This window comes from Dreissena polymorpha, chromosome 1 (assembly GCF_020536995.1).
Source record: "Dreissena polymorpha isolate Duluth1 chromosome 1, UMN_Dpol_1.0, whole genome shotgun sequence".
NCBI classification, from domain to species: Eukaryota; Metazoa; Mollusca; class Bivalvia; order Myida; family Dreissenidae; genus Dreissena; species Dreissena polymorpha.
The window spans coordinates 24,918,819-24,990,907 of record NC_068355.1 but is presented as its reverse complement, the minus strand read 5'-3'; the positions used below and the strand labels follow the sequence as shown (position 1 = coordinate 24,990,907).

The 72,089-nt window shown below is 36.0% G+C and overlaps 1 long non-coding RNA gene across 6 annotated transcripts; it reads left to right on the top strand.

The window, feature by feature from the left end:
* Positions 1 to 16,110: 16,110 nt before the first annotated feature.
* Positions 16,111 to 68,327, top strand: LOC127874526 (uncharacterized). Of its 6 annotated transcripts, none has more exons than XR_008046973.1 (10): positions 16,111 to 16,662; positions 41,954 to 42,942; positions 43,776 to 44,137; positions 45,674 to 45,738; positions 56,146 to 56,361; positions 56,766 to 59,437; positions 61,234 to 62,619; positions 63,106 to 63,194; positions 64,461 to 64,605; positions 65,045 to 68,327. It is a non-coding gene; the product is annotated as an uncharacterized LOC127874526 (long non-coding RNA). The 6 variants fall into 6 exon arrangements; XR_008046975.1 differs by having other exon boundaries at positions 56,146 to 59,437; positions 61,234 to 61,530; positions 62,471 to 62,619; XR_008046971.1 differs by having other exon boundaries at positions 56,146 to 59,437; positions 61,234 to 61,750; positions 62,471 to 62,619.
* Positions 68,328 to 72,089: the final 3,762 nt, after the last annotated feature.

Here is a 72,089-nt window from a genome sequence, read left to right as displayed (position 1 = left end):
AACTGAAACTGAAAGACACACTCAATTAACAATGCTTTTATTGTTACTTCTTACTTGGAAAAGTATTTTTAGTATTACTAAGCATTGGTTAAAGAGGTTTGTATTTAGAAGATTCAATCTGCACTCTTATTATGCAATTTCAAACAAGCCCCACAATAAACTTTGCAAACAAATTGTAATTGACGGACATGTATATGTTAACATACAATATATCAATGTGCTATGTTTTCTCCTAGATCATCTATGACAGTATAGTACTTGCATATAACTGCATATACAATTATTGTTATCATTTATGTCAATGGTTTTCATACCTAGATACAATAAATAATGTCCCTTTTGCCTTATAATAATGTCTTGAGCAAACGTTTTGGTTAAAATTGAAGTCATAAGTGAATTTTAACGAGTTAAACATTTCACTGCAATTTACATTATAATTTCACCATTGGTAATAGGGCCTATATAGGAGTCACTTTGTCTGTCTGTCTGTCTGTCTGACGGTCTGTCTGTCTGTCCAGAAATTTTGTCCGGACCATAACTATGTCATTTATTGTTAGATTTTAAAATGACTTAGTACATTTGTTCACCATCATGGGACGGTGTGGTGCGCGAAAGAATTACGTCGATATGCCCAAGGCCAAGGTCATACTTGGGGTTCAAAAGTCAAATGCTTGTCCTGGCCATTACTTTGTTGTTCATTGTGGGATTTTAAAATAATTTGCCATAGGTGTTCACCATCAGCGGACGGTGTGTCCGAGAAAGAATTACGTCGATATCTTAAATGTCAAGGTCACACAGTTTGAGCTCAAAGGTAAAAGATGGCCATAAATGAGCTTGCCCGGGCCATTACTATGCCGTTCATTGTGAGATTTTAAAAACATTGGCACATTTGTTCACCATCATTGGACGGTGTGTCGCGCGAAAGAATTGTGTGGATATCTCCAAGGCCAAGGTCAGTATACTTTTAGTTCAAAGGTCAAAAATGGCCATAAATGATCTTGTCCGAGCCATAACTATATCAATGTTTTTTTCAAAGTCATTGGACGGCGTGTCATGTGAAAGAATTCAAGAATTAAAAGTTCAAAATGGCCATAAATGATAATGGCATAATAATTCTTAAAAGTTGCCTTAAATTAGGTTCTCTTGTTTTGTGAAGACAGCATGCAAATTAGTCTGTGTCAATGCAGCATGTGGAGGTATACGTCAGGTCTGTGACAAAGCTCTAGTTAATTTTGTTCTAATTGGTCCCCTACCGGTTACACCAGAGGGGACTTATGGTTTTGTATTCGTCCGTCCGTCACACTTTCCTGGATCCTGCAATAACTCTAAAGTTCTTAGTATTTTTCATGAAACTTGGAATATGGATAGATGGCAATATGGACATTATGCACGTCATTTCATTTTGTTCCTACGTCAAAATGTGTGGTTGCTATGGCAACAAATAGACTAGAAATACTGCTGAAAATGGTGTTTTTTTCTGGATCCTGCGATAACTCTAAAAGTTCTTAATTTATTTTTCATCAAACTTGGAATATGGATAGATGGCAATATGGACATTATGCACGTCATTTCATTTTGTTCCTACGTAAAAAATTCCAGTTGCTATGGCAACAAATAGACTAGAAATACTGCTTAAAATGGTGTTTTTTTCTGGATCCTGTGCGATAACTCTAAAAGTTCTTCATATTTTTTCATGAAACTTGGAATATGGATAGATGGCAATATGGACATTATGCACGTCACTTTATTTTGTTCCTACGTCAAAAATTCTGGTTGCTATGACAACAAATAAAAAAAATATTCTGACAATGGTGGAATTTCTGACAATGGTGGAGCCGGTAGGGGACTTTTATTGCTTGGCAATAGTCTTGTTAATTATCCTTCTACAAACACCCGCTACCTATTTTCTGTAGACATAGACTAAAATCCAAGGATGTTTTGCGATAAATCATGTGGTTTTACTGCAATAAATCATGGAGTTATTCTGCAATCAAAACCTATACATATTGATGGGCTTTTTCACTTCTTTGAGTGTGACCTGCATGGGTCAGCCATCTCACAATTTTGATGCAAGAGTTTTACAAATCGAATATATTCACAATAGGTCACAAAAAACAGCCTTTCTAAACTGTTTGGCATGTACTTTTAAGCTTTACACTGTCAAAAGCATAGATTTGACATTCAAAAGTACAATATGTGTTGCTGTTTTTTGTTTGCATATCTGATTTTGCAAATTGTGTTTCCCACTCAGATGACGTGTTATGCTTATTTAAATGCAAAAGGCGGAGTGATATAGCTTTGTCATTGTCCGTGCGTCAGTCATCAGTCTGCCTATCAGTCTGTCCATCTGTCTGTCTGTCCCTAACGCTTAGGGTTATATCTCAGACACTATATAAGTTTCAACATGAAACTTCATAGGTGTATAGATATTAATGAGGATAAGGCGGGGGATATCAATTCAACGAAATTGCTTTTTGTTAAGAATTGAAAATTATAAAATTGGTGAAACCACTGTTATGACGTAAGATCGGCTTATAAACCACAGTTACCACACCATTGCATTTGGCCATAAGTAAATTGTATAGTCAAACTTGAGATCCCTTGTTTAAGTGCTTTTTCGCAGATTTGTGCATGTACTGAAGTTTGTCACTAAATGCTTTATATTGATACATGTAAACAACAGATCTAAAAAGTTTCAGGAAAAAAGCAAAAATTCAATTATAAACATTAAATAGTAACCCTCAACTCGAACCACTGGCCCCTGGAGTAAAAGTCTACCTCTTAAACTAATCGGCCATCTGTGCCAGGGCCCTCAATCCATTTTAGGGGAAGCGGGTTGCTACCCATAGCAGGGGGAATTTTCGCGGCGTTTCCCTTTTGGGGGGATTTTTTACTTTCTCTCTAATTATAACATTTGTACATGTTTGCACTATATTCATTGCTTTTTTTATAATTTAGTATGTTTGGCAAGATTATATGAAAATAGAATTGAGATATAATAATCATAAGATTCATCTATCTATAAAAAAAAAAAAAAAAAGTTTTTTTTTTTTTTTTAGGGGGAATTTTTCCCCCAAAAAGGGGAAAAAAGTATACTTTTCGGGGGGGGGGGGGATTGAGGGCCCTGTGTGCTAAAACAATGAGGGATGTACATGTATTTTTATACTTTATATAAGCAATCGTCATAGTTTCAAAAAATATAACCACAACAAAAGAACACTCCAAATTATTGAATCGTTTTGCATTGCAACACTTTATAATTATCAGATTTTTAAATCCTCAAAAGATGCATATATAGTGGATATTTTAGATAATGATAAATGTTTAGTAGTACTGTTTCCTCACAAATATCATAACTGCAATGAAAATTTACGAATCTGAAACAACTTTGTTAAATTTATTCAATTTACCAAAACATGAAAAGGCCCCTTTAAAAAAGTCAGTGTAGATTCACTTTAAAGAAATCACATAAGATTAAAGCATGCACTTTTACAACGGAAATAGCTTGAACAAGAAAGACCATGTGCTGCAAGTGAAAACACATGAGTAATGTGGTGATGACCGATAGCCAGACAAGTGCAGCAATCTGGAGTTGATTTGTAGTCTTATCCATTATAAGTTTAAATATTGTTTGAATCTTTCTTTCCAAATTGATTTAATTGCATTTTCGTGAAATGCGTTAAAATTTCAGACATTGTAGGGAATTAATTATTATTGACAAAGGGTTTAAACTTGGAAAAAAATATATGGCTAGCATTTCTCATAAGAGAACAAAAATCAATGTATTACTAATGTGTCAAACCAAGCAATAGACATAACATAGACAACATTTTAGTGTTTGTCAAAAGTATTGACTATGGATCATTGACAATACAGTTAACCTGTCAGAATAATGTTGCTCATATGATATATGATTTTATTTTTTGAACGCACAAGTGCCCAGCCAAAGAAAGTATGATAATATTGTACTATATCTATGCATAGAAACATAATTTTACAATTTCTATGTTACTATTGTTTGTAACATTTTGAAGCGATTGTGACTAAATTTTTCACAATTTTGATATTGTTGGGACTTTGTTAATGATCTTGCATAAATAAATGTGTTTTCATGACAACTCCACACCCAAACTGCAACAAAAAATGTCAAAGATGACAGTAGCCAAATGCAGATTGACGACGAACATGTTGAAGCTATTTGTACAAGTCCTATGATACTTGAGACTGTTGATGACAAAGTCTATGCACCGAGCAATGGTGCCCATGAAACACTGGAAACAGTTGTACAAGTTGAAGATGGTGTAGGCAAATTCATTAAAATACCATTCTTCAATTGGTACAATTCATAACTTGATTTTTCCCAATTGGAAGATTTCGCGACTCGTTTTTTTCCCAATTTGATGATTTCACGACGCGAAAAATTCCCAATGGGGCACAGGACCCATTCCCAATTAGGTGAAAAAAATCACTGAAAGTAGATCACAGTTACAGTACAGATCTAGTAAAGCAAGCTCTGACATTCAAATAAGGTCAAATAAAGCATATTCCAAGCGAATTCATGCACATAATTTCACTATAGAAATAATTTTTTTTATCTGAACAATATTTAGGTCGAGGTAACATTGGGGTCAATTGATGAATTAAAAAACCTGGTCATGTTAAAGGTTATGCAAACATTGTTGAAACTGTACAAGCTACCCTTATGATTCATTGGTCCGAATTTGTATCATCGCAATATTACAAAAACTGTCAATTGTCAATTACAAAAACTGTCAATTCTAAGATAAGTGTATTACAAACTTGGGTTACCATTTAAATGGAAAAACGTATAGACACTATAAATGCTATATTTTGTTTAAGTCAAATGAAAGGTGGTCTGAATGGTTAAGAGGCACATGGTTTATGTAGATTTTATATATATCAACATACTATGCACCATCAGCGCCCTCAAAATGCAAAGCTTATAGTTTTACTATTTTGTATGTTGACTTGCATCCTTAATGTTAGTTATGATCCTGGAGTCTAGATTACATTCTGCACTCCATGGACCACATCCTTTTAAACACTAAAGATAGACCAAAAACTACTTATAACTTGTTATATTCTGAACAGACTTGTCACTTCGGTTTCGCAAATTTATTTCTAATGTTGTAAATGCATAGTGATTCTCTACAACAGCGGTTTAAATTTGAATGCAGTTGTATAAGCTGGTCACAAAAAGAGGTTCACACAATATGTATAACAAAATGACTGTTAAATATTCTTTGCTTTAGTATATTCCTTGCATCTTGTATTTTGGTCCTCTAAAAATAGTTTTAGCTAATGTGGTTATTGGCTTGTCAGCTAACCGATTGAAGGGATCGACTTATTTTCCGTGGGAATGTTACAAGTTAGTTATGTCGTGGGAACGGCTTACTTAGTATAGGGAAAAAATCGAGATAGAAAACAGAGGAGTGCAAAACAAAATAACAGAGGAGTGCAGTATATTGTTTTGTGCAATCCTCCTTTATTTAAAGCACTGCTTTTATTTTCATTGCCTCTCTCATGCATTTAGTTTTGCATCCCTCTTTATTACTCGATATAATATACACCTCTTATCTACACTCATTTTCTCGACTCAGTAAGTCATTCCCACGACATAGCTAACTCGTTCCATCAAGTTATTATGTCCCAGGAACGAGATAGAACAAGAGGATTGCATTTAAAACAAAAGAGGAATAAATGTCATCTCTATGGCAACGTACATCAGAGATCTTGATAATATATTTTTATGTCCCCCACCACTATAATGTTTTTGCCCTGTCTGTTGGTTTGCTTTTGTGTTTGTTTGTTTGCTCCAACTTTAACATTTGCAATAACTTTTTCAATATTCAAGATAGCAACTTGATATTTGGCATGCATGTGTATCTCATGGAGCTTCATATTTTGAGTGGTGAAAGGTCAAGGTCATCCTTCAAGGTCAGAGGTCAAATATATGGGCCAAAATCGCTCATTTTATGAATACTTTTGCAATATTGAAGATAGCAAGTTGATATTTGGCATGCATGTGTATCTCATGGAGCTGCACATTTTGATCGGTGAAAGGTCAAGGTCATCCTTCAAGGTCAAAGGTCAAATATATAGATTCAAAGCAGTTCAAATGGGGACATTGTGTTTCTGACAAACACATATCTTGTTTAAACCTAAATAAAGTGTCTTAATATCATGCCACTTGAAATAAAAGAGCCCTCATGTGGATACAGTTTTATATACCATTTATTGATGTAATATATTTTAAATGTGCTGACACCATTATGTTATTGATGGTATACTATATCATTAATGTTTCTGGTATAATAATCAAACAATGAACTTGTTCTGTAATTATAATTCTGATAGGTTATGTATGTTCTTGGCTAACCCTTTCCCCAGAAGAAGCAAAGTGGAAATGGCTTTTGCAACCATCATAAAACCAGAACATCCTGCGAGTAACTCGCATGCTCTTCAGGTTTTATGCTGTTTGCTGCTCATCAGTGGCTCATGGATGGAAATGAAGCCTTTAAACTTAAAACTAGTGGTAAAGGGTTACTACATTCAGAAGCAATTATCTATACACAACATGTAGTACTTTTTAACGTAATATATTATTTGATAAAATTCTAAATTGCTGACTGACATGGAAATTACATTTAATATAAATATATTTTAATATGTTCATCAATAGTAACTTAGCATTAACCAGGGATACTACATTATGAAGTTAACATTGACTTATCAATGCCAATTTCAAGTTTAAAACACTGAACTTGTCAAATATATAGAAGCTTTTAGTTGAATTTGCTATGATAACATGACAATTGTAAGAATTTAATATTCACTCTCTACATATACACCATCTACATACTGCTGAAAGGAAGATTTTAATACTTAGTCATGTCAGCACACTTTAACCGCTGCTTGAAAACCACAAGTGTTCTTCTTAACAAGGAAGATTAGTGGCAGCTGGTCTATTGATAGTGAGAAGTGTTCAATCCTAACTAAGTGATGTGGGAAGCATATACAGACTAGAACAATACCCTCATTGTGAGTATGCGCTAGAAAAAGTATTTTGCTTTTATCAAATGAAAACCCCAGTGCGGTCAACAACTTTATTTTCAGAAGATTCAATGTGTATTATTATGATGAAACACTTTTAAAGTCAAGTTATAGTTTATGTTAGCAGCAAAAACAATTTTCATTCACCAGTTTCAGTCAAATGCCTTGCAACGCAAAGGACCCCAGCCTATTTACAAACTTGTTGAATATAAACCCTGTTGACAGTGCTCTGTCAACTCTACACAGATGTACCTAGCGTGTGTTCTTGTTATCTAAAATTAGCACAAGGTGCTTACTGAGTGCTTTTATGGTGACATTTTGTCCATTGTTAAACATGCATTGTTAAACATGCATTGTCAGTTGTCAAAATGTCACACTGTTAACACACTTGAGATAATATATATATATTTTGAATATTCATGAAACTTTGTCTGACAATTGGTCTAAAAAATAAATGTGTCGGTTACAAAACTGGGTCCAAAAACTAGATCACTAGGTCAAATTTAATGAAAAGTTTCTGAACTTTCTAGAAGTTACATTTTTACCCAAACCTCACGAAACTTGCTCATTATGCTTTTACTAATGCAGGCTTTTTCCGCCCTATGCCACGGGTCCGAAATTCGGCCCCATTCCCAATGCAAATTTGGTTGTTTTTTTCCCAATTGAAAAAAAAAATTCCCAATTCCAAAAAAAAACTTAAAATATATAAGTTTACCTCATCCAGTGTAGAAAATAGAAATATTGCATAATTAAATTATCTGCTGCCTTGAATTTTTTTTTTTAACTGTAAAATATGTTAATGATTATTTAAGACTTTGCTTATTTTCCAAAAAAAAAAATCTGGCGCTTCGCGCGTTTTTTTTCACCTCAAAAAAGGCCAGGCCTTTTTCCCAAATTCAGATTAAACAAGAAATATCTTTAAAAAAGATATACTGCATTGATAGTTCAATGGATGAGATCAAGGATAGCGATTGTCTTTTTCTGTGCAGTCCTTAGCTGCATCATACGCAGTACGGGATGTTACGCGGAGTTTTCGCGGCTTATGTTACATTATTACATATTGCTGGTCATAAACCTATAGAAACAAAACAGAAAACCAAAAGAAGAATGGAAGTGAAATTAAAACATATGAGTCAACCGGCCACACGCGAAGTATCCGTATTTATAGGCGCGTTCTTCGAACAAACCTGTTTTAGTGGTTTGTCGGGCATTGCCATTTGATTCGATTATTAATATTATCGAGAATCATCGCGCTCATGCTTAATACATTAGTCAATATGGTGGAATAATTATTGTTAAATTAATCACAAATAATATTTATCATTGTATTGTTGAAAACACATTAAGAATCTATTATTGACATACCATAATTATATTGCGGAATATCTTCATTTAACATATTTCTGGTCTAAAGAATATTCCAGGTCACCTAGTTCACGGAGAGCGTCTTTATTATTTTACTGGCCGCGAACTCCGGTGATGACCTGTATATAAACTCGATACCTCGCGGGTTGAAATGCAATCCATTAAAGTGAGGCCTCGCTTCCACTGCTCTTTATACTTTTACATGTTTACATGTTGACAGGAATGTGAAAGTAAGTGCTAAATATGAGAACATAGCTTTTAAGTATCAACGCTTTTGCGCTGGTAATTCTATGAAAATAAAAGGTGCACGCACAAACTGTATTGATGTCGAGAATTGAGTGTAAAACTGTTCTATCTATAAAGCCTTTTCATTAGAGATAAAATTGTTTCATGCAGTAGAACAGTGTTACAAAGACGCGGATATGTTTCAAATGTTCTGGTGGTATACTCAAATCAGCCAATGGCAATCTTCACGATAGTTCATTTTATCCACTAGCCATTCGGGCTACTTGAATGGTGAAGACAAGTAGCCCAGCAGCAAAATTACTAGCCCAAAGTAAATTTGTTAAAATATACACCCTGCTAAAGGGTTTCATCTTTCAATAGCAGATAATCTATTAAAAAGTAAAATTGTATCCAGGGTATGTTAACTGTAAAGCCTATTGCAAAAACAATTGCAACACAATATAACAAGTCAAAGTAATTATGTCCTTTTATTAATCTTAAGTCTTTAACATGTGATGAACAACTTCTTCGTTCATCTCATCATCACTGCCATCCCGGAGATCCTCTTTGTCAGAAACCATACCCTGTAAAACAAGCAACCTGATACATGTAGTTATTTTCCAGAAGTTTACTTGACAAGTGAAGGCATAGATGGCATACTTTTATCATACATGTTGACTTATTTCTTATGCTGTGTTTTTAAGCATAGCTTATTAAACTCTGTCTTACAGAAGTAGCTTCTCCTTCATCACTGATTTTTGACCACTTTTCTTGAAATTCACGTTTCCGTGATTTTTCATAGTCATTTCTTGACTTACGATCAGTAGTGGGCAGTTGCTTGCCAGGCGTCGCTCCAGCTACGTATTTAAGCATTATGCAGCCTTATGCGCGTTGGGACTTACAACATTGGAAATAAACACACACACACAAGGTTACAAAGTAAAACGATGTTTATTCCGGAAATGCAAGCCGCAGACGTCGATTGGTTTACTTCAGCATTAAACACATCAGCATGACATGTGCCAATAGTAAATAACCAGTCTAAATTGTTCAACACGTGGCCTGGGCTACGACTTGAAAATGATTGTTGACTGTATGGACCAATCGGAACGCGTCTAAATCTCGTATTTTAGGCGAAGTTGAACGAAGTTCTGTCGGAAATCTTCGCTAAGTACTCACAAAATAATGACGTTTATCACACTTAAAAATGTAAACAGTATTGATACACGGAATTTCTACTGGCCCGACGGGCATACGATATAGCAATTTTAATAGGCCCAAGCTATAATTTACACGCCCAGGCCACCGGGCGTGCGCTTATTTTGCAGACTGCAATGGAATAAATGAAGTGTATTCATTCGTACCTAGCAGCGGGAAATTTTATTTGAATTTTATTGGACACTTACAAAGGTCAGGTAAGGTGAAAAGCTGGCTTAATACTGCAGCTACGCCGAAAAAACCTGCACTTATCACACATGTTCATAATATTTTGTAAAATTTTAATAATAAGCTATCAAAATAGTCGATTTTTACCATTTAACGACTTCTTTGAAATATAAGAAACACTATTTACATGCGATTACTTTTACCAATTGAGCCAATTTTGCGATTCTTTTTTCCCAAAATGGTGGTTTTCACGAAAAGAAATTGCCAAAATTCCAGTGTGGCGTTTTCCCAAAATGGAGCGTAAAAAGCCTGTAATGGTATATCTGCTGAGTTTAAAAAGGGTTCAGGTCTACTGAAAAATATGAGTGCCAAAGGGCTTTGAAGTGTTCCATATGATTGTGAAAAATTTAGAAGCCAAATGTTTTTTTCCTTTTCACCTTGAAACTCAGATCAACACAAGTATTAACATAATGTTTCAGCTGAATTCAACATTGCTTCTCTCCATTCCAAAATACGACTCAACTAATTAGGTGAACGTCCTATAGTTAAGAAGTATATATAAATAATTTTTGTTTGTCGGCCAGTTTTGTCAGCGTATGTTTCCAGAAGGACACTTATATTTCTCAAGTGATCAAATTAAATTTTAAATATGTCATCAATTGGAGAAGTAGCCGTGCATGCCCCTTTTTCATGCACTGTATTTCACTTGTTCCTGAGTAATGTGCCTTTGGAATTACCCATTTTTATGGCATAGGCATAACATGTTTTAAGTTTGTGCACCCAACTTCTTCTTAATTTATGAAGCTTTTTAAATTACATTTGAAATCTTCCATGGCAATACAGTTTAGACATGCAAGACACATTTAAAGTCATAGAAAGAGTGGGGATAGAACTCGGGGCCTCTAGGAGGATACCATATCCACAATGTGCCTGTATCATTAATATAATGTTATGTGTAAACATGTAATGGTCAGCGTACTTTCACATTTACACTATAGTTTTAAATTTGTTAATAAGTTATGGTTTGGTTATAGATCAGTAGAAGGAACATCAAATAAAGCACTTCTAAGCTGAAAAAGGAATGAAGAAATTGAGGTGCACGGAATACCTATATAATTAAATCACACAATCACTATCTGTGATTTATTTAAATAGCTCTCTTTAATATAATGTTTACAGGAAATTTCAATGGGTAAGATCCTTTGCAGGTTAAAATTATGTGAATAAGTAAATGGAAATAATAAACCATAAAACATGTGATGACAAAGTTATGATGCTATGAAATACTTAATATAAAGAGATTGCCCTCCCCAATGAATCTATTTGTATAAGATCTTCCTTATGACTATATACACATGTAATATTCTTTGTTGTGCAATGTTGTTCATTATGTACACCTCAGGTTGACATTTAGGTATATCTGGCATTTCAAAATAAATGAAAAGGGTTGAACTGGCATTGTTAAGTACTGATCAACAAATTATGTTAACTTATAACTGATTTGTAGAACTCTTTTTGCAATTGTCATGTAAGGCAATTTAAACTGCAACAAATGTAATTGCTTTCAGATCATAAAATCATGTCAAATTATAAAGACCCAAATACATAAAAAAAACAACTGCATAAATCATTCCTTAATACAAAAGAATATGTATTAATGCTAGTAAACTAATAACAAATGTGAGGTCGCCGTAGCAAAAGTGGATATGGTGTCTGCAACCGGGAGATCACAGGTTACATTATGACTGTGGAAGCGTTACTATGATACCTCTGAAATATACAAAATACTGGTCGTACCCAGGAAACGAACTCAGATTTGTTCAAATAGCCTCAGGCGTTTGATGCAATAAAGTTAAAATAACTATTTTTATTTTTTTTAATAATTATTTTGTAACTTTTATAGTGGAGTTAAAGTAAATATGCTCTATCAATTGTTAAAGAAAACCTGTACACAGTAAACTTTTATGCTTGGCATAGGAACACAGTTTTCTGTTTGAATAATAATTGGAAAGTGTTATCATGCAATATGTCACTGCAGCATGGTATCTTGTTAAGGGTATATGCAATCATAATGGCATGTCTCACTGCACTTTGGTATCATGTTGAGGATTTCTGTCATCATATGTCATGTCACTGCAGCATGATATCATTTTGAGGGTTTCTGTCATCATATGTCATATGTCACTGCAGCATGGTATCATTTTGAGGGTTTCTGTCATCATATGTCATATGTCACTGCAGCATGGTATCATTTTGAGGGTTTCTGTCATCATATGTCATATGTCACTGCAGCATGATATTATGTTGAGGGTTTCTGTCATCATATGTCATATGTCACTGCACCATGGTATCCTGTTTAGGGTTTTTGTCATCATATGTCATATGTCACTGCAGCAAAGTACCCTGTTGAGGTTTTCTGTCATCATATATCATATGTCACTGCAGCATGGTATCCTGTTGAGGTTTTCTGTCATCATTTGTGTGTAATTGAATGGTATGAGAATCCTCAACACTATACTAATATATAAACATAGTTTATCTTAAAATGATAGTAATGCCCTTCTTGTAAGGAGTGTTGGTCGTTGTGCATCTCTTTATCAGCCACTCCTTCCTTGTTGTGTATGTCACAAAATCAGGTCTACACTTTCGTCATGTAATTCAGATTTCAAAATAACTTTTCCAAAAATGTCCATCTACACAAGACGTGGATAGCACTTAATTATCAAATGTGGCATTTATGCTCTATAACTAGATCATGATTAAAGGGTTAAAGGATTTTAAAACATAATTCTAGTAACTTTGAATAAAATCTGAACCTGTATGAGTCAGTGTGTGAGGCACAACATCATTTCGTGGCATCCTTGGTTTCAAGGTCAAGTTGTTTTAATGCCTTCACAAAGTGGGAGGCATTAAGAATTGCACTTGTCAGTCCATCAGTTAAAGTCTATATTTGTGTCCCAAAGCGTATGTTTTAAACTCCATTTTAAAGGGGCCTTTTCACGTTTTGGTATATTGACAAAATTAAAAAAAAGTTGTTTCAGATTCCCAAATTTTCGTTTTAATTATGATATTTGTGAGGAAACAGTAAAACTGAACAATTATATTCCTCTAAAATGGCCATTATATGTAAACTTTTACGTTTTAAAAACCTGATAATTTTAAAGGGTTGCAACATGATACTTTTGATTCAGAATAATTTGGAGAGTTCTGTTGTTGTCGTTATATTTTGTTAAGCTACGAGGATTGCTTATATATAGTATAAAATACATCCTGCATCGTATGAGCTCGGGTTGACCGAGTGGTCTAAGTGGTTGACTTTTACTCCAGGACTCCAGGGGTCAGTTGTTTAAGAAATAATCGATGTGTAAGCGTTGGTTATTGCGGTAATAACCAACGGTATGGAGTTCCGATGCGTAGGAATTAAACCACGAGGGCGTAGCCCAAGTGGTTTGATAACAAGCATAGGAACGACATACTGTTGGTTATTACCGCAATAACCAACGCTTACACGTCAATTATTTTGTTTCTAGCACGAGTTCGTTAATAAGTTATCCGCGATTTAAAGGTTATAATTGAGAATTATATTAACCGAACATCCTAAACTTTTCCGCAAAAACATGACGTCACCACAACAAGGACAATCAAATGACGTTGTCTTCATTCATAAACAGTGCGTGGACAATCAAAGTGACGTCATACTTACAACCGTTGGTAAATCGGGCTAATAACCAACGATACTTTTCCTTCTTTGTATATAGAAAATAAGTCACGTGCCTTGGTAGAATAAAGCCCTGATGCGGGTTACTTTGTTTTCTTTTTTTATAAATTTGATTCTTGATGTTTTTCTGGAGTTTTTTATGTCCCCCACATAGTAGTGGGGGACATATTATGGTTGGTTGGTCTGTTGGTTTGCGCCAACTTTAACATTTGCAATAACTTTTGCAATATTGAAGATAGCAACTTGATATTTAGCATGCATATGCATCTCATGGAGCTGCACATTTTGAGTGGTGAAAGTTTAAGGTCAAGGTCATCCTTCAAGGTCAAAGGTCAAATATATGGGTCAAAATCGCTCATTTAATGTACACTTTTGCAATATTTCAATATTCAAGATAGCAACTTGATATTTGGCATGCATGTGTATCTCATGGAGCTGCACATTTTGAGTGGTGAAAGGTCAAGGTCATCCTTCAAGGTCACAGGTCAAATATATGCGGTCAAAATCGCGCATTTATGAGTACTTTTGCAATATTTTAAGATAGCAACTCGATATTTGGCATGCATGTGTATCTCACGGAACTGCACATTTTAAGTGGTGAAAGGTCAAGGCCATCCTTCAAGGTCAAATGTATGGGTCAAAATTGCTCATGTAATGTCACTTCTGCAATATTGAAGCTAGCAATTTTATATTTGACATGCATGTGTATCTCATGGAGCTGCACATTTTGAGTGGTGAAGGGTCAAGGTCAAGGTCATCCTTCAAGGTCAAACGTCATATACGGGGACATGGTGTTTCACAAACACATCTTTTTTAGATCCAATGTTTACATTTATCAATATAAAGCATAAATGACGAACTCCAATACATGTGTAAATGCACCTTCAATTACTTTATGGATTTCTCTTTCATAGCTGAACGACCTAACGATGTGGATTATTGTAAAGGAATTAAGACATTTCGGCTTTGACTAGTCCCCATATTTTGGTGTGATTAACTCCATTCTGTTTGGCTTATTTTATAACCCAAGCATTCACTGGTGGAGGACTTTTATGTTAAGGTTGATAGTAAAACAAGTCTTTGCTATGAATTAGTTTTTGAGAACTATTGCCATTTGTCATTTGTATAATAGCCCTGCAAACAAAGTGGGTGCATTGGTCTACAGGGGATGTGCCGATTGGTCAGTCAATTGGTGTGTCACGCTGCACATGTGTACTGTGTGTCCCGAACGTTTCTCTCAATTTAATATTTTCATTTATTTCGCTATTTTATTTGCAGAGCTACATGCTGTAGAACATGTGTGCTTTGTGTCATTTACTCATCTCTCAGTTTAATGTGATTCAACAAGAAACTTTTATATTACTTTTGTTTTCAATGCCAACTGAAAAATGAGCTTGAATACTCAAGCGAAAAGCCATTATACGGTATAATACCTTTTATTTATTGGGGCCCTTTTGTTCATTAAATCTAAATCAGTGAGACACATTTTGAATTTCATTGTTACACAGGTCAAACATGTGTTGAAATGAAATTTTTTAAACAAAATAAAATGTTTATTGCTATAGAAATTATTTCCAAATTAATCAATAAGACGATTGGATTGCATATAGTTAGAATTTTGATTTTATAAATAAAAAATTATTATTTTCACAATTATGAATAAAGCCACTGTATAATCTTCATAAATTGCATTTTGCCCCAAGTATTTGGGCAACACTGACTCTTGAACTATTCACTGTTTAGCTTCAAGCAGTGAGATATTTCCCCTTTGCTTTTACACAAGGGTTAAAACTACCTTCTTTATAAGGATATGTAACAATTTGGTTTACTGTACCGGAGAAGCAGTATAAAAGGGCCACAAACTCACAAAATGTCTACTTTTTAGTTGTAAAATGGTGTGTAAACAGCAGAAAACAAAAACGATTATTATCATAATATTTAAGTTTGTATTTAATATTTTCCAATGAAATCTGGCATACATATACTTAAGTATACAAACAATATGTATGTGTAATTTTGTGGTTGAAAGTTATATAGGTATTGAATTACAGAAAAAGTTTTTTGTTGACTGCTTGAAATTCAAATTTCCCTGTAAATGCTAAGCACCGCCCACTTGAAAGGTTATGAAATTCTCTCAGCCAATAGCTAGCGAATCACTCAAATCAAGTTAACATGTAAATACAGATGCAATGCTATACCAAATGGCTGTCTGCTCAAACACGTGTTTCTATTTATAAACACTCTTATGTCAGCAGGAAATCACTGGCATATAAACCCAGCCTACTAGTTAATGCAGGTTAACATTTTACTACCGCAAAATCAAGCAGTTGAGATTTGGCTGCTTACGTGGTATTGTGCATAGTAACTTTGTTTATTGACGGTAAAGCTTGAATGATATTGGGCTTGAATTTGATTTGTGTTTGAATTTATTTCAGTGTTAACTTCTAGGGCTGATTAACTTTTCAATCTTACTATATGTTTGTGTTTCATGGACCTTTTTCCAGAAACATACTTTAACTATTTAAATAAAAAGATTTTAATTTATGCACAAAAAATACAATGGCAACAGTTTCATTGTCTTCGGTTCCAAAACGTTTGCGTATGGTTGAAGACTTTCGGTGCACGTCTTGTCAAGAGCTGAATCTCGAGGAATCTGCAGATATTTACTGTGAGGCATGTCATATGTTTTACTGTAAAAGATGTGGTCACCTTCATAATCGGCTTTCTACAGAGCATACTACTGTTGGAAGGGGAGATATTAAGAAATGGCCAGTTCCAAAGGAGGTGGAGGATTTTCTCAGGATGTGTGAAGCACATGAGGATAAAATACTGACACAGTTTTGCCAAGACCACACTCAGCTGTGCTGCTCTGATTGTGTTGTAAAAATCCACAGGTATGGGACACATTTATATTCCTTTAGTTATAGATAATTAAGATACCAATACATTTGATTTTCAAAATTTTGAAATAAATGATTCATGCGTGTACCTGAGCCTTACAGATGTACTTCCAGTAAAAGCGGGTGATTGTGTTCATAAATTCTCAAGCACATTGTATCTCAATATTGGCAAAATTTGGCTTTTGAAATGAGAAATCTTGATTATTCTGGATTATTTGGGAAAAGACAGAAAATTTTATGTATTAAGAGATCAACATGTTATTTTTAACATCTTTTGCTTGTATCATTGTATTGGAAAATCCTTGTTTTCAAACTGTCATTTTGGACACAAACACTTTGTAAGAAAGATTATAATAGTGGAATTGAAGTTGGAATTAAAGTTGCTCATAATCATTTGTGCATAAAATCTTGTCTAAAAATAAAAAGTTGGAGCCCATTCACAGAAATTACTGTGTAGAGTACTGAAATTTCCGGCTGGTGGTATATATTTTTACTACAAGATAGTCAATTTGGTTGTAGTCTTGTGCTTTTCTGGAAGCAAGAGTACCCGGAGGAAATTATAACAATCTGTCAGCTATGATGATCACAAACCCAATGTGCATGCCGCAATGGGGATTAAACTTGCGTCACCAACTTTCGAAGCTAGTGTACCATCCATTGCATTGACCAGACAATCTGTCTCTTTATACACACACATTCATTTGTTTAGCTCTTAGCAGTACTTTATTTAAGGATCTATTAATCATAATTGGTTCTATATTGATATAAAAATATACATGCACACAGATATAACATTTTCATTAAAATGTACCTCCCTTCATATAAACATACTTATTATTTGTCACACGGTGCACTATGATATTATACCATGCAATGAAAAATTATTTCCATTTTAAAAAGAAAATTCTGGTGTGACCTTTGAAAGCTGTGTTGCTTGAATTGTACCAACCTAAACAAAAGGTATTTCACCAATAATTTAGTTTGCTGTTCTAGATATATATGCCCCCCTTCGAAGAAGAGGGGGTATACTGCTTTGCTCATGTCGGTCAGTCTGTCAGTCCGTCCACCAGGTGGTTGTCAGATGATAACTCAAGAACGCTTGGGCCTAGGATCATGAAACTTTATAGGTACATTGATCATGACTCGCAGATGACCCCTTTTGATTTTGAGGTCACTAGGTCAAAGGTCGAGGTCACGGTGACCTGAAATAGTAAAATGGTTTTTGGATGATAACTCAAGAATGCATACGCGGCCAACAGGGCGAACTCTGAACAATATAACTGAAGCAACTGGTCTGTAATCCTAAATCTATAATTATCAGTCCAATGAAACATCATCCTTTGAGTAAAAAAAAGTGCATCAGTAAAAATATTATCAGAATATGATTTTTTTGTATATCAAATATTGTGTTAATGTTTAATTTTGTTGATTAATATAAATATAAGCAGGACAGAGGAGGTAATACACTTTTATATCTTTCTTATATACAGGGGAAACAAATGCAATAAGTTAAAATTTCATGTTAAATGAATAGAGGATATCGCCCCCCCCACATTTTTTTTAAACATCATCTAATAAATTACCACACCCCACATTAAACACCCCTCTCACCCCCACCCCCTACCCCCCCCCACTACCCCCCCCCCCACCCCCCTATTTTTTTGAACAACTTATAAATAACCCCACCCCACATTATACCCCTCTCTCACTCCACCTTACCCCCACCCCCTCCATTTGTTTAAACATCTAATCAATTACCACACCCCACATTATACCCCCCTGTCACTCCCCCCTACCACCCCCCCAACCCCCCACCCCCCAATTTTTTTAAAAACTAATAAATTACCCCCACCCCACATTATACCCCCTCTCACCCCCACCCCCTTACTCCTCCCCCACCCCCACCCCCCCAATTATTTTTTAAACATCTAATAAATTACCACATCCCACATTATTACCCCCTCTCACCCCCTACCCCCCCCCAACCCCCAAACCACCCTCCCCCCACCAATTTTTTTTTAAACATCTAATAACTTACCACACCCCACATTATTACCCCCTCTCACCCCCCTACCCCCACCCCCCCCCAATTTTTTTAAACATCTAATAAATAACCCCACCCCACATTATACCCCCCTCTCACCCCCCTACTCCCCCACCCCCCCCCCCTAACCCCCCACCCCCCCAGAAAAAACTCTTTTTTTTAAACATCTAATAAATTACCACACCCCACATTATTACCCCCCTCTAAACCCCCCCACACCCCTACCCCCCCCACCCCCCACCTCCCCCATTTTTTTTTAAACATCTAATAAATTACCACACCCCACATTATACCCCCCTCTCACTCCCCCCTTCCCCAAACCCCCCACCCCCACCACCCCACCCCCAACTTTTTTTTTCAACATCTAATAAATAACCACACCCCACATTATTACCCCCTCTCACCCCCACCCCCCACCCCCCCCCAATTTTTTTAAACATCAAATAAATTACCCCACCCCACATTATTACCCCCTCTCACCCCTCACTCCCCCTACCCCCCACCCCCCATTTTTTTTTCAACATCTAATAAATTACCCCACCCCACATTATTACCCCCCTCTCACTCCCCTACCCCCGCACCCCTCCACCCCCCAACCCCACCCCCCAATTATTTTTTTTAACATCTAATAAATTACCACACCCCACATTATACCCCCCTCTCACTCCCCCTACCCCCCCATCCCCCCCCAATTTTTTTTAAACATCCAATAAATAACCACACCCCACATTATTACCCCCCGCCCCTCCCTACCACCCCCCCCCACCCACCCCCCATTTTTATGCCCCCCGAAGAAGAGGGGGTATATTGCTTTGCTCATGATGTCGGTCGGTCCGTCCACCAGGTGGTTGTCAGACGATAACTCAAGAACGCTTGGGCCTAGGATCATGCAACTTCATAGGTATATTGATCATGACTTGCAGATGACCCCTATTGATTTTGAGGTCACTAGGTCAAAGGTCATGGTCACGGTGACCCGAAATAGTAAAATGGTTTCCGGATGATAACTCAAGAACGCATACGCCTAGGATCATGAAACTTCATGGGTAGATTGATCATGACTGGCAGATGACCCCTATTGATTTTGAGGTCACTAGGTCAAAGGTCAAGGTCACGGTGACCCGAAATACTAAAATGGTTTCCGGATGATAACTCAAGAACGCTTATGGCTAGGATCATGAAACTTCATAGGTACATTGATCATGACTGGCAGATGACCCCTATTGATTTTCAGGTCACTAGTTTTCTTTGAGTCCACCAGTTTGGATCATGTTTTAGCATGTAACTTTTGAATTCTTGATGATTTTAATTTTACATGTGGTTGTTATTTCCTAGTGATCAAACGATAATTCTGATACAGCTCTCATATCCCTTGGTGAAAGGTCAATGGCAGAATTCAAGGTCTTAGGAAATTAGTCACATGCTTTGAACGTTAGACAACCTTAAGGTTAACCAGAATTCATCTACGCATAATGTCTCTAAAGTTAAATTTTTCCAAAATTCAATAAATCTCTATGTATATCCCTTCTCGAAAAAGTGTGTAAAACATGCGTTTAACGTACATTTTGCGTGTGTGTTACGTGGCTGTATTGGAAATGTGTTTTATGTGCGCTTTTTCTTACAAAGTGAGTTTTTACCAAAACCAACAAGAAACTAAGGGGCGCTTTTATGTGGGTAACAACTGCGCTTTTAAGTGAGTTTATGTGTGAATTTGTATAAGTGCGTTTTTTGCTGGCATTCATGTGCGTTAAATGCGAGCTTTTGATAAGACAGATCTCCTAAACAGTGCACATTAAATACACTTAAAGCGCAGTTTAAACCCACATAAAGCATACATGTTGGTGAAATGTGCGCTTTTTGGCAAGTTATAATTGCGCTTAAGAGAGTTAAATTTGTGGGGTTTTTTGTTAGTCAGTTTTTTTTTAAAGCACATATTTAACTCGCTTATAGCGCAGTGCTAACCCACATAAAAGCCCACATTTAACGCACTTGAAAGGTAGTCAAAACGCACTTATAAAAGCACGCATGTGCGTTAAAGGTGCATCTTTTGCCTTTACAAAGTTGATTAAATGGCATTATGTCAAAAGTTTTGAAAAGCAGATATGCAATAAAAATAAAATATAAATATACAAGTATATTTTAAATAATTACAAGATAATTAAATTGTACACTTTAATGTAATGCAAAATTTTACTTTTGTTTACATAAATGAACACAATTTAATTTCAACAATGACAATTTGGTGAAAAATACATAATTAGATTATAAATAAACAATACATAATAGCATACTTATAATAACATTATATACATAGGAAAAATATTGACTCATGTTGAACAATCAATATACACACAAAAATGAGTCAAATAAATTTATATAATATGTTCGTTTGGTCTTTGAAGCGACGGAGCCCGGCTCTCATTTTCCTTTACCTCTGCCACATATTGGTGGAAAATCGTTGGAATTATCTCTGTAATGAAGCATTGACTGGTATATGCTGATTTTTAGCTCGGCTGTTTTCAGAGAAAACCCGAGGTATTGTCATAGCCAGCTAATATTGCCCGCTGCCTGCGTCGTGCTAAAACCTTGATATTTTGTCAAGGTTTAGAACATTGACTCTAAAATCAAAGTCCTTCAACCTACAACATTGAGACTTCATATGTAGCTGCACCTTGATGAGTTCTACATGCCAAACCCATTTTTGAGTCACAAGGTCAAAGCTTAAGGTCACTGTGACCTCTAAAAAATTCTGACAAGCTTTCATTTATTTAAAATTGCACCTGCAGCCGATTGGGCACCCATTATGCTTTACTCTTGTTATACTTTTCAATCACATAAGTGATACTATACTCTTAATATTAAAGTATATAAGCAGTTATTGTAAATAAAATAAGTACCTTCCTTAGATGAAATGAGAAAACCAATTTGTCAAAATACGCTTGTATATGGGGCATTGATCAAGTTAAGATTTGATTAGAGTTAGACTGTGGACGTCATTCTCCTACTTGCCAACAACCTAGTGCAAGTGATTCCATAATACATGCACAGGTATGACATGTTTGTAAACTTGGCTTTTGATAAAAGGTAAGTTTGTATCATAATTGGTTTATTAAATTAATGTTCAATGTATGTGTATTTTTATCCCCATGCTTTTTGAAAAGTCCTTCAACCTACAACAGCGTGGGGATATTGTGGTTATCTCCGCCGTCCGTCCGTCTGTCCGTCCGTCTGTCTGTCCGTCCTTAGCAACCACTATCTCCTCCAACATTATAAGCACTAGAACCTTGAAACTTACACACATGGTAGTTATAAGCATATGTGCGACGCTGCACTATTTGGAATTTTGATCTGACCCCTGGGTCAAAAGTGATGTTGATTGGGGCGGGGCCAGGTCAGAGATTTTTACTCATTTTTTTATGTTATTTACATTAACTTCTTCATTTCTGCACCGATTTACTTCAAATTGATACTGAACCTCTCTTATGACAATACGGTCTATCTCAACTATGCATGGCCCCATTACCAACCCTGGGGCGCCCCGCCCACATAGACCACACCCACCCAAAATTGCCTTTTACTATAATTTCTCCATTTCTACACCGATTCACTTCAAATTTATACTGAAACTCTCTAATGACAATACGGTCAATCTCAACTATGCATGACAATACGCTCAATCTCAACTATACATGGCCCCAGTACCAACCCTTAGGCGCCCCACCCACATAGGCCACACCCACCCAAAAATGCCTTTTACTATAACTTCTTCATTTCTACACCGATTTACCTCTAATTGGTACTGAACTTCTCTTATGACAATACGGTCAATCTCAACTATGCATGGTCCCACTACCAACCCTGGGGCGCCCCGCCCAAATAGGCCACACCAACCCAAAATTGACTTTTGCTATAATTTATTTATTTCTACACCGATTCACTTCTAATTGATACTGAACTATTCTTATGACAATACGGTCAATCTCAACTATGAATAACCCCATTACCAACCCTGGGGCACCCCGCCCACATAGGCCACACCCACCTAAAATTGCCTTTTACTTAACTTCTTCATTTCTACACAGATTCACTTCAAATTGATACTGAACTTCTATTATGGCAATACGGTCAATCTCAACAATGCATGGCCCCATTACCAAACCTGGGGCGCCCCTGGGTCAAATATGCGGCGTCAGGATACTCATCGGCCTGTGCAGCGCCATTTTTAGTTTTAATTTGTAACACTCAATAGTTGACAGGTTCGCTTCAACGGGTGGCGTAGGGGATGACAGTGCCAGGGTCCTGTGGTACAGGATAACACAGCGGTGGTGGCTCATTCTTTTTTGCCATTCTTTCGATGTTTTTCAACATGCAAGCACATTACATGCGTGCATTTGGGATACAAAACAATAACATACACAAATTCGCTATTTTGTGCAAGGAAAAAGCTAAATAAGAAACTACATTGTGCATGCCACCTGTGCAGATTTTACTAAACTTAAACCAACTATTTGTAATTTACAGTTGGCCAAGTGTTGTGGTACAGAAATATTGGCATACACCTGCAATGTGTGTCTACATTTTGGCAAATATATTTAAAGTTCATTGAATATGAAACATGTGTAGTATCGGTCCATCATGAAAACTCAGCATTAAGACTACCTTCCTGTAACAACCACTTTTCAAAAGTCCCACATCACGCTGCATGGGTAAGCGGATACTTTGATAACAGATGGCACTTCGATACCAGATAACAACAAAAGCCACGCGAGAGAGGTAAGTTCCTCATGTTTTTTTAAGTTATATCATAAAGATTAGTTTTTTAGACAAGGCGCATGGTCGAGTTTATAAATGGTGTACCCTTTTTATATTGGAAAGAAAAAAATCATGGAAGAACGGTAGATTTTTCTCCCAAAAATAGAAAATTCAGTCGGAAAACAGCATGAACTGGATGAACAGTAAACATTTTTACAAAATAAAACTACTCGGAAATATTTCTAGAAATTGTTTGAGTAATCATGTGTGCTTCAAATACTGAAATTTTGGTAGTATTCAATGAAATATAAACGAAGATAGAGCATGTTTTAATAGGTGGTATTCATGAAGTTGTGGATACTTTGATTCCCAATATAGGGCACTTTGGATGACAGAGACTTTCAACAAATTGGGCACTCTAATAACCAAGTTTTATCTTCTACATGAAATGCATTTATGTATATTATGGCTATTCTTACCAAACATTTTGAAGTACGAATCAATTTCCATTGTCAAGCGCGACACATTGTGAATCTATGCATAACGTAATTACATACACATGTGAAATATAACCAATTGCGTTGTTCGTTTACAATAATCTTATTCCTATTAATTTATATAATTAATATTGTAAGTGCAAATTTTAAATAGGATTGAAATGCTAATTTCTGCTTATATAATTATGTCACTTATATCCAAGTTCGTATGCAGAATGTTTTTGTTTAAATTGATAACAAAGACGGGTATGCACAACCTTGACACCACTATCGTGTGATTAAATCTGTACCATAATTGCTATTTTTTAGCTCATCTATTTTTTATTTTTTTTTAAATGAGCTATTGTCATCACCTTGGCGTCGGCGTCTGCATCGGCGTCAGCGTCCGGTTAAGTTTTGCGTTTAGGTCCACTTTTCTCATAAAGTATCAATGCTATTGCATTCAAACCTGGTACACTTACTTACTATCATGAGGGGACTGGGCAGGCAAAGTTAGATAACTCTGGCTTGCATTTTGACAGAATTATGTGCCCTTTTTATACTTAGAAAAATGAAAATTTGGTTAAGTTTTGTGTTTAGGTTCACTTTATTCCTACAGTATCAAAGCTATTGCTTTCAATACTTGCAACACTTACTAACTATCGTAAGGGGACTGTGCAGGCAAAGTTATGTAACTCTGACTGGCATTTTGACGGAATTATGGGCCCTTTATACTTGAAAATCTGGTTAAGTTTTGTGTTTTGGTCCACTTTAACCCTAAAGCACATAGATACAGTGTATTGCTTTCATACTTGGAACACTCGCAAACTATCATAAGGGGACATTAAAGGACAAGTTGCATAACTCTGGTTGTCATTTTTACGGAATTGTGGCCCTTTTTTGACTTAGTAACTTTGAATATATGATTACATTTTGGGTTTAGATCCACTTTACTTGTAAAGTATCAAGGCTATTGCTTATAAATTTCAAATACTTTCATGCTATCATGAGGGTACTGTACCTGGCAAGTTAAATTTTACCTTGACCTTTGAATGACCTTGACTCTCAAGGTCAAATTATTAAATTTTGCTAAAATTGCCATAACTTCTTTATAAATGATTCGATTCGGTTGATACTTTGACACAACAACTCTTACCTGACATACCACAATAGACTCCACCCAAACCATGCCCCCCCCCGAATCCCCCCTCAATCCTTCCCCCCCATTATTATTTTTTATTATTAAAGAATATCTAATAAACGACCACCACACCCTCATACTATACCCCCCCACCCCCAAAAAATAATTTTAATGCCCCCGGTAGGGTGGCATATAGCAGTTGAACTGTCCGTCAGTATGTCAGTCTGTCGATCCGTCCGAAAGAAACTTTGACATTGGCCATAACTTTTTCACTTTTGAAGATAGCAACTTGATATTTGGCATGCATGTGTATCTCATGGAGCTGCATATTTTGAGTGGTGAAAGGTCAAGGTCATTTTTCAAGGTCAAATGTCAACTTTATGGTGTCTGTCCCTCCGAAAACTATAACATTGGCCATAACTTTTTTTAATATTGAAGATAGCATCTTGATATTTGGCATGCATGTGTATCTCATGGAGCTGAACATTTTGAGTGGTGAAAGGTGAAGGTGAAGGTCATCCTTCAAGATCAAATGTCAAATATATGGCGTCTTTCCGTCCGAAAACTTTTACATTGGCCATACCTTTTTTAATATTGAAGATAGCAACTTGATATTTGGCATGCATGTGTATCTCATGAAGCTGCTCATTTTGAGTGGTGGAAGTTCAAGGTCAAGGTCATCCTTCAAGGTCAAATTATTTTTTTTTATGTCAAAGCGGCGTTCTCATGAAGCTGCACATTTTGAGTGTTGGAAGTTCAAGATCAAGGTCATTCTTCAATGTCAAGGTCATCCTTCAAGATCAAGGGTCAAAAAAAAAAATCAGAGCGGCGTTATCATGAAGCTATACATTTTGAGTGGTGGAAGTTTAAGGTCAAGGTCATCATTCAAGGTCAAGGTCATCCTTCAAGGTCAAAGGTAAAAAAAAATAAATCAAAGTGGCGTTATCATGAAGCTGCACATTTTGAGTGATGGAAGTTAAAGGTCAAGGTCATCCTCCAAGGTAAAAAAATAATTAAAAATTCAAAGCGGCCTTTTCAAGAAGCTGCACATTTTGAGTGGTGGAAGTTCAAGGTCATCCTTCAAGGTCAAGGTCATCCTTCAAGGTCAAAGGTCAATTTATTTTTTTTAATTTCAAAGCGGCGTTCTCATGAAGCTGCACATTTTGAGTGGTGTAAGTTCAAGGTCAAGGTCATCCTTCAAGGTCAAGGTCATCCTTCAAGCTCAAAGGTAAAAAAACACCAGCAAAGCGGCGTTATCATGAAGCTGCACATTTTGAGTTGTGGAAGTTAAAGGTCAAGGTCATCCTTCAAGGTAATTTTTTTTTAAATAATTTCAAAGCGGCGTTCTCATGAAGCTATACATTTTGAGTGGTGGAAGTTCAAGGTCAATGTCATTCTTCAAGGTCAAGGTCATCCGTCAAGGTCAAAGGTAAAAAAAAAATCAAAGCGGCATTATCATGAAGCTACACATTTTTAGTAGTGAAAGTTCAAGGTCATGGCCCTTCTTTAAGGTCAAGGTCATCCTTCAAGGTCAAAGGTCAACATTTTTTTTTAAAGCGGAGTTATGAAGCTGCACATTTTGAGTGGTGCAAGTTAAAGGTCAAGGTCATCCTTCAAGGTCAATTTTTTTTATAAAATTTCAAAGCGGCGTTCTCATGAAGCCGCACATTTTGAGTGGTGGAAAATCAAGGTCAAGGTCATCCTTCAAGGTCAAGGTCATCCTTCAAAGTCAAAGGTCAAAAATAAAATAAAATTCAAAGCGGGGTTCTCATGAATCTGCACATTTTGAGTGGTGGAAGTCATTCTTCATTCTTCTTTTTGGAAGATAATGTAATAAATGACCACACCCCCACACTATACACCCCTCTCCACTCCACCCCTCCCTCATTTGTGATTGAAATTGAGATAGGTCCCTTCACCTTTAAAAAGAAAAATAGATTAGCGGTCTGCATCCGCAAGGCGGTGCTCTTGTTTATTTCATGGCATTGAGCCAAAAAGTTATAATAGAATTTTGGACCTGTATCGCTGCTGAAATTTAGCTCTTTGCAGTTTTAGCGGAGTGATGTTTCATGACACGCGATCTAGTATATAAGTAAATGGCCTTAGTACCTTTATTAGGACATAATTATACATGCTTTTGATCAGCTGTTTCGCTACAAAGAATGTAATTTAAAATTACATAGTACATGAGGTTAAACAATTTTAAATTAACACCTTTGATATGTCTGAGGAGTTACATTTTTAATGTAATTTGAAATTGTTTAAGCGTGTTTACTATGCGAAGATCCAGCTGTTGGGTGACTCGAAAACTGGAAAATTTATGGTATTAGGCATATCGAAGTAGTTTCCCGTGTGTCTATCACATTTATATGAAATCATATTCCAAAAGGATAAGAACATGTTTTGGTAATTCGTTTTTAACCAGGTTTTCCGAAGGAAAAAACTGGTTATTAGATTGGCGAATGCGGGCGGGCTGGCTGGCTGGCTGGCGGGCGGAACAAGCTTGTCCGGGCCATAACTATGTCGTTCATTGTCATATTTTAAAATCTTTTGGCACATTTGTTCACCATCATTGAGCGGTGTGTCGCGCGAAATAATTATGTCGATATCTCCAAGGTCAAGGTCACACTTTGAGTTCAAAGGTCAAAAATGGCCATAAATGAGCTTGTCCTGGCCATAACTATGTCATTCATTGTGAGATTTTACAATTATTTGGCACATTTGTTCACCATCATGGGACGGTGTGTTGCACGAAAGAATCACGTCAATATCTCCAATGTCAAGGTCACCACAACTTAAAATAGATTTATTTTGAAACAAACTTACAAAGGGGGTTAATTTTGTTTGTTCATTTCAAAAGTTCAGTTTGAGTTGTCTCCCTTAATCAGATTTTTTTTCACAATGAAAACCTGGTTTTGTGACAATTTTGTCCCTTGTTAATTTATGTCAGTACACACATTTTTATTTGTTGCCTGCTTACTATAACAGTTTTCCACAGCGAATTATGCATTTCTGATTCATTAAATTTGTGTCTGGTAAAAAGTGTCGAGTAATCTGCAATCGAAGTGCCATTGTCTTTGAGATGATGGGTTAAACATGTGTCCATGATAATTTGGCATCCGACTCTTAAAACATTTGAATTTTTTCCTCAAATACGTTAGTTAACTAAAATTTAGCATGTTGTAACATTAATGGACATATTGATCTTTTATTTCGATTATTTGGCACGTTCTTGCTTTATTTCCAAGTATTTTTATTTTGTTTAAATATGTACTGATAATCGAATCCATAATGATTATTGATGGAATTTTATCTTTTTTATTATAATCCACTGTTTTTTCCACGATTTGTTTACTCCGCAATACGAAGTACTATACCATTAATCAACCAAACAATGTTACGTGTCTGAAAACCAAATGAACAGAACATAAATGCAAAAAAGCTGAAGAACTCATCTCTCGCGCGTGGCTTTTGTTGTTATCTGGTATCGAAGTGCCATCTGTTATCAAAGTATCCGCATTCCTGGCGTGCACATGTGGCCGTTATAGCTAGGTTTCACTGTATATTCAATACTCCAGTGACCCAATAGTCCCATTCAAGTTACACTGTTTACTACTATCAGACCATTGAATATCCCTTGACAGTTAAGATGGTTTGTATTCAGTTAAAATAATTAAGGTTAATCTTGGTTTCTAATCAAGACATAATTCGTGATTTCTTGACTGTTTAATAATACACAAACAATTACATTATGTATTATCTGGAATATTCATTCATATTCAAAGAGATACTGTAAAATTAAGAATTTGCCTATAAACAAATTGTTACGTTTTGTTTGCTACAAGTCTATTATAAAAATGGCAGCCTTTTCTATGTCTTCTCTTGCCATAGGATCCGATGGAGTTAACGATTTTATTTGTTTGTCATGCAAAGAGCAATCGGATGCAGATTTTTGCTGCAAAACATGTTTGAAACTTTATTGTGGGAAATGTATTCAGTTGCATGATAAGTGGTTTAAAAAACATTCAGCTTATGGAAGGAATGACATGAACAAATGGCCAGTTTAGAAACAGGTGGAGGAATTTCTATTAAAGTGTGAAGCAAACAAGGACGACAAAATTGAAATGTTATGTGATGACCACAGTCAGCTGTGCTGCACAAAGTGTGCCTTCAATGATCACAGGTATTACTGAAATACTTTGGCACATAAACGTGTTTAGAAATCAATGAACTATATAATGTCACAATTTTAATGAGAATTAAGTATTGTCAAGTTTGCAATTTTGATTTATCGTATTTTAACAAACACATTTTTTCCTGAATTTGTTGTGAAAAGTATCAAATACAATGAAATTTAACGACTACACTTTCTTTCAAATTTTTGGAAATGACTTATGAAATTAATTTGTGTCTTTTCTGGACTTGTTATTTGTATTCACATAAATACTGTACAATAAAGAAATTTCCTGAACTTCTTATTCATGGGCGTTTAATATTTCCTGTGATGGCATTTATAACCTGTGTCTTTAATAACGATGCATCAGAAAAACAAGAAGTTTGAAGGTGGGTTTCAATTCAAACAGTACAGAACTAAATTTTAGTATATATTAAATGCTCAGGTATGGGAGGTCTTTTAGCTTGGAGTTATTATAGAATAGATTTACATTATACACTGGGTTCTTTGTCCAAAGTAGATCTCATGTTTGATTTATGATTGCATTGGTTTAACTTGTAAAACAAAGTGCATTCAACACAAATTATGAGCTCTATAATCACTGTCAGACCAGTCACACTGCATGAGCAATTCTCACAAGCCTTATAGACAAGACTACCTTTATGTGTACTAGAATTCTTGTCTAGTGTTTTGTTTCCAATATTGAAGAAATCTCTATCCAGCTGCAATAAGAAATTAAAGCTGTCAAGAAACTACTTATGATTACCTAGATTACTTTGGTTACCTAGAAAAAGTGATTGCCTGGTTAAAGAGCCCTACATATTGTTATGCCCCCCTTCGAAGAAGAGGGGGTTTGTTGTTTTGCACATGTCGGTCCGTATGTCCGTCCATATGTCTGTATTGTCTGTCCACCAGATGGTTTCGGGATGATAACTCAAGAACGCTTAGGCCTAGGATCATGAAACTTCAGAGGTACATTGATCATGACTCGCAAATAACCCCTATTGATTTTGAGGTCACTAGGTCAAAGGTCAAGGTCAAGGTGATACGAAATAGTAAAATGGTTTCCGGATGATTACTCAAGAACGCTTTTGCCTAGGATCATGAAACTTCATAGGTACATTGATCATGACTTGCAGATGACCCCTATTAATTTTTCAGGTCATTAGGTCAAAGGTCAAGGTCACGGTGACCCAAAATAGTAAAGTGGTTTCGGGATGATAATTTAAGAACGCTTACGCCTAGGATCATGAAATTTCATAGGTACATTGATCATGACTCGCAGATGACCCATATTGATTTTCAGGTCACTAGGTCAAAGGTCAATGTCACGGTGACCTGAAACAGTAAAATATTTTCCGGATGATAATTCAAGAACGCTTGTGCCTAGGATCATGACACTACAAAAGTACATTTTTTCATGACTCGCAGATGACCCCTATTGATTTTCAGGTCTCTAGGTCAAAGGTCAAGGTCACAGTGACCAAAAACGTATTCATACAATGGCGGCTACTACAACGGACAGCCCATATGGGGGGCATGCATGTTTTACAAACAGCCCTTGTTTAAACAGATTTTCAATTATGATAAAACACTGTACATGTAGGACAATTGGACATTCTTCATATATATTACAGTACTGCCCTTATTAAATGCTTTCATTCATTGACTTTTAATCTACTTAAGACAGGTGGTAATGAACAATATATTGACTTTCATCGATGGCTTATTGAAAAATGTTTGGGAATATACATAAATTATAAGTCATGCCTCTTTTCTTGCATTTGTTATTATTGACAGTGTGGTCAAGGTTTACAATATTAAAATTGAAAACAGTAACTAGAACATTGTTCTGCGTACATGGATACCTCTACAATCCAATTTGTCCCACAACTGCACAAATCTCTTTAAATTATGAACAAACATATGGAGTTGCACAAGTTAACCTGACAATTACTATGTTACTGTAGAAGTATCCCTCTATTTGAGTAACGCTTCTCACAATTGAAAAAATATTATTGTTTGGTTAAAGGGATTGTCACATAACTCTTCTTATGTAAAAAAAAAACTTAAAAAAAATATCAAGGTGCATAATTTCACATGGTGGAGTGTGCACATTGTCGACCGAAAAGTGCACTTGGTATAACATATCCTCTGGCATTATCGATTGATACTGACACGGGGTTATTCACGCATGACTAATTCACAGCTTTGAAGCAGTTTACCTATAAATCGAGCACTGTAATAGATTAAATCTGCTCAAATGTAGTCGATTAGAGTTGACGTCTCTCAAGTAAATCAAGCACAGTCGGAGTGTCACAGACAATCAAGGACGTTGATTTTGCGGACCAAGTTAGATTGAAAGGCAATAAAGATGCTATCAATAAGGGCGCGTGGCGAAATTTGCCTTTGAAAAGAAGGGCGCGTGGCGAAATTTAACTTTGAAAAGGGCAGCGTGGCGATCCGGGAGGGCGGCGTGGCTTTTCGCCACGCTAAAATGGCCTGGGAAAAACACTACCCTAGTTCTTCTTGAATGCTCTGAGCTTTTATAAGTACATACTTACAACTCAGAAGTCTTCCTTGTAACCCATTTTTTTTTTGGAAAAAAATTATGTCTCATGTAGGTCTATAAACTCGAGTTTAATCAGCCTAATACATCGTTACAAACACAATACCTGTTATTACCGATATCAATTTGCAAGTCGATTGTGGAGAAATACTCAAAACCAAAACTATATACAAAACCCGTTATCAAACCGAAAGCCGAAGTTTTGAATTTACTATTTGATCGATCTTACGAATGTTTCGGAGATAGTCCATATATTACGATTGGTAGATTAGACACGAGATTTATCTGGCTGATGATTCCCGAGATGGTTTATAGCGTATTTTCGAATTCGGAATTCCTCGACTTTGTCCATTGCAAAAACATATACATTTAAAAGAACCGTTAACGTGTTTGAAACTTTAGATTAATATCAATATTATGCGAGCATTACATATCATGTAAGTTGTTTTTATTTGCGCATTATGGATATATTTACGATCTATTTGTGTTTATTTATGCCAGAAAATAGTTTATGTGGCTAATATTTCCGATTAAACTGCAACTCGGATTCTGGGCAGGGGACATGGAAAATGCCGTAAGCAGTTGCAACTCCCATCAACCAAGAGGGTCAATAGCTGGGAGTTGGATTATTGCAACTAGTTATAGCCCCACAAACAAAGTTTAGGGGTATATAGGAGTGAACTTGTCTCTCGGTCAGTCTGTCTGTCTGTCGGTCAGTCCGTATTAAGTGTCTGCATGCTCTCTAATTCAAGTTGTTTTTATCTGATCTTCACCAAACTTGGTCAGATGTTGTATCTAGATGATGTCTAGGTCTAGTTCGAATATGGGTCATGCCGAGTCAAAAACTAGGTCACAGGGTCACTTAGTGCGTTTTAAACATTGAGAATGGTGTCTGCTCTCTAATTCAAGGTGTTTTCATCCGAGCTTCACTCAAATTGGTCAGAATGTGTATGTAGATGATGTCTAGTCCAAGTTCGAACAATTACACGGGTCATGGCAGGTCAAAAGCTAGGTCACGGGGTCACTTAGTGTGTTTTAAACATTGAGCATGGTGTTTGCTCTCTAATTCAAGTAGTTTTTATCCAATATCTGCACCAAACTTGGTCAGAAGTTTTATCTAGATGATCTCTACGCCAAGTTTGAACATGGGCCATGCAGGGCCAAACACTAGGTCACGGGGTCACTTACTGCGTTTTTTAACATTCAGCATGGTGTCCCCTGTCTTATTCAAGTAGTTTTATACAATCTCACCAAACTTGGTCAGAAGTTTTATCAAGATGATCTTAAGGCCAAGCTCGAACATGGGCTGTGCCAGATAAAAAACTAGGTCACGGGGTCACATAGTATGTTTTACACATTCAGCATGGTGTCTGCTCTCTGATTCAAGTAGTTTTCATCTGATCTTCACCACACTGGGTCTGAAGTTGTAACTAGATGATGTGTAGGTCAAGCTCGAACATGGGCCATGCGGCGGGTCAAAATCTAGGTCACGGGGTCACCTAGTGCGTTTAAAACATTGAGCATGGTGTCCGCTGTTTTTGTGAAGACAACATGCAAAATATTCTGTGTCAATGTAGCATGTGGGGGTATTCCTCACGTCTGTGACAAAGCTCTTCAGTTTATTATGCTCCCCCAAAATTTATTTTGGGGGGAGAATATAGTTGCCGCTTCGTCTGTCCGTGCGTGTGTGCGTCCATGCACAATTTTTGTCCGGGCTATTTCTCACCAACTAATACTCGGAATTCAAAGAAACTTTATGGGAAGCTTCACTTCCAAAAGGAGATGTGCATATTATCAGCGGGTTCTGGTCGGAAGATTTTTCACAGAGTTATGGCCCTTTGAAATTTTCCATTAACTGTACATATAGTGCAATTCTTGTCCGGGCTATTTCTCAGCAACTAATAACCGGAATTCAATGAAACTTTATGGGAAGCTTCACTACCAAGAGGACATGTGCATATTATCAGCCGGTTCTGGTCGGATGATTTTTCACAGAGTTATGGCCCTTTGAAATTTTTAAGTTGCTAAACCATCTATCGTATTATTTTGTCCAAAGTTATGCCCCTCAAGATGTTTCCTTTTATCTGAATATACAATGCAATATTGTGACAAAAAAAAACTTTTGGGAGCATCACCCGTCTCCGACGGTTTCTTGTTTTTGTTGTAATGAAGAATTTATGCCAGGATATTGGCTATCATTTAAAGGTCAACAAAAATTAAAGTCCATTTTAATGTGACTTGTTTGTGTTTAAGATATAAGCAGTCTTAACACTGCTGTTTTTTGGTAGATTGTGCATTATAGTATATGGCATTATTCAATGTCTGGAGAAGGGAAAAAATCACCAGTGTCCATAATTTGTACTGTCCAGTTGAATTTATTTACGGCTGTTTTCACAAGATCCCCTGCAAACGAATGCTGAATTCCGGACTGGTGCCACTGGGATGGGTTGATTAAGATTAAAATTCACGAGCACAGACAAGATGAACTGTAATAAAATTTCTAATACATTGATTTTTCTGTCCACCAAATAATGACCAGTGAAAAAGTTCCCAGGATCTCAGGCCAGCGCTGTGTGAATTATTGACCAGTGTCTTGAAAGTTTACAGAAAATGAACAAAAAACAGGGAAAAAACACATTACAGCTTATTATTTCTCATGATACAGTAAACTTGGATAGTTTTCTAGTTTTCAGATAACATTTTTGCAACACCCATTAAGTCGTAAATGTTTGTCTGTTTTGTTTGCCACGATATGGAAAAGTAATGTTTAGAAAGAGGGAATTGTTACAAAACTAATATTGAGTAGCAGTGGGAAAATGTGAAAATATGAACTGGTCTATTTAAATATGATAAGTGTAATAGTACAAAATGCTTTAAAGAGTTTATAATAGTATAATATACTAAACCATCAAAATAGGAGTTTAGTTGAGCAGTCCGCACAGGCTGGCTAATCAGGGAAGACAATTCCGCCTTATAAACTTGATTTTTGCCAGGAAGAGACTTTCTTCAAATGAAATATATCACAGGCTAATCTTGGATGGCACTTTATGCACATGCATTAAAGCCCATTTTCACAGAGCAGGGCCAATATATTAAATATGTATAATTATAGGTTATTAGACGTTTCACTGTACAATACGGAGATATATTTGGACGAGCACACAGTTTGAAGTCATATTGGACGAGCCGTTAGGCGAGTCCAATATGACTTCAAACTGTGTGCGAGTCCAAATTTATCACGTATTGTACAGTTTAAACGTCTAATAAACTTTTTATTCTATATCCTCATTACCAAACCAGCTTTCCGTTTTTTTATTTTCATTCATTGATTACGCACTTTATGACGTATCTCGTGTGACGTCATTTCTCTGACAAAACATACTAGTATAAGCAAGACTCTGCATTTTAGGGACAACAATATGGAGGTGGTAGTGTTTAATAAATCTAGTAGCAAATTATACCATTTTGATTGCATTGAACGAATCCAAAAGGCAAAACGTATTTCAGATTGTTTGTTTGTCATGCATAATTGTTAACTTTGAAAGGAATAAAACAACTCGCTCCGACAGGATTACGAATTCGTAAATTGTGTTTTGGCCTTTGGGTCAGAATGGTGAGCATGTGTACAAACGCTATCAACAAATACTGTGGTTTAAAATACATTTCGATAAATGGATGGAAGAACAGAAAATGAAAAATGGAAATGCATATCATTGTAACTTAGTTGTTATTAGGCTAGCATTGGATTAAAGTTGTCATTGAGGTTAATAAAATTGATTTTTTGTTTTGCTGTTGCATATTTGTTTTCAATTTCTAGCAATAACAATATCAATTGCTTTTGCATTTTTTTTAATTTCTAACAATAAAAATAAATTAAATATCACATTCTCGATTCGGTTTTTATTTCCTCTCATATTTTCAATAGGAAAGTATTAAAAAGAGACATACAAGCAAAATATTGCCTGTGTGAATCGATTATAGTACATTCGGATACTTTTTCTCGGTAACGGCTTTTATCGTTATAAAACAATTGCTTAGTGCACTTGTACTCAACTGTCCAATATGGAAAAAATACAGACTTTTTGGATCCAATACCGGAATATATTGGACGGTCACTTGGTACATATGAAGAATGCCGATTGGATGAATTTATTGGATATAGAATAATATATAATATTGATTCCTCTACTTGTTTGAAGTATGATTACCCAGTCACATGCAAGAACTTTAAGTCACAATTTGACCCCAAGTTGGACTTTTCAGGCTCAGTTAACCCTTTCAGTGCGGGAACCCAATTTTGAAGGCCTTTGCAATCAGTTTAGATCCAGATGAGACGCCACAGAACGTGGCATCTCATCAGGATCCAAACTGTTTGCTATTCTGATAGTATTCTTTGGAAAAAATCGAAGAAAATGCTAATTTTAGAAATTCAGCAGACGACATTTTAGCAGAAGACAAATTTCCCAGCATGCAAAGGGTTAAAGTTAAATACAATCTCAAATGAGGGCTGAAGTTGGAATAGACAGACTGCAAGTCTTTGTACATTGAAACTGATTTTTTAAGTCCTAAATATTTGTCCCAGCATGGTCTTTAGTCAACTGGTGAATTCAAAAACATAGGTTACGGGCCTATGATGTCCAATATTGGTCGTAAGTTTGAATGCTGCACTTTGTTCTGAATTGATGCCAAAGTTTGCTTTTATCACTAGTTATTCCAACTAGAAATGGTTTGTATCTTCAGAATGTGTTTTCATAGGGTCTCAAGATTGAAATCTGACTGGACTTATGTTTCAATTCGTGTCAACTGGTCCTCAAATGAAGTTTACTGCCATGGTCCCATATAAAGTGACTTTGACATATCTGCAGTTGAGTGACACATACTGAAGTTTAAATTACTGGTCCCAATTTTGAGAACTGGTATAAGATGGTGTTAAGGTTTGGGATGATATTAGTCCACAATTGAACTGGTTGTTTTTTTGAAGAAATCCTTATAACTCAGAACACAAGTAGAAGAATCCGCTTTTACGGACTTAGTTTTTTTTTCCTTTTACTGCATGGGAATATTGGTTTAAAATTTAACTTTCTGAGGGACTACAAATGCCTAAAAATACGTATCTAAGTAATAAAGGGTTATATGATGTAAAATGTGACCTGTTCATGCGAAAATGGGTCTTATGCCATGTGGGGCTAGGGTAGTTCCCGACCAGCCTTCACATCCACACAGTCTGGTCAGTATAACCCTTTCCACAAACAAGACCCTGAAACCTTATGTGAGTAAAGCAGACAGGGCCGCTGGCCAAACATGGAATAAGACCTTATTTTGCATGACCGGACTCATATGTCAAGAGTTGTTCTGGCAAAATTATTATTAATGTCTAAAGATACAATATGTGCCAAAAGCCGCATATCAAATTACTATATTTTGCTTTAAAGTCCTGGCACCATTATTTATTTCATCCTCCTTAACAAATCAAGTCCATTACCAGTCCGTTTTAAATTACTGTAGACATTTTATTGTTACAAAAATTCCAAACAGACAATTGTTTGATTGCGAGTACAAGTCCCATTTAATCGTGGCGACGTCTATTTCTAAGCGTTCATTAAAATTTTCTCTACAACCCAGCTGGTACTTTACTGCGCTCAGAGAAACATTATAAAATTTTCAATTACTATATTCATGGACGTAGTTCTTATTAATTAAATCTAGGCTTTTATACAGATTTAATCACCATTGATTTTCAGTAGAACATTATTTCTATTAAAGAACAGTCCTGTCGGTTTTATTACGACTGTCAATAAAAATGAAAAAAACAATATTGGCTATATAGTTTAATTAATCAATGTCACCGTTGGATGCTGGAAGTATTCTAAATTTTACTGTATTAATTTGAAATTGATATGAAAATTGTGCAAATTTTAATCAATATTACTTTACGTAAGAAAACCAGGATCAAAATATCATTACAGCTATAAGTCATTTTTTGTTGCCAACACAAATTATGTTTTTCCAGGTATGAACAAATATTCCCCCCCAAAAAAAACATGTTGTTTTCATTATTACAAAACAAACAGTTAAATAATTGCTCACAAATAAAATAATAGATGTAGATATTAAATAAATACAACTTCTCCCTATGATAGACTTTTTCCACACAACTGTTAATCTACTCAAAAATGAAGAGTTTTGTTATCTAGGGGAGACAACTTTGATAAACATTATTCCTTCTTGCTGTGGAGCGTTTCTTGAGGAATCTACCAATAAATATTCCCAAGCCATGATGCCCAGTACCAAATACATGCTCTAAGTATTCTTGGAATGAAAAATGCCCAGATATGCTAGTGGTATTTCATTTTGATACTGGGCAGACATGAGCTGGTCTATGTAACGTCTCTTTCCAGCTGTGAAAATTGGTCGATTTCAGACAAATTAAACTGGGAATCATTTTGAAACCGATTACTTATTCTTTGGTTTATGGATACATATCAGGCAAAAAATCACTCATTATTTTCGTTCGAAAATGCGTGCTTATATTTGTCCAATATGTTATTATGCCCCCCTTCGAAAAAGGGGGGGTATATTGCTTTGCTCATGTCGGTCAGTCGGTCGGTAGGTCGGTCAGTCGGTCCGTCCGTCCACCAGGTGGTTGTCAGACGATAACTCAAGAACGCTTGGGCCTAGGATCATGAAACTTCATAGGTACATTGATCATGACTTGCAGATGACCCCTATTGATTTTGAGGTCACTAGGTCAAAGGTCAAAGTCACGGTGACCCGAAATAGTAAAATGGTTTCCGGATGATAACTCAAGAACGCATACGCCTAGGATCATGAAACTTCATGCGTAGATTGATCATGACTCGCAGATGACTCCTATTGATTTTGAGGTCACTAGGTCAAAGGTCGAGGTCACGTTGATCCGAAATAGTAAAATGATTTTGGGATGATAATTCAAGAACGCATATGCCTAGGATAATGAAACTGTATAGGTAGATTGATCATGACTTGCAGATGACCCCTATTGATTTTCAGGTCACAGGGTCAAAGGTCAAGGTCACAGTGACGAAAGTCGTATTCACACAATGGCTGCCAGTACAACGGACAGGCCATATGGGGGGCATGCATGTTTTACAAACAGCCCTTGTTAATAATTGAAACAATACAAGAACGCGTGAGATCAGCAATGTAAATAAAACAATTTTCAGTTAGCCTACGGTACGGATTTTTTCTCCCCCCCAATTTTTTTTTTGCTTCAAAAACTTTTTTCCCGATTTTTTTGGCATCAAAAAGTACATGCGCGTTATACACAAATGCGCCTTATACGGAACGTTTTACGGTAAACCGAATCGAACGATAACAGTATACATACCACTTTTCTAATGTGCACATTTATCCGATAATCCAATATAATTACATCACTTTCGAAAAAATAATGTTTAACATTTATGACAAGAAATATGTTTACGAACTTCGTAAACAAATTCATATGCCTAAGCCATTTTTCAGAAAAAATAGTACAGTGCATTATGGGACACAGCTTTCATTGGACGAGCGAATTTAAATTTAGATCGAATGCAATACGATACATGTACAAAGAAATGTTTTATTGTGTCATATGCAGCATGTAAAAAACGTGCTTTCCGTGGACTTTCTGATAATGGGCAAAAATTTAAGTGCATCTCTGTTAAGTATTACACTGCGTTAGCATGTAAATAAATCGTCAGGATTTTTAAATTTATTTTTTCGTATACGTACTGAAACATTTAACACGCACAAAGATATTTTTATTTATCAAGCATGTGTAGCATATAATAAACGATAACACACTTACACAACCATAGTTTACAATGAAATACAATACACGGTAAATATAAAACATAAACAGGTAATCGTTTTAAATAACTTTAATTTGATAATTATTCCGCTTGCACTTGCCTTATTGAAATTAGCGCACCGAACCGCTCTGATAGGGAATACATGTAATAAACACCGACTCGCAAGTTTTCACACCTTTATTAACATTACACAACAGAGTAACACTAATTAGCTGTCAAGTGTCGTTTAACCTCTATCGATTAAAATCAGTTAACTGGACGGATAGAGCAATCAAGCTGTGATTTTGCCGGCTTCTTTGAATTTATGAAAATACATGAAGTTGCATAACATGGATTTGAATCAGTATGGAAGGTTGGAGAAAAAACAGGATCCAAGGACCCCCCGCGTTATATTGGACACAGCGTTATAACGGACCGCACTATATAGGAGTTACAGTGTATATCTAGGAAATGCTTTGATCTACAGCCAGGCAACATGTTTAATGTTTACATCGAGGAAAATTAAGAGGTCAATCCATTTTTTGGTCAAAAGGTCAAAGGTAACAGAAGATTATAACATGAAATTATAAAGATTTAGTAGTCAGTTTTAGTACCTGTTATAACCATAATAACAATATTTTAAGCAGATTTTCAATTATGATAAAAGTTATATTACAGTACTGCCATTATTAAATGCATTTAATAATTGAATTTTAATCCATTTAAGACAACTGCATTAATGTCAAAAAATTATGAAGAAACATATGGAGTTGCACGAGTTTACCTGACAATTAAAATGTCACGGTGACTCAACTTAGAAAAATGGTTTTCGGATGATAACTCAAGAACGCTTACGCCTAGGATCATGAAACTTCATAGGTACATTGATCATCACTGGCAGATGACCCCTATTGATTTTCAGGTCACTAGGTCAAAGGTCAAGGTCACAGTGACTCGAAACAGTAAAATGGTTTCCTAATGATAACTCAAGAATAATTAGGAACATTTTGAACAAACATATGGAGTTGCACACGCTAATCTGACCATTCAAACATTTAACAATGGTTGTCTTTTACTTTTCCACGAATAGATCACTTGACAACAACAAAAGCAAAAAAATCACAATATAGGTTAAATAACAACAACAAATATGGGGAGATACAAATGTAGTAGACCAGGTTGCATGTCATATGTCGCTCATCACAGGCTAGACTGTACATACTGAGTTTGGGAATAGTCATTAAATATACGTCATGCTTGTTTTTGTGTGGGATGGAGGAGCATTAATGATCTTTTTTATTTGCATGTGTTATTATGGATAGTGTGGTCAAGGTGTACAATGATACTAAAACTGAAAACAATATAAACTACTAGAAATGTATTCTTAGTACATGGATACCTCTACAATCCAATTTGTCCCACAACTGCACAAATCTCTTTAAATTATGAACAAACATATGGAGTTGCACAAGTTAACCTGACAAGTACTATGTTATTGTAGAAGTATCCCTCTATTTGAGTAACGCTTCTCACAATTGAAAAAATATTATTGTTTGGTTAAAGGGATTGTCACATAACTCTTCTTATGTAAAATAAAAAATAAAAAAAAATATCAAGGTGCATAATTTCACATGGTGGGTAATGCTTTAAGATTAGTTCATCCCTCTATCAGCTGTACAGATATATCAAACTATGCATGCGGGTAAAATTACACAATGATAAATATTTATGTAAAGTGTTAGTCCTCTTGTAGCAAGCAATACTGATTATTTTACACTCTACACATATTTTAAAATGTCATTTATGTATAAATATGAGACATTACTACAATTATGATGAAAACAACAGAAACAACATATAGAGGTGTGCATTAGCTCACATGCCTGGTTACTGTACTTTAAAGTTGCAGGAATACATGTTGAGTTATATAAGCCAGAAAAGTCACGCAGATGGATGGAAAAGTGCAAATCTATATACCTCCATATTAACCCTTTGAATGCTGGGAAATTTGTCGTCTGCTAAAATGTCGTCTGCTGAATTTGTAAAATAAGCATTTTCTTCATTTTTTCAAAGAATACTATCAGAATAGCAAACAGTTTGGATCCTGATGAGACGCCACGTTCTGTGGCGTCTCATCTGGATCCAAACTGTTTGCAAAGGTCTTTAAAATTCAGCTCCAGCGCTTTAAGGGTTAAGCCCAAGAAGCGTTAATTTATTGTCCATGTATGTTTTTATTTGACACTTTATACTTGTTTGAAGCATTACATAATATCACTTACTATTCCTTAGTATGTACATGTATTAATTGTTTATTTCAGCCAGTGCAGTAAAGTGACCCAGATTTCGGAGCTGACCAACTCGCAGCCCACAGGCCTAGAGGGGCTGTCAGTGGAGCTGGAAACTGTCCTGGGGGAAATTAAAACCCTGCAAATCAGTCAGAAGGCCAGCATTCAGTCATTTCAGAGAACATACAAGGAACATAGTGCAGTTATGATAGAGCAAATGCTTGGCAATTTAAATACTTATATAGATTAATGTGATAATAATTCTGTGGGTACATCAGGCGGAAATGAGCAATATTTAAAAGAAGAGATGTGTAGGAGTGTTCTCTCTATCGTGAATGAATTTGATAATATTACTACGAAGGAACTTAACGAGATGAAAGATGAAGTTATAAGTATTAAAGAGTCAGTTACAAGTTCTATTCATAAATGCACCACTCTTCACAATGACTTGTCACAATTCCATGAACTTGTTCAGAAAATTGGAGATAATAAGGAGCTCTGTCTTATAGCCAGCATAAAATGTTAGCATATAATACAGCAAGCATTGACTCTGCTAGGAAAGTCAGGCAAGGCGTTTAACGTCCAGCGGAAGTCTGTGCACAATGTGAGAATACCAAGTGATTCATATGAATGTAGTATCGCAGGCATATGTGTTCTGACTGATGGGCAGGTGCTGGTCGCAGACTCGAACAATAAGAGGATCAAGCTGCTGAACCAGCAGTACCAGGTGGTGAATCACTGGGATGTGACTGCTGGGCCATGGGACATATGTTTGATCACATCCAGTGAGGTTGCAGTGGCTGTGAATGACCATGATAGCAAGATACATGAGGTCCAGTTTATCACTGTCAACCAGGGAAAGCTTGTTTCTGGCAGGAAGTTTCAGTTACAACATGAATGTAGCTGTATTACCCATCACCAAGGAGACCTTTTTGTCACCTCTCCTCAAGAACTGTACAAATACTCACTGAATGGCAAACTGATCTGCAGACTCTACCAAGATAGATCAGCTAATTGGACAGGTAAGAATCATGGTGAATCCATCCTGATAACATGTGTATTATGTACAGGGATTTGTCTAGCCATTGTGGGAAAAGGAGTCTAGTCAAATTGTGTTATTTTAAATCCATACAATGACAAATTTGGGAATTTTTATTGACTAAATGAACCGAGTTGGGATTTATTTTTTTAATCAACAAATATTGACCCATTAGGCCTTTATCTTGTTATTTTGAAAAAATAATATAAATTATAGTTACATACTTTGTGAGATGATAATAAAATAAAATTCAGATGTAATAGCAAAAAACCTGCTGATGTATTATAAAAAAATTGTTCTTTAATTCATATGTGCCCTTTGAATGCTACAGTACATTGTAGCCAAAAGAAGATTCAGAAATATTGATTATAAACATGAGTAATGAAATATTTTGACAGTAACTACATGACATGTCTATAAATAGAAACTGAGTTCCTGGCAGTGAGACACTTTCTTACCTGGTCTTAATTTTGTGGTTGTAAAATGATTGTACATGTACAATATGTTTACCTGTTGATAGAACTGTTCAATTGTTTCAGTATGTGTAATTGTTTCCATCTGTGTACTTGTTTTGCTTCAATTCATATCTTACTCAACAGTCGCATTTCAACATGTCAAACGTTAACTAAATAGCTCTGCTACTGAAGTTTATTGTCACGCTTAACTATTAAATTATTGAAATGTATGCATATATTTTAGATGTGTAAAGGCCTCTTTATAGCAACACATGCGTAATACAATATCACTGCAGTATGTTTAATAAGATTATTTAACATTTACAGTAATTCAATATCTTGATGTTACTCTGTTTTGCAGTAAGGCAGTGTGCTGCGAGTCCCACAGGAGACAGGCTGTACATCACCAGCTGGCAACAAGACAAGCTTCTCACCCTGGCCAGGGATGGCACACTCCTGGCTACATACACAGACCCAGCACTAGATGGCCCATGGGGTCTACATGTGACCCCTGCAGGCCAGGTGCTGGTCTGTGGAGACTGGTCCTCCACTGTACTACAGGTGGGCTGGGAGGGAGAGAGTAAGCTGGCTACGCTGGCTACTAAGGAGGATGGAGTGTGGTGGCCAGAGTCAGTCTGCTACAGCAGCACCACATCATCCATCATTGTGGGATAGAGGTGGGACGACACCATCCTGGTGTTCAGAGTGGAATAGTGTGTACATGTATGTATTAGTTGTTGTAATTAGTGATTAGTATTTCAATGACAATGTGTTGGTTAGCATACGAACATAGTAGTGTGTGATGTTACAATACAACATTGTGTGTGTAGTTAAAGATACAAATAATTTATGTGCACATATTGTTATCTGATTATACATTGTGAGGGTTTTTGTTTGAACATTAGATGTAATGCATATTATGTTATGTTGTCATAACATTTGTGTCATTATGGTCCTAACATTTAGTTCTTGTAAACTTTGCATGAAAAAAACAAAGCATTTCAACTGAAAATTTCATATTTCTACATATATGCACATGTACATAGCAACTGAGGCTATTTTTAGACTTTCATTTCTATAAACACCATGCCATGTAAGAAATGTATATGGATGAATAGTTTTTTTTTATAAAATATGAAATTGTTTAAGTAATCTTTGGAGGAGTATTTATTGATATTGTATGCAATGTTTACAGAAAGGTAACACTTGATGTGAGATTTATTAATTTTCCAAGTTTTATGCTGTTGAACATTTGTTATTGATTTTCATTACATTTATATAAACGTGTGTGTGTTAGTTACATTTTTAGTGAGGCTGTTTTCGGAGAAAACCCGAGCTATTGTCATAGCCAGCTCGTCCGCCGTCCAACGTAGGCGTCGTGCTAAAACCTTAACATTGACTCTAAAATCAAAGTGCTTCACCTACAACTTTGAAACTTCATATGAAGATGCACCTTGATGAGTTATACACGCCACACCCATTTTTGGGGTCACTAGGTCAAAGGCCAAGGTCAATGTGAAATCTAATATCAAACTTTAGCATAGTCTCTAAAATTAAAGTGCTTACACCTACAACTTTGAAACTTCATATGTAGATGCACCTTAAGGAGTTCTACATGCCACACCCATTTTTGGGCCACTATGTCATAGGTCAAGGTCACTGTGACCTCTAATATAAAATTTAAACAAAAACCTTAACATTTCCTTTAAAATCAAAGTGCTTCCACCTACCACTTTGAAACTTCATATGTAGATGAACCTTGATGAGTTCTACACGCCACACCAATTTTTGGGTCACTAGGTCAAAGGTCAAGGTCACTGTAACCTCTAATATCAAACTTTAACATAGGCTCTTAAATCAAAGTGCTTCCACCTACAACTTTGAAACTTCATATGTAGTTGCACCTTGATGAGTTATATATGCCACACCCATTTTGGATCACTAGGTCAAAGGTCAAGGTCACTGTGACCTCTAATATAAAACTTTAACATTAACCTTAACATTGCCTCTAAAATCAAAGTGCTTCCACCTACAACTTAGAAACTTCTTATGTAGATGCACCTTGATGACTTTTACACGCCACACCCATTTTGGGTCACTAGGTCAAAGGTCAAGGTCACTGTGACCTCTAAACAAATAAAATTCTGACAAGCTTTCGCAGCCGAGCGTGACACCCCTTATGCTGTGCTCTTGTTTATAAATGTGTTTGAATCCTAAATATACATACAAGAAATACATCAAGCTATTCTGCTGCTACAGTGCTGCTGAGTCAGGACAACGATGCTGAGGATGTGGTGGACACGGATGACCTGACTATGCAGAAGGTAACATAGACCCTTTGTCAGACCTTTTCTTTGTCATTTTGGGGAAAATGCCATTGTGGTTTTTGAATATTTTCCTGTGAAAACTAATTTAATATCATTCTTTCTAATATATCAAATTATACGAATAAAATCATTTTATGATACATGTTGTTATATACTTTGTTAGATCTAATTGAAATATGATTGAGATATAATAATTATAATGCATAAAAATGGGAACATCACGTCAGGTGATTTGCGTGTTTTTAGTTAAAACAAACGCCCTGATTGGACGTTTTTATCAGATCTTTACACAGTAATATACATGCCAACATTTGACAACAAATGGTGAATGTTTGTGTTTCTTGGAAATTTTGATCACTTTTGTCGTAAATATTTATCAGAATGTCCTTTTAATAATGGAATATACGGGATTATCGGGTAATTAGTAGCAACTGTAAAAGTAGTAAGTTGGCAGTAATAGATAAAAAGTATGGTTTCATACGGATGTATTAAGGAATTGATCGAGACGCGATTATGCGTATCTATGCGGGAAAGGTTTAAAACATTTTTTGTTAAATCTCCTGTTGAAAGCACTGTAATTATAATAAGGCACTTATTTAAAAACAAATAAAATGCTTTGGGTATGGGTCTGTTTTACAGACCCAAAAATACACCAGGAACGTGCCGTCTTGTGTATTTCCTGTTTATTAAGAATGCAAAAAGATGAGGTGGTAAAGAACAGAATGAATTTACATATGGTAAAATATCCTCTTTAATTGTTTGTATATTACATTTGGTAAAATATCCTCTTTAATCGTTTGTATATTTACATATGGTAAAATATCCTCTTAAATTGTTTGTATATTGCAAAACCATTGATATTCCTCCTCATGAAATTTTGGTGGTTACAAAAGTATTTCATGGACATATAATTAGTAAATGTGTGGATTACTCAGTTTAGAAAAGTAAATGAGGAATTTGTGTCAGTTCATTTGCAGTGTGTTTGTGATAAATTTGTGGGTCGGTAAAACCTTAAAATGAACAAAAAATAGCCTCAAACGCATAATAAAGGTTTGACAGTGTTCCATTTGTATTAAAAATGCTAAATATGAAGTGGACAAGTCTATGATATGATTTCATAGAAGTTAAAATTGCGTCTTTTTTTTATGTATCGTGTTTACAGCAAGACTTCATTTACTTGAGGATCAATAACTCAAAACATTCTTCAGCTTGTTGCTTTCCAACTTTCCAATACAGAAACCTCAGTAACATAACACTACAAGAATTTCAGTCATCAGTCATTCAGCCTTGAGTTTGTATCAAGTTGTGAGATATTTAGTTGTCAAATATAGGGGCCCAAATCGGCCCCATAAAAAATGCTGGAACTATATATTTTCCCCAAACAACTTCCTAAAATTCCCAATTGAAGGTAAAGTAAAAGCAATTTATCACAATACCAAGTTTATCTCTCTACCCAACTCTATTAATTGAACCTTATTAAATGCAATATTAAAAACGCTTAAAAATAAATGTATCACAATATCAAGTTAATCTCCCTACCCAGCTCTATAACTTGAACCTTATTTCATATAAATACAATATTGAAAACGCTTATTCCTGATTATATAGTATTTGTAAGCAAAAAACCAACAACGCCAATGTCCCAATTTGTGGTCAAAACACCAAGAATTTTCCCTATTAGAAGGACTCCGGCCTCATTCCACAAACTTAAGTTAAGTCTGCTTACAGTCTGTTGTTGAGTGCTTTTTCAAGAAACATATGTGCCTCCCTCTGGGATAATGGGACTAAATGCATGTGTGTAAAGTGTGGTCCCAGATTAGCCTGTGTAGTCTGTACAGGGACTAAATGCATGTGTGTAAAGTGTGGTCCCAGATTAGCCTGTGTAGTCTGCACAGGTACTAAATGCATGTGTGTAAAGTGTCGTCCCAGATTAACCAGTGTAGTCTGTACAGGGACTAAATGCATGTGTGTAAAGTGTGGTCCCAGATAAGCCTGTGTAGTCGGTACAGGGACTAAATGCATGTGTGTAAAGTGTGGTCCCAGATTAGCCTATGTAGCCTCTACAGGGACTAAAAGCATGTGCGTAAAGTGTGGTCCCATATTAGCCTGTGTAGTCTGTACAGGAACTAAATGCATGTGTGTAAAGTGTGGTCCCAGATTAGCCTGTGTAGTCTGTACAGGAACTAAATGCATGTGTGTAAAGTGTGGTCCCAGATTAGCCTGTGTGGTCTGTACAGGGACTAAATGCATGTGTGTAAAGTGTGGTCCCAGATTAGCCTGTGTAGTCTGTACAGGGACTATTAATGCATGTGCGTTAAGTGTGGTCCCAGATTAGCCTGTGTAGTCTGTACAGGGACTAAATGCATGTGCGTAAAGTGTGGTCCCAGATTAGCCTGTGTAATCTGTACAGGGACTAAATGCATGTGCGTTAAGTGTGGTCCCAGATTAGCCTGTGTAGTCTGCACAGGGACTAAATACATGTGTTTAAAGTGTGGTCCCAGATTAGCCTGTGTAGTCTGCACAGGGACTAAATGCATGTGTGTAAAGTGTGGTCCCAGATTAGCCTGTGTAGTCTGTACAGGGACTATTAATGCATGTGCATTAAGTGTGGTCCCAGATTAGCCTGTGTAGTCTGTACAGGGACTAAATGCATGTGTGTAAAGTGTGGTCCCAGATTAGCCTGTGTAGTCTGTACAGGGACTATTAATGCATGTGCGTTAAGTGTGGTCCCAGATTAGCCTGTGTAGTCTGTACAGGGACTAAATGCATGTGCGTAAAGTGTGGTCCCAGATTAGCCTGTGTAATCTGTACAGGGACTAAATGCATGTGCGTTAAGTGTGGTCCCAGATTAGCCTGTGTGGTCTGTACAGGGACTAAATGCATGTGTGTAAAGTGTGGTCCCAGATTAGCCTGTGTAGTCTGCACAGGGACTAAATGCATGTGCATTAAGTGTGGTCCCAGATTAGCCTGTGTAGCCTGTACAGGGACTAAATGCATGTGTGTAAAGTGTTGTCCCAGATTAGCCTGTGTAGTCTGCACAGGGACTAAATGCATGTGTGTAAAGTGTGGTCCCAGATTAGCCTGTGTAGTCTGCACAGGGACTAAATGCATGTGTGTAAAGTGTAGTCTGTACAGGCAAATCAGGGACGATACTTTAGTCATTTACGGAATTTTTCGTATATAGGAAGTCTCTTCTTTACAATAAATCTGTCTAGTGGAAAGCGTTGTACCTTATAAGCCTGTGTGGCTGTACAGGCTAATCTAGGACAAAACTTAGTGCACAATTTATAAAGCCCTGTTTTCTAAGAATGAGGCTTTAAGTAAGTCCCCCTACCATCTGTTAACGAGTTGTACAAGATAAATCCAGGTGAGCCTTGTTCTGGGATAATAGTGCTTAATGCATTTTAGTGCCATCTACAGAATAGCCTGTGCAGTGGGCACACACAGAAATATAGGATGATACTTTCCGCTTTTGAGGAAATTTTCGTTAAAAGGGAATTTGTATGCCCCCGGTAGGGTGGCATATAGCAGTTGAACTGCCCGTCAGTCATTCAGTATGTCAGTCTATCCGTCCGTCCGGAAAAAAAATTAACATTTGCCATAACTTTTGCAATATTGAAGATAGCAACTTGATATTTGGCATGCATGTGTATCTCATGAAGCTGCACATTTTGAATGGTACAATTTCAAGGTCAATATAATACTTCAAGGTCTAGGGTCGAAAATACAAATCCAAGGAAAGTAATAAGCTTTAATGGAGATTATTATCTGACCTGCCAAATAATTTTTTTTTAATAAATCAAAGCTGCGCAGTAGGGGGCATTGTGTTTCTGACAAACGCATCATGGTAAAAGTTCAAGGTCAAGGTCATCCTTCAAGGTCTAAGGTCGAATATACAAATCCAAGGGAAGTAATAAGCTTTAAAGGGAGATAATTATTATATATAATAATATGAAACCATACAACTGAAGCATAATCAAAATGACATTTTATGGTCAAGCCAAGAAAACAATGACACTTTTTGGCATACAAGTATCTTAGGTACGTTAAGGTTACCTGTGAATCTACAGTCACGGTAGTGGTTTATAATTAATTGTTACTAAAAATAGAGATTTGACAGAGACAATTATTTTCTAAGGAAGTAATTTATATAATTATAAATCTCAGATTATATATTTCCCTACCAAGAATTTAAGTTATTTTCACAGTAACTGAACACATTTTGTATTTTGTTTATTTATAACTTAAATGATTGATTTGTCAAAAAAAATTATGCCCCATTTCGAAGAAAAGGGGGCATATAGTGATCGGACTGTCCGTCTTTCCGTCACACTTTGCCTTAAGGTTTCGAAAAATGCTCATAACATCATATTTGGTATGCATGTGTATATGGACAAGGCCTTTCCATATGCATCTACAATTTTACCCATGTGACCTTGAACTTAGGGTCCGCGTTTGGGTTTCAAAATCTGCGTTTAGGTTTCGAAAAATGCTCATAAATTCTATGTCCCTTTAGATATAACTTTCATGTTTGGTATACATGTGTATACGGACACGGCCTTTCCATACGCACACAAATTTTTTCCTCTGGACCTTGACTTTGAACTGAGGGTCCGCATTTAGGTTTCGAAATCTGCGTTTCGGTTTCGAAAAAAGCTCATAACTTCTATCAAGCGTTTATAGGGGCATAAGTCATCCTATGGTGACAGCTCTTGATTTTAAATGATATAACTATCATTTCTTTTCTGTACTAATTTGTGAATGGTTGGTTTCATTACTTACCTGTGGACTTATGTTACATAGATACATGATGAACTGTGGCAATGATCTCTTTGATAAACCACAGGCCTTGCTGGTCAGCGATGTCTAACTTGGTCATTTTTTACTGTCTACAGATCCCCCCCCCCACGCGGTAGGGTGGCATATAGCAGTTACACTGTCAGTCCATCTGTCTGTCTGTCTGTCAGTCGTCGGTCCGAAAACCTTAACATTGGCCATAACTTTTGCAATATTGAAGATAGCAACTTGATATTTGGCATGCATATGTATCTCATGAAGCTGCACATTTTGAGTGGTGAAAGGTCAAGGCCATCATTAAATGATAAAGGTGAAAAACAAAATCCAAGGGAAGTAATAAGCTTTAAATGGAGATTATTTCTATACCTGCCAAATGATAAATAGAAATTTTATTTAAAAGCGGCGCAGTAGGGGGCATTTTGTTTTTGACGAACACATCTCTTGTTTCTAAACAAAAATCAAGTCTTAGTAAAAAAGTGTCATCTCAGGTAAGCCTATGAGGACTATGTGGGAAGACACTTTACACATTCATTATTGGGACATTGGTGTTCATGTAAATGCAAATTAAAAATAATTGTTATGAGATACTAATGTAAGAAATGTGTGATTGAATTCAGAGCGCTTAAATTTGAATGGCTCTTGTGCTTTTTAACCAGGTTTTCCGAAGGAAAAAACTGGTTATTAGATTGGCGAATGCGGGCGGGCTGGCTGGCGGGCTGGCTGGCTGGCGGGCTGGCGGAATAAGCTTGTCCGGGCCATAACTATGTCGTTCATTGTCAGATTTTAAAATCATTTGGCACATTTGTTCACCATCATTGGACGGTGTGTCGCGTGAAATAATTACGTCGATATCTCCAAGGTCAAGGTCACACTTTGAGTTCAAAGGTCAAAAATGGCCATAAATGAGCTTGTCCGAGCCATAACTATGTCGTTCATCGTCAGATTTTAAAATCATTTGGCACATTTGTTCACCATCATTGGACGGTGTGTCGCGCGAAATAATTACATCGATATCTCCAAGGTTAAGGTCACACTTTGAGTTCAAAGGTCAAAAATGGCCATAAATGAGCTTGTCCTGGCCATAACTATGTCATTCATTGTGAGATTTTAAAATCATTTGGCACATTTGTTCACCATCATGGGACGGTGTGTCCCACGAAAGAATCACGTCAATATCTCCAATGTCAAGGTCGCCACGACTAAAAATAGATTTAAAAAAAAAAAAAAACTTACAAAGGGGGTTAATTTTTTTTGTTCATTTCAAAAGTTCAGTTTGAGTTTTCTCCCTTTATCAGATTTTTTTTTCACAATGAAAACCTGGTTTTGTGACAATTTTGTCCCTTGTTGAAACTTTTCTCACAGTGGTGAATTCTCAATATATTTATAAATTACTGTAAACAAGTATCCAAACTAGAAAACTAATTCTTATATAATTGTGGAAACTTAATATATTTAAATAAAGAAAGAATGAACATAAAATGCAATAATAAATACAATAAAAATGTATTAAGAGAACCTATGAATTTTGACTTGTTCACAGATAAGCAGAATAGTTATTTTCTAAAAATTATAATATACAGTCAAAACCTGTTGGCTCAAACTCGCTTGGCTCAACTTTCCGGTTTTCTCGGACTATCCTCGAAGCATCTTTTTTGTATTGCTAAATATTCATATACATTTATGTCAAATGGCTCGAATTTGCAGGGGTCGGATTAATGTCTCATATTTTTTTAAGTCCCCGTCACAATTTTCACATTGTTTTGTTTGCCTGGCTCTAAAGCGCCTAGGGTCGCATAAAGCTGTTACTTGATTATGATTATGAGCACTTGATGAAAGGCTCCCTATAATTTCAAACATGTTATTGACTCAATCGTTAATTGATTTGAGTAAAAGATGACAATCTGGCGTTTTTGTAGATGCTATAATATTATGGCTGGAACGGCTGCATCACAATATGGTTTATTAAACAATCCATCCAGAAGGCCAAAAGCCCAAATGGACAAAGCAAGCATACAGTGTTTACAAAATACACAGTTTATGATTATACAACATAAAGTTATACTACAATGTTAAAGTTACAGTTATAATATGTCAACTTGAAGGAAAAGACAATTTTGTATCTATGCGTCATGTCATTCTTAAATAAAAACACAAGCAAATAAAGTAATACATGTGTTATTTAATACTTGGGCGATGTGCATATAATGCTTATATATTGCTTTGTTTCTTATCGTTATTCCTTACATAAGATCATTGTTTGATTGTTTGTGTAACTGTTTTAAAATAGTGATTACTTAAAAATGTCAAGAATATAAATTCTGTTTTTACTGATTCAAAAGAAGAAAGTAGTACGGGGATTAGGCAGTACGAATACTCTTCAACTGGAGATGTAAATCTAGTGCAGATTTATGTTAGTAAACATAAATATATTCAGATCGGTTGGATCGAATTCTGGATGGCTAAAACTTTTGTTGTCAGTCCAGGCAAGTTAGAGTCATTGGGTTTCGACTTTATTCAGCAATGAATGTTTGCATTGTATTTAAACTAAGGAATACACCGGACTAAAATAAATCAAAAGTATTGTTCTTAATGAACAATCATAAATTTAAATTAAAAATAAAGAAAATAAATCTTGTCAAACACATTTCTAAAAACATGTTGATTAAGTACTGTAAATTTTGTTATAATTTGTGGTTCATTAATTAATTTTGATTTCATGGGTTTACTGATCCACGAAATTTACTCAAACACATAACAAAATGATCCAAGCAAATTCGTGTTTTTTTTCAACAAGTAAGAAATGCACGAATTTACATGTCCACAAAAAAGTATTTTTTTTATAAAAACCTCGAAGTGTTATGCCAACTAATATAAATGATTTTCCTGGATCAGGGGTGTAGCATTCCAGTCTCTAGCTTGAATTGTTGACAATATTTTGCATCTGTTTCATCAGTCAGTGCCTTTTTTAAAGTTTTAGTTTTTCTGGAAGGGGCATGATTCTGGGCTATTTTTCCTTATTATGGAATCACAGTTTTTTTTTCAAATTTGAGAGTTTTGTGGGTCACAATTTACAGAAGTTTGTGACTAGAATTTTCGCAATTTTAAGAAGTTTGCTACTCATTGCTTAATTATAATTCAAATTCGAGAATCATTTTTCTTTCACAAAATGAATGGGTCAAAGGATGATCCAAAACATGACACAAAACACGTCCTGTGATCGGATTTGTGTTTGTGGGCAATTGGGTAATATGTTTACAGAAACTTGTGTTTTCCCAGTGTCCGACAAATTTCTTATTTTTCAGGTAGCCCACTGGGCTACCAATAAAAATATTTGGTAGCCCATAAAATTTACCTACAAAATGGTTAGAGACGAGTTTTCATCTCTATTTTATTTATTCATTTACATACACATACTACAACAAGTAATCTGATTTTACATGTAGTAGACATAACAAATCACTTATCAACAGTATTACACAGTGACGCAATGAGTTCATTCAGTCCAATATCAAATAGTCTTATTAAACTGCACTCAGTACACAGTTATAGTTATTGTACGCTGTCAATATCATTTCTAGTCAGTAGCTGACGATATATTGTGACCTAAACTTATTTAATACATTATAATAAAAGATACAAAATCTGTGCATCTTATATACAACTCGCTCAAATTATTAAAGCACTGTTTGTCTCAATTGAAATCAAACTTAACTTAATTATTAACAGTCGCTCCTTAAAAGAGACCGTCGACCAGGAATGACGAAACAAATTCTAAAATACCGTTTTTTTTAACAATAATTAGTTTTTATTGAATAAAATATCACGACTGGTATATTGCATTACTTGAAAACAGTTGTTAAGGTTTCATATTTTCAGTAGATTCGGTAATAAATGTTACTGGGTACAGGTGGGTAGCTTCTAGTTTACTATAAATAACGCCAGTAGATTGATCATCATCGTCACGTAGTAAACCCATGAATGCAAATTGTGCATGCGTAGTGAATTGTATATATTTTATATACAAAATGATCAATCTACTTGCGTTATTTATAGTGTGTATATCGTTATGTCACCTATTTTCGCGATGTACTTCGATTTCACATCCCGAAATTTTATTACCGAATATACTGAAAATATGAACTTTTTTCAAGTAATGTAATATGCAAGTCCTGATATTTTAATCAATATCAACTAATAATTGCAAAAAAATACTGCATTCTAGAACTTTTCTTTTTTCGTCATTTGACGAACCTTATCATTAATTGCCCATGCAAACTAATTGGCAGGTGTTAACCGCGTTCACACCATTGTAATTAATATTTATTTTCGGTTTCGTTTCCGTTTTGAAGAATCCGTTGTTTTGATTTGTTTAATTTTCGGCGTCCTTGGATAATTAACGAAATGAAAAACGTTTTCAAACTCATTGTTGCGGTTAACAAAGATTTCCAAATTGCGAAATGATGTTGCATCACGTGCGCAAACTATCCAATCGGCTCTCATTATATTATTAGCAGGCGACAAATGTTGATTCTGAATGATTAAAATACACTGTTACTGTTTACAATCGACATTACCGCAAGTGATTGGTGACTGATAAGATAATTGATTGCACTTTATATCGGATTATAATCAATACACAGTGTACAATTACAAGGTCAACGTGTTTATTCTACGTATGTCTGTAAATAAACCGGGCTACCGCTCTTATAGATTTATAGTAGCCCGGCGGGCGTGAGCTGGAAAATTTCAGTAGCCCGATGTAAAAATTCGGTAGCCCCCGGGCTCCGGGCAATGGATTTGTCGGACACTGGTTTTCCCTCAACATATCAAACAAAGTTTATGATAGCAATTTACTTGGAAAAAAAATCATTTCTTGGTATTGGTTACTGTGAAAATGTGGATTTTTAGGCATCACCAAAGAACGGGCAAACTAGTGTTGTCAGTGTGTAGTTTTTAAGGGCAAAACAAAATTTAAATCCAATGTATATGAGCAGTAAAATAAATGGAAACGTAAAGTGATACATATAATGAGTACAATTTAAAAACAATGTTAAGAAGATGATTTTCTATTATTTTTTGATTGTATACAGGAAAAAAAACTTCTTTAAAATGGGGCTTAATGCATGTGCTTAAATTGTTGTCGTTGTCCTAGATTAGCTTGTGCAATCCACACAGCATATTTGGGACAGCAATTTCATATGTGAAGGTATTTTTGTGGAAAAGAAATATCCTCTTTATGAAAATCCAGTCTAGTCAAAAAGTGTCCTTCCTGATTAGCTTGTGTGGACTTCACATGTTAATCTGGGACGACTATTTGTAATATTTAGGAGCCGCATATTGGCTAATGAAATTACATCATTATGAATATACAGGTTGGTATACAGTGTATTATTAGCCAACAATGTTTTAATACGAAATGGTTTGATTAATTATTAATTTTCGTGCTATTGAGGACAATAAACCAATGAAATGCCAGATTAGAAATTCATTAAAAGGAAATTTTGCCTATTAAACACCTTCACAACCAATCAAGAGGCATAGTTTCGTATAGATTGTAATATAAACATTTTTTACAAGTTCACATCACCCACTGTGCTGTTTTTTCAGGACAGCACCACCATTGATATCGATTTGGCCCAGCATCAGCACCAGTCCTGCCTGCAGGAGCCCCAGTCCAGGACGATACATCCACTCCCCTGACCCATAGCTCATCATACTTGATATCCGGAAAAATGGGGCCTTGTGCATGTGCTTAAATTGTTGTCACAGATAAGCCTGTGCAGTTTGCACAGGCTTATAATGGACAACACTTTCCTGTTAAAGGTTTTTTTTGTTGAACAAATAATCCTCTTTATGAAAATCCAGTCTAGTCAGAAAGAACCCTCCCTAATTAGCTTATGTGAATTTCACATGCTAATCTTGGACGACACTTTCTAACATTAGTGATCTGCATATTGGCCTATGAAAATACATTTCTGGAAATGGAGTAAAGATTATAGATATAACTGTACAGATAAGTATAGCATTAGCCAACACTTTTCTTGTTTTAATACAGAATGACTTAATTGTATTTATTTTCATGCTATTAAGGACAAGGAACCAATAAAATGCCAGATTAGAAATTCATGTTGAAAACCTTCACAGCCAGTTAAGAGGCATAGTTTGTTATAGATTGTAATATATTTGTTAAAAGTTCCTATCACCCACTGTGTTGTTGTTGTTTTCAGCAGAGCACCAGCATTGATATCGAGTTGGCCCAGAAACCACACCAGTCACGCCTGCAGGAGCCCCAGTCCAGAACGACCCTTCCCCTGCCTTGACTTTTAACTCCTCCCCCTTGACCTCCTGCCTCAAAAAGTCAGCATCGTTGAACAACTCTGTTCTGCAGGAAATTCTGAGCATGAATCTGTTCTGAACAAACGCAATGCCCACGTTACATTTTCCAAACATAAGCCTGGGTAGTTTTATTAAGCTGGAGTTGCGCGTGGGCCTGAAAGGGACTAGTGTTACAGACACGAAAAGTTATAGCAGTAGTTATGGTAACGCTAACAGTCAGTTGTTGCTGTTGGACATCACAACAAATATCATGAAGAATAAAAAGTTCAATAACTCATTCCAATCTTTATGAGACAAACAGAAATTGAACGGGAGAAAATCAAAGAACAATAAAAGCGTAAGCTTTCCTAGTGGGATACTTTTGCTGTTGATAGTTTGGACAACAGTAGGGTTGCGGACTGCCCCAGATTGTCCTCTCAGCGGCCAAAATATCATAATAGAACGGACTTTTGGCAATGTTACTGACAAAGAAAGGCAATAATGACTTGGTTGTCAATACCCAGAGCAAGATACATCCATGCTGAGAAAGAAAGGCAGTAATGACTTGGCTGTGAACACCCAGAGCGCGATACATCCATGCTGACACAGTAAGGCAGTAATGACTTGGTTGTGAACACCCAGAGCACAATACATCCGTGCTGACACAGAAAGGCAGTAATGACTTGGTTGTGAACACCCAGAGCACAATACATACATGCTGACACAGAAAGGAAGTAATGACTTGGTTGTGAACACCCAGAGCACGATACATCCATGCTGACACAGAAAGGCAGTATGACTTGGCTGTGAACACAGAACACAATACACCCATGCTGATACAGAAAGGCAGTAATGACTTGGTTGTGAACACCTAGAGCAAGATATTTCCATGCTGACACAGAAAGGCAGTAATGACTATGCTGTGAACACCTTGAGCAAGATATATCCTTGCTAACACAGAAAGGCAGTAATGACTATGCTGTGAACACCCGGAGCATAATACATCCATGCTGACACAGAAAGGCAGTAATGACTTGGTTGTGAACACCCAGGGCAAGATATATCCATGCTGACACAGAAAGGCAGTAATGACTATGCTGTGAACACCCAGAGCAAGATATATACATGCTGACACAGAAAGGCAGTAATGATTATGCTGTCTAAACCAACAGAAAGATATATCCATGCTGACACAGAAAAGCAGTAATGACTATGCAGTGAACACCCAGAGCAAGATATATCCATGCTGACACAGAAAGGCAGTAATAACTTTGTTTTGAACAACCAGAGCAAGATATATCCATGCTGATACAGAAAGGCAGTAATGACTTGGCTGTGAACACAGAACCCGATACACCCATGCTGACACAGAAAAGGCAGTAATGACTTGGCAGTAAACACAGAACACAATACACACATGCTGACACAGAAAGGCAGTAATGACTTTGCTGTGAACACAGAGCACAAAACATCCATGCTGACACAAAAAGGCAGTAATGACTTGGCTGTGAGCACAGAACACCATACATCCATGCTGATACAAAAAGGCAGTAATAACATGGCTGTGTACACAGAGCACAATACATCCATGCTGACACAGAAAGGCAGTTATGACTTGGTTGTGAACACAAGAGCACAATACATCCTTGTTGACACAGAAAGGCAGTAATGACTTGGCTGTGAACACAGAGCACAATACATCCATGCTGACACAGAAAGGCAGTTATGACTTGGTTGTGAACACAGAGCACAATACATCCTTGTTGACACAGAAAGGCAGTTATGACTTTGCTGTGAACTCAGAGCACGATACGTCCATGCTGACACAGAAAGGCAGTAATGACTATGCTGCGAACACCCAGAGCACAATACATCCATGCTAACACCCAGAGCAAGATATATCCATGCTGACACAGAAAGGAAGTAATGACTATGCTGTGAACACCCAGAGCAAGATATATCCATGCTGACACAGAAAGGCAGTAATGACTATGCCGTGAACACCCAGAACACAATACATCCATGCTGAAACAGAAAGTCAGTAATGACTTGGTTGTGAACTCAGAGCACAATACATCCATGCTGTCACAGAAAGGCAGTAATGACTTTGCTGTGAACTCAGAGCACGATACACCCATGCTGACACAGAAAGGCAGTAATGACTTGGATGTAAACACCCAGAGCACAATACATCCATGATTACACAGAAAGGCAGTAAAGACTTGGTTGTAAACACCCAGAGCACAATACATCCATGCTGACACAGAAAGGCAGTAAAGACTTTGTTGTAAACACTAAGATATCCATACATCCATGGGGTGTGCCACAGACGCAAATTACGCCCACCATTTTGAACAAGGTGCTTAAAGTGAACACGTCTGGTTTTGTTATGAGCACTTAGCACTCCGAGCCTAAAAGGCCTCACATTGAATTGATGCAAGAGAAGGCTTTGAAAAATAACAGCAGTTTTGTTGTGTGGTCCAATACGCCCTTCGACTCGCAACCTGAAGAAAGCAGAACTCAAACTCGTCTCTTAGCAATATCAGCAAGGCCATCATGTCAATCTCAGCTTCTAGAGCTTCAGGTGAGACCTTACAGTGTTAATTATAAAAAAAAAATGGGCCGAAATTCAGCCCCATTCTTATCTAAGTCTATATTTATGATAACTGGCTTAAGTTCTCAATTCATGGTTTCCCGGAAGAAAAAGAATGTTTTGATAGGTTGCAACATTGAGTTAATCAGAACTCAAATTCAGCCTTTGGCAATATCAGCGAGGCCAGCATATCAGCTCAGCTTCTTGAGCTTCAGGTGAGATCATACAGTGTTATTCATTTGTCGAAATTGGGGCCAAATTGAGTCCCATTCCTTATCTTAAACAGTTTATTTTTTCCATAATTACAGGCTAAAGTTCTCAATTCAAGGTTTGACCCCAAACAAAATGTTAATAGGTTACAAATTGAGTTTGTTTCCTTATGCAGCTCTATAAGTTGAACCTTAGTGCAATTTATCTTGATAGCACTTATTCTCAATTTTTAAATTATGTTTAGCCAAAACTACAACCATTTTCCCAATTTAATTCAAAACACTATGATTCTTTACGAATTGTCCCAATCCGAAAAATGGTTAAAATAAACTCTGCACAGAGCTAGCCCCTTGTTATAGCACATTTTAAAGTTTTTTATCAGAATAACTGGCTTAATTATACCCCCACAAACGAAGTTTAGGGGGGCATATAGGAGTGAACTTGTCTGTGGGTCAGTCGGTTTGTCGGTCCGTATTTAGTGTCCGCTCTCTAATTCAAGTAGTTTTCATCCGATCTTCACCAAACTTGGTCAGAAGTTGTTTCTACATTATGTCTAGGCCAGGTTTGAATATGGTCCTTGCCGGGTCAACAACTAGGTCACGGGGTCACTTCGTGTGTTTTAAACATTCATGTTGTAGTTTTTTTCTCCAATCCTCACCAAAATTGGTCACAAGTTTTATCTAAATGATCTCTAGGACAAGTTTGAACATGGGCCATTCAGGGCCTAAAACTAGGTCACCGGGTCACTTTGTGCATTATTTAACATTCAGCATGGTGTCCGCTCTCTAATTCAAGTAGTTTACATCCAATCTTCACCAAACTTGGTCAGAAGTTTTATGGAGATGATATTAAGGCCAGGTTAGAACATGGGCCTTTCTGGGTCAAAAACTAGGTCAAGGGGTCACTTAGTGCGTTTTAAAAATTGAACATGGTGTCTGCTGTTTTTTGTAAAGACGGCATGCAAAATATTATGTGTCAATGCGGCATGGGAGGTATTCGTTACATCTGTGACAAAGCTCTAGTTTGCTTATTTCACTACGTTTAATTACTATTTTGAACTCACATCTATTGTTTCTTATTAAATGCCATACAGTTGTATTGTCTCACATTTAAAGTTGTGAAGTCTCAGGTATAAGTCATAAACTGTGACATATAAAGGTGTGCAGACTCACAGTTAAATATGTAGATTGTAACATTTAAAGTTGTGTTGTCTCACATTTTAAGTTGCTTAGTATCACATTTAAAATGATGTAGTCTCACATTTAAAGTTCTATAGTCACACAATTAAAGGTGTACAGTCTCACATTCTAAATTGCTAAAGTAATGCCTGTTTTTGATTTACAAAAAATAAATGTTACACCTTGCTACAAACCCAAAAATTCCAATTTCGAGTAAAACATTGAAACTATGTTATTTTGAGTTCTAATTGGTGAAAAATTATTGGCAATATTCTAAATATGAATTATAGGCACAATGTTAGGCATTTAAAAAACAGGTCTGTAAAGTAAGGTGTTGCAAGGCTTATTCATGTGTCTCTAAACAATCTGGTTTTAGTTTACTTTCCATTTCCTTTTCAGTGAACTTAACTAGCAAACATGACAAACGTCATTGAAGTGAAAGTCGATGACAACCCCCTTCTTGCACAAATATTTCAACTCGCTTAAGAAATTCAGCATGAAGACGTCTTGCGTCAGACTACCAAGCCTCCTATCAATATCTCCTCCCATGTTGGCTACATCAACACTTCCAACAGCAGAGCCTTGGTGAGTTTGACTTCCGTCTTAGCATCGATGTCGCTTAGCAACAATTGGATGATGGGCGTCGACAAATTATGCCGGACAAGTCGCTCGAACTGAAACTATCTGATCCAACAGGTAGAGCAGGCGTTGCGTGACATGTCCATTAATGTGACTACTCGATATGTTGTTCTCGAATAATGTGAACCTAAGGCCTGGAGAGCAGTATGCGATTGACGCCATTCAACAACAGTTGTCGGCAATTCTCGGGTTTGGGGTGGCGACTTCGGCGTCGAGACTCGCTCCATCTCTGTCTAAGGCCCAGTCGCAGCAGCAGCAGCAGCAACAAGAACAATAAGTAGTATCTTAGTGGTGTTCTGGGATATGGGGCTTCATGTATGTGCTTAAATTGTCATCCAAGATTAGCCTGTGCAGACTGCACCTACATTAAGTCATATTAAATTGTCATCCCAGATTAGCCTGTGCAGACTGCACATACATTAAGTCCTATTAAATTGTCATCCAAGATTAGCCTGTGCAGACTGCACATACATAAAGTCCTATTAAAGTGTCATCCCAGATTAGCCTGTGCAGACTGCTCATACATTAAGCCCTATTTTCCCAGAATGAGACTCGTATACTTCACTTAACATCAGTATTTTATGTGCCTGAAAAGTTCCTAGCATCAAATGGGAATTATGTGCTTTTAAATTGATCACACATAGTAAATAAAATGCAAATAGCACTTGATCTGATATCAATTTTAATTGTTTCTGCCTGATTGAGAAAAAGGTCAAAGCATCAAATGGTAAGTATGTGTTTTTAAAATTAATCAACTTGGTAAATAAATAGCAATTGATCTAATATCAGGTTTAATCATAAAAGGTAAAGGCATAGTTTTGTGTAATTTTCGGCCGAAATTCAGCTCTTAAACAAAGCGTTTGTCTTTTACAAAATCCGCTGTAATAGACTTGTTAAATTTTATTTAATTTTAGCAAAACAATTATTTAAATGACTTCAGCACATTATACAATTATTACCTTCACTATTTATTTAAGTTCCTGAATTTTGTTTTAAGAGCCGGTTCCTACAGGATCCCATGCAATAGATTGGTACCCAGCTGAACAACAGGCTTTCTGGTAAGCTGGGCCCGGATAGGTGCAGCCAGTCAAAAGCTGGGGCTCCAAACTGTCCTGCCAAGTGGGCTGATATTACCTCTTCTACAAGGTACATTGGTCCTGTAATTGACCGTCTATAATGTGCAGTGTGTTACTACTCAAACTTTTATTTCAATAGTGTGTTTGTGTTATACATTGGTAATACTCTATCCGTGCTGCTAACTTAAACTTATGTAATTGTAAATATTCATAATCGTTGCCATTTTGTATTTCCTTGAAAGGGTGCAGGGGGGAGGTCGGATCGGATAGAATTGTAGAATTCTCTGTCCTTCCATTCTTCCTTATGTCCATCCATCCAACTCTTTTGGAGTTACAAGTAACTTAATGCAGATTGGTTAGATATGGATGAAAAATGATTGTATCAAGTGTACAGTATATAGTAGGCTGTGTGTGTGTGAAGTGTTTATTGTATACCTCGTTTGTATCAAGAGCCTTCAAACATAATGTATTTCTTATATTATTTAATCAAACAACATTGTTTGACCTCCAATATAACTGATGCTATTTCAGAATGCATGAATTATTTGGTTTACAGGGACATATGTCAGTGATGCGCAAAGAGCTGGTTTTCTGTTCACAGAGAAATATCCTAACAACTCCAACTCAGCCACTACATCTCAACAGGTAAGTCCCCTAACCATTGCAAAACGTAAACTGTGGCACCAGATCACTGGGATATAAGTTGTCCGTTTACATTATGCACATTATGCAACCACAGCAGATTTGCTAATTTCCCTCACAGGTACCCAATAGAACAAGAATGGGATTAATTGTTTGATATGCACAGTTCTGTGGTTTGAGCAGAATTCTACCTTGGGACCTTTCGATTCCTAGACAGGCATCCCACCACTTGACTAAGGTCCCAAATTAATACAGTATTACGCAAAGACATGATATCTGAGCTATGTTCATGCATTTTTATGCCCCCCTTCGAAGATGAGGTGGTATATTGCTTTGCTCATGTCGGTCGGTCAGTCTGTCGGTCCGTCCACCAGGTGGTTGTCAGACGATAACTCAAGAACGCTTGGGCCTAGGATCATGAAACTTCATAGGTACATTGATCATGACTCGCAGATGATCCCTATTGATTTTGAGGTCACTAAGTCAAAGGTCAAGGTCACGGTGACCCGAAATAGTAAAATGGTTTTCGGATGATAACTCAAGAACGCATACGCCTAGGATCATGAAACTTCATAGGTAGATTGATCATGACTTGCAGATGACCCTTATTGATTTTGAGGTCAAAAGGTCAAAGGTCAAGGTCATGGTGACCCGAAATAGTAAAATGATTTTCGGATGATAACTCAAGAACGCCTTTGCCTAGGATCATGACACTTCACAGGTACATTGATCGTGACCCGCAGATGACCCCTATTGATTTTCAGGTCACTAGGTCAAAGGTCAAGGTCACAGTGACAAAAATCGTATTCACACAATGGCTGCCACCACAACGGACAGCCCATATGGGGGGCATGCATGTTTTACAAACAGCCCTTGTTAAGTACTGCAAATGTAAAGTGATGAAATATTAGGAAATTTATTACACTCGGGGATTAAGAGAAAGTCCCTTTCCCCCATTGCTATGCACCTGGTGAACATATTTGTTTCTCTATAACCACCTGTGAAATAAAGTTTAATAATATACTTAAATTAACTCAACACATATTCTCTGTTGATTTTAAATGATTGCATTGCATGTCTATAATATTTTCAAAAGCTTTCCATCTCTGAAACGTTGTTGTCACACAATTGGTTCTGTTCAAATCTGTTTATGTTGGCTAAGCAATATGGAAGCTTATGGTTGTCAAAGACATTTTCTATAATGCAAAAAATGCTTGATATATTTGCACAATTATCTGTCAAGTTTGACACACAATCTACTTTTTCCAGACAACCCGAATATCAAGGCGTTAAGTTTCTTCTGGATGCAGTTACAGTCACAGCTTTCAAGCCAGCAGCTGTCGATGTATTGAGATTTTCTCCTCTCCATGTTACCTGACCTGCTGCCTGTGAACATCCTGCACATAGAACCTTTGTGAGTTTGTGAGACGTGTGTAGGCTTTTTGTAAATACCTACTGTCAGAGACAGTTTAAGGAAACACTGGTCCGTCTAAACGTTTGTCCGCCTGTCAGGTTGTGTGGCATATATAACCTCAAAACATATTTCTTATTTTGTTATGCAACTCTCCAAACATGTTAATCGCCATGTGGACGTGTACTGTTGCGTATTGTATATCAGCTTCCTTTTGCATTAGTGGAATTAGAGATAAAAAACTTTTTTCATTACATGTTAATATTATTTTGCAGTAAATATTTAATAATTAAGAAATATATCTCGGACCACCTATCTAAAAATTCAAATCAAAGAAGCTTTAGCACCATATGCCAGTTTTGTTCTTTTTCATTGCTTTCCTAAGTAACACAATCAGAATAATGAACTGAAATTAACATTAACATACCCGTCTTTATTTCAGATCCCAATCGATGTAATTAAACCGGCCAATCAAAAAGATAGCCTGGTACAGCACTTGTCATTAGATTGACGCCATGCATGCCTTTGAAGATCATTTATACATACAATTTAAGCATGATAGTCAATAAGTGCCTGCGTTGGCTTCTTAAAAGACTCACAGTCCTAAGCATTTACGATGGAATTCCTCATCTTGAAATATTGGGAAAGCAGGAAAACACCTGTCACTGTTAAGAAAAAAATGAGGGAATGACAAAGCACAATAAGACCAGCCAAGTCCTGTGATCAGACAAGTCCTGTGATCAGACACGTCATGTGATAAGCCAAGTCTTAAGATCAGCTTAGTTCTGTGGCCAGACACGTCTTGTGGCCAGCCAAGTGTTTTACCAGACATGTCCTGTGACCAGCGAAGTCCTGTGATCAGCCAAGTCTTAGGATCAGCTAAATTGTGTGGCCAGCCAAGTCATGTGACCAGCCAAGTGTTTTTACCAGCCATGTCCTATGACCAGCAGCTTTGTCTCGAGTGTACAGTCTGATTGTATGGGAAGAAAAATCTACATTTCATATTGTATGGGCATAATGATACTGACAGTATCTTGATGATTAAGTATTTTGTTATATATTGGTAAATAGACCAATATGATAAGGGGAAACTCAGTAATAGCAGTAATTTAAAGTTTTATTTCAAGAGCAAAATAATGCAAGTACTACAATTGTGTCTGTATTCAGAAACTGACTCTATATAGCTTTATCCTGATTATCGTAAACAGACAGACACACATGATTTTACAATTGTTGTTTTTTAAACATTGATTTTAAGCCTTCACAAAGTTGTTTAAATAATGCTGATACCTTGGACAATATTTAGCTTATTTATTGTATAAACAAGACATGCTTATTTTTAGTTTTTACCTATAAAATAGCAATAGCAATAGGTAAAATAATTGATCAGAACGGTTCATAATTGAGATGCTTCTATTTTGATATGTCTGTCATTCTGTCTGTGTACATTTCTCATCAGTTTGCTCTTTTGAGGCAGTATTTTATCAAGAATTTCATGTAGTGATGTAATATTAAGATATCAAATAATAATTTGATTTATTCAAACTATATTAACCTTCTGTTAATTATCAATTTATTTATTGGCAACAGATACTTTGTTTAATATTAACAATAGTTAAGCGCGTTATAAAAATTGTGTGAATGTACATGCATAATATTGCAATAATTGATGAACACATTAATGGAAAAACTATTTAAATAAAGTGTAATTTAGAAGTGCATCTTAATTGTAATGGAGTTTGTTTAATTATTAAAAAAGGATGCTTTCATTGTTGAAAATATGATAGTAATTCCTCCACAAGTAATTTTGTTTCAAAGTGAGTATTTTCATGAATAATGATCCTAGATATGGTTGTAGATTGTTCTTGTTGTATCATATACTGACATGCTAATTATTTGTTATGACATTTGCATTCTAGCATTAAAAGTTCATTATGCTTTAAATATTTGTATGTACACATTTGCGACCAGCTTTTCTAATGTAATAAGTGAATAACGTAACACAGATTTAATTGTCACTGTATATACGTTTATTTTGTCATTTGTAAATAGATCAACTGCGAACATAATGTTTTTGTTTGTACATTATTCATAAAATGTTGCCATTTCAAACAGATACATTCACTGTTTGAATTCATTTGTACAAAATTGTTTCATATTAAACATCATTTACATATCAGGCAATAGAGAAAGAATTGCTTTGGATGAATGAGCACATTAACCTGTATAGTAAATTAAGACATGCAGAATATCAGATCATTAACATACTTTAAGCATTAGAAACACCTTGTTTTATGTCAAGCTTTTCAGTGAATATAATTAAGCAACTATTATCTGGAAATTTGGAAAACAGTGAAGAACGATTCAAGGGAGAGCAACTGTGATATACTAAATAAAAGTCGTCTCCCTTGTTAGAGTATAATTGTACCTCTCAACGTAACAAGAACATTGAATCTTTTTTTATATTATTCCACACTATAAACTATGTACTATATTCATTCAATAATCACTAAAGAAATATGGTTTGCATAATTGTTTATTTCTATGCGTTATACCAAATTCACCAAATTCACCAGTATGGCATCAATTTAAGTTCATCATATTTTTATTGCCAAAATTGGCCATACAGTGCTAAAAATTTGGTATTCTGACTATTATTAGTGCATGTTCTCATACAATATCACATTGTAGATTTTAACACCGAAGCAATTCTGACTATTATTAGTGCATGTTCTCATACAATATCACATTGTATATTTTAACACTGAAGCAATATGTGTTAATATATAAATTTTTATTTATTGACTTGTTATTGCTTGTTAAGGTGTCTAATTTTGAATTATAGCTGTAAATTGATGTGACTATTTTCCAGTTTTGAATGATTGCTTTTAGTTGATTGTTTACAAGTTTTGTAAAAGCTGTTTTCATGTTGACTGCTCCACATTAAATGACTTTATTATTATTTCGTTGACGCACATTCACTGCGGCCAGGTTCCGTAAAACTCCCAACTCATCTGATGTCTTATGATTGGATTCCATACATAGTGGTTGTTTATACTCAGCTTGCTTTGCATTAAACATGTCTGCTTTGTTGTTAAAAATTATACACAGCTTTTTATTAGACAAAATTGTGTAATATTTCAAATTTTTGATATCATTTTTTTATTTCGAACAAAAATATATTTTGTTTATTTGTATGTATGTTTAGCTATAATAAAATTGTTTCTATAATATATAAACAACATATTTATAAGCAATAAACTATATTGGTAAAAGTAGATTTAAGGTTCAAAATCATGTCTTAATTTGTTCGATTATCCCAAAATAACATTTTGCAAAAGCAGAAACTTGTTGAATAAAGAAAACTTTATGCAACGTACCACTAGGTCTTTTAACCATTGATTGTGTATCACTAACGATCAGGACTTTATCAGGGATACATAATTGCCTTTGCATGGCTATAATGTTTGTGTTATTGAATTGAATAATTTTTGTAGTTTGGTGCACATTAATTGTTGTTGTTTTTTTAAGACATAGCACATGTCATATAATATAATATCATTGTAGTTTTGGTATGTTTAGGGATATAATCATGTTAATGTATGTGATTTGCTGATCCATTTCTTGATGTTTCACTCCATTTAATGTATATAGCCATGCATAGAGCAGGAATATTGTTGTACTGTAAAAAAATGTTGTTATAGCAAATAAAAAATGTATGTGAATTGTTTCCTCACTTCTATATAAATTTCCCTTTTGGCGATGGCATATTGTGATTAGGTCTGTCTCTCAGTTTTTTCGTTTGTCCCCCGTCATACTTTGGTCAGACTCGGATACCTTTCAGAACCTTTATAACTATTCTGACAGATCTTCACTTGGGGATTGTTCTTCATGCAGATATTATGTATGTCGCTCCAAAGACTTGTTATGTTGTTCCCACGATTAATAAGGTAGTGGGAACGAGATAACTTTGTAATGAGAATGAAAAATCTTAGCCGTGGGAATGAGAAAGTAAGTCAATTCAATGACGTACTTAATCATAGGAACAAGTCACTAATTCATGGGAATGACAAACTTAAAAACGTACACGTTAATCTGTGCACACGTACATTTCACGCCATGATTGGTATTTTCAGTAGACGAAGCCCACTCCTATTGAGAGTAGGTTAAGTATGTCAGGCAGAACGTTTTATAAAATATGCGATTTTTTATGTACTTGATTCAATGTGGCACTTAAGAATTATTTAAGACAAATGTTGACCACTATCTGACATCAGGCAAAATGAATGGGAGAAACATGTGTTCGTTCTGAAAATTTGTTTTCGTTCTTAAAGCTAACATCTAGTACACATTTATATGAAATTTTATTTTTCGTATCAAACATATTTACATGTCATATCTTCCAAGTCAGGGGATTATAGTGATTTGGTCTTGTCTGTCATTCTGTTGAAATGTTAAGTATAATTGCTGAAGTGATGAAATGGCACACATATGTATTCAACAGAATACAAACTTATATCAAACATGTATTTATTATGTTGTTTTAATAAGTTAAATTATATTTTAGTCCAAGGTCGTTAAATGGTTAAACAATACGAATCACTGTATTTACGTTGGTCAAAAAGAGATGTACATTATACACCATAAGAATTTCTTAATCTCTAAACAATCGAAAACAATGTTTTGTGAAAAGAATGCTGACCATTTGATAGCAAAATATTGGAAAATCGCGTGACCAGTAACTGTAAGTATATGGCTACAAAGTACAAACCGGCATAAATGTTTCGTAACAGGCTAGAGCGAACATGAGAGACGTAGTCGCATCTGTTTTAAAATAATTTGCTAGAAAAAGTTAGTGAGGCGTGATCGATGACATGAAGACCTTCTGAGCACGACTACAAACGTACTCTTAAATGCGTATTCACATGTGAACAATATTACTGTTGATGTTGCACTACTTCTTATCTAACAAGCAACCAAAATATTATTACAAAATTACACTAAAGAACACTAAAATGCATGCATTTGTATATTACCATACTTTTTTTCACTTGAAAAACGCATAATTGTCGCATGAAATGTGTGATATCATTGTCAAACCACACATTAGTGTCAGTAGATACAATTATACTACGGGAGCGCACATCATATGTGTCCTCACATGCCTTATTATAAGTATATTTCTTCACTATCAAAATATAAATCGTATGTTAATATTTGATTTAAACGCAGTTTTCTTTGAAACATTTAAACCACACTTGAATAGCCGCGTCATGCAAAAATGGGTCTTATGCGTTTCGTTCAGGGTATCCTAAACCCAACATGTGCGTTTTTCGCAGTCTCGTCAGAGGCGATGCTATTGGCTATAAATTCACTCATTGGGATATATATTGGATTGGCGCATACGAAATAAAGATCCATTTTTGCATCACGAGGGTCATTAAAAATCTCATTGCGAATTGTAAATGGCACATTTTAGCACAATGCTTTTCGATACAAAATTGAATTCAAAATAGCAAACTTAATAATTATGGCGGCCTTTCCAGGCGTTCAGGAACAATTTCCACACGTGCTGACCAAGTACGGCAAATATTGTGGTTGGATAATTAAACGATTTTTCTCTTATCGTGACACTTTAATATTTCGGTAATGTATGCTTTCTCATCTTGAAAGCAAAACTGTGTTTATCGATAGTCAATTATATATTCACCGGACAATTTAGTGAACGAGTACTGACACTGAAATTCTTGGAGATAGATGTTAACGCGTAACTGGGCCACAATTTGTATCGTTTGAACATACAGAAGTCCGGAATTCCTTACACTGAACAGGGATACATCCTTTGCGCTGAGCACAGACATAGTAATGTAGCAAAAGTTCAGGGGTTTTATCTCGAATCAGCCTATGGAATATTCGAAAATATATATGCGTGTCTGCAGGCGTTATGTAAAAGTCATTTAATGTGAAAAGCTGGTTAAACAGCTGTGCCGACAAAGCGCATTAGTGCTCTATACCTATGTTTAGGTCAGATTTGTTGACACCGTGTAAACTGCTAGGGTACGAGTAATGCATAAACAACAAAGTACGGGCAAAAAGGGCTGTCTTTATGACTACCTAATTCGTGAGTAAAAAGTATTGCTCGCATATTTATTTTCATCAATTATCTTATTGTATGTTTTGAATGTGTATATTGTGTCAAAAATTAAAAGTTGTGTGCAGGGAATTTTCATCATGAAATCATATTCTTAATGAGATAGGTATTCGATATTCCCAAAGATTATTAGTCCCAAAGATGTTTTGATAGAACTAGTTAAATTTGCCTTAGATTTACCTACGATTTATACGAACACGTATATGTTTGTAGGAGCCAGGCTGTGTATTAGTGCCGTCCCAATAGTTCCCCCACGAATTGGAAGAGCATTTATTTGGTTGATGCACATAGATCATTTACATTACATTCATCCATGCTATGCATCATTTATTGTTATGATTGTTATAATGTATTGTGGATTAGACTTAAATAAACTGATAAACTGTTAAACAGTTTACATGAAAACACAATCGAAGTTTGTATGATGTTGAGATAAAGCGATACGAGTTATTTGTAGATAGAAAACCAACGGTAAATTGAACGCGAAGTGGCCCTGAATTGAGTATAGTTGTTTTTCTTTATACTTGCAGCAATGTTACCATTACTTTGGAGTATAACACAAATCGTTGAAATGATTCAACGTTTACAATTGACTGCTTGCACGTATCACATATTTGTATTCACTTGTGCCGCGTTCGGTGAAACGGGGCTAAGGCATGTCCGAACAGCCTAATAATTAGGGACGACACTTTCCGCTTTTATGAAATATTTAGTTTGAGGAAAGTCTCCTTTAAAGAAGATTCCAACTTCGGCGGAAAGTGTTTACCCTATGCGGACTGCTTACGCTAATCTGGGACGACACTTTACGTCACGCATAAAACCTTATGTTTACCATAAGCAAACTGCTTACGCTAATCTGGGACCACACTTTACGTACATGTATAAAACCTTCTGTTTACCATATGCGAACTGCTTACGCTAATCTGGGACGACACTTAACGTACACGTGTAAACCCTTCTGTTTACCATATGCGAACTGTTAACGCTAATCTGGGACGACACTTTACGTACGCGTATAAAACCTTATGTTTATCATATGCGAACTGCTCACGCTTATCTGATATGACACTTTAAGTACATGTGTAAAACCTTCTGTTTACCCTATGCGGACTGCTTAAGCTAATCTGGGACGACAATTTACGTTCATAAATAAAATCTTTTGTTTACCCTTTGCGGGCTCTTTACGTACATGTATAAAACCTTTTGTTAGACCTATGCGAACTGCTAACGCTAATCTGGTACGACACTTTACGTACATGTGTAACACCTTCTGTTTACCCAATGCGGACTGCTAACACTAATCTGGTACGACACTTTACGTACATGTATACAACTT